The 72089-nt window shown below is 38.2% G+C and overlaps 2 protein-coding genes across 5 annotated transcripts; one reads left to right on the top strand and one right to left on the bottom strand.

The window, feature by feature from the left end:
- Positions 1 to 21730: 21730 nt before the first annotated feature.
- Positions 21731 to 24560, top strand: LOC110889313 (ethylene-responsive transcription factor RAP2-7). The gene is made up of 8 exons (XM_035989585.1): positions 21731 to 22472; positions 23017 to 23042; positions 23130 to 23160; positions 23246 to 23333; positions 23418 to 23595; positions 23695 to 23819; positions 23917 to 23997; positions 24093 to 24560. Exons 1-8 carry the CDS (start codon positions 22129 to 22131, stop codon positions 24132 to 24134), a joined length of 915 nt encoding a protein of 304 aa, XP_035845478.1. The 5' UTR covers positions 21731 to 22128; the 3' UTR covers positions 24135 to 24560.
- A 4236-nt stretch (positions 24561 to 28796) lies between these two features.
- LOC110889314 lies at positions 28797 to 38561 on the bottom strand. 4 transcript variants are annotated; one of them, XM_022136822.2, is made up of 14 exons: positions 38439 to 38561; positions 37393 to 37491; positions 36733 to 36860; positions 35876 to 36029; positions 35687 to 35796; positions 35169 to 35252; positions 35046 to 35094; positions 34823 to 34914; positions 34348 to 34486; positions 34008 to 34063; positions 31757 to 32712; positions 31573 to 31662; positions 29167 to 29822; positions 28797 to 29055 (listed from the first exon to the last, which is right to left on the bottom strand). In XM_022136822.2, the coding sequence occupies exons 2-13, from the start codon at positions 37483 to 37485 to the stop codon at positions 29302 to 29304; spliced, it is 2472 nt and encodes an 823-aa protein (XP_021992514.2). In that variant the 5' UTR covers positions 37486 to 37491; positions 38439 to 38561; the 3' UTR covers positions 28797 to 29055; positions 29167 to 29301. The 4 variants fall into 4 exon arrangements, with proteins under 4 accessions (XP_021992514.2, XP_035845477.1, XP_035845476.1 ...); XM_035989584.1 differs by lacking the exon at positions 38439 to 38561 and adding an exon at positions 38334 to 38422 and having other exon boundaries at positions 28797 to 29058; positions 29154 to 29822; XM_035989583.1 differs by lacking the exon at positions 38439 to 38561 and adding an exon at positions 38334 to 38422 and having other exon boundaries at positions 28797 to 29058.
- Between the last annotated feature and the right edge of the window lie 33528 nt (positions 38562 to 72089).

Genomic DNA, 72089 nt, shown 5'->3' with positions numbered 1-72089 from the left:
GCTTTTTCCTCGTATAAATCGTTGTGTCTTTGCATCTTTATCACAGAAGTGATCCTTTACTTTCATAATTAACCAAGCATCATACCCCGTTTACATAAAGTTTGGTTACATTATCCTTGTGTGATTTTTGACCAAAACAGATACTATTGAGGAAATCAGGGATCTGGCTAGGATAAGAATGGCAAGCTACCAACAAAGAATGGCTGGTGCTTACAACAAAAATGTTAGGATAAGGAAGTTCCAAGTCGGAGATATGGTGTTGAGAAAAGCATTCCAAAACACTATCAATCCTGCTGATGGGAAGTTAGCACCAAAATGGGAAGGCCCTTACTTGATTGAAGCTGAAGCAGGAAAGGGGGCATACAGATTGCTAACTATGGAAGGAAACTTGTTACCACGAGCCTGGAATGCTGTTCACTTAAAGAGATACTTTATGTGAACATGATTCTTCAAGCATGTGATCCTTACACTGAAGTATCCTCGAAGGATCCCGGTGATGTCAGTGATTCTTACTCTGGTAATGTCCTTATCTTAAAACTATTACATTTCCTTACTTTTTACCTAAGGATAAGGATCATGTATCCTTCATCCTCTTCTCACGAACCATTTGAGTTATGATAGTTCAGGTATCTTCAGCATATCGTTAAAGACCTTCAAAAGCACCACAGATCCTTGGGTTCAACCCCAGTTATCCTTGGGATTATCCCCAGTTTCCGCCAGCAGCGCACGATGATCCTGATATAGTTCACGTCTTTGGGACCAGTACCCACTTTCGGGGCTGACAACCTCATCGTACTGGCTATACCCAGGATCCTCCGTATAATGGTAGACGTACCATACATCCGTTCCTAAGGTTTCTAACGTTTTCACGTTAGCTAAGGTTTTGACATTTTCATGTCACTAAGTTTGGATAGTCGCCAGTAAGGGCCATACTCCAGTTTACATACGATCCTTTGGGCTTGTCCCCAGTTATCCTTTGGGCTTGTCCCCAGTGATCCTTTGGGCTTGTCCCCAGTTATCCTTTGGGCTTGTCCCCAGTGATCCTTTGGGATCATCCCCAGTTATCCTTTGGGCATATCCCCAGCTACTAACTTATCTTTTACATTGGCTTAGTCCCAAGTTATGTTTCATTTTTCAGGTTCTCGAAGTTAAACAAATAAGGATCCTTAATCCTTATTATCCGTTAAAATTTCACTTATGGTTATCTTGATTAAAGGTTAGGATCCTAACTTGGATCCTCAGGTATGATCCTTGACTATTTTGATTATACTAAACAACCCTTACACTTTGACAACTAAACCTATGACCTTGAAATTGATTGCTTCAGAAATTTACAGTGTCAGGATATTTGATCTAGGATCATATCCTAAATTTATTAAACATGGTTTGCTCAACTCTTGTTACTCTAACAAGTATGTTTCTAGAACAAACTGGAAAATAAAAAGATAAATAAAGGATAACAACACGAGATAAGCCAGAAAGATTAAAGTTATATTATTAACAAAAGGATCTTAAACCCTTTCAAAAAGTTGTCAAAATTGCCAACCCACATTTCTACCAGCAAAACGTGGCCCGTCCACATGGGTTGGCAAAGGGTGTCCATTGTTTATGCGGTCTTAGCAGGTGCAGGAAATTAAAGGCGGCAGGATCACAAAGGCTTCATCCCCCAAACAGAGGATCCCTCCACCTTTTGCGATCCTACCTATTGTCCAAAGGATCCAGGATCCTTAACCCTAAAAACTATTGTTTAAGTACAGACCATCATTGTTTGAAAACACCAACAACCACAAAAACCACTACCAAATTTTAAAAATTGGGCTCCGGCTATGTCTCGAAATATCCATCATCGCCCAATCCAGCAGCTCACACCTTTGCTGCTCCATCACCACCAGCTTCTCCACCCTGATCCTTGTCAACATCACCGCCCTCCAGCATTGGGATCTCCTCAGCTTCGTCCTCATCCTCCAGCTCTGCCAATCTTGCCTTCCAACCCTCCACGTCCCGTAAGCTTTTGTCAAAGGCAGGATCCTGAGCCTCCGCAGCCATCTGTAGTTGTATCTTGTACATGGCAATTGCGGCAGAGACCTTGGCATCCTGGGTGATCTCCTGCTTCTCGCCATCCATGTCGATCAGCCTTTGAGCAGCCTCATCCTTTGTAGCCCGGAGTTCCTTCTCAAGATCAGCTATCTTGAGATCCTTCAATACGCCCATTTGTTGGAGGTCGGCGGTTTGGCTTTCCTGATCCTCGACATGGCCAAGGTAGGTCTCAATCTCAGCAAGTTTCTGCAAAAGAGAAAAAAGGTAAGTTCAGGATCAGGTGATCCTCAAAGAAGCAGGATATACAGGCAGAATACACAAGCAGGATATTCGAGAAGGATAACCAACAGGGGCAATGATCCTTACCTCATTGACATAGTCGAGAAACTGTTGGCGGATCAGGGGAAATCCTTGGAGATCCTCAGAAGTCTTTCTCTTCTTCCCCTTACCCCTAACAGGTGCTTTAGGGGCCGAAGGAGAGGGACTGGCAACAAAAGTCTTCTTTCTTGAAGACTTGACAGTGGCAAGTTCATCAATCCCGAACTTAGAGGCAGACTTAGTAGACTTCCCAGCGCCTATACAATCAAAACAAGATAAGTCTCCTAACTAATTTAACATTTTTGCATAGAACTTACTTTTTGGTCAGGATACTTACTTGACATTGTGGCAGATGCGGAGGATACTTCTTGTGAATCTTGGATGGTGAATTGAAAACTTCTGGTCTCAGGATCAAGCTTTTTGAAAGCTAAAACTCTCTCTCTTGCAGCAGGGGTTAACTTGAGATGAGCAATGGAAATAGCTGCACAAAGGACAAAAAAGACATTAGTGATCCTCATCATAAGAGACAAGTCTGATGGTGATCCTTCTAGGATCCTCTATCCTACCATGGGTGGCCCACTCCTTGGGCAGATCCTTCCCATTAGGGATGGTATCCCTCCTTACAAAGAAGAAACGACGCTTCCAGTTTATATCATTTTTGGTAACCTTTAAAACAGGGTGATCCTCCCCGGCCTTCCGTTTCAGCAAGTATCGATAGGAACCAAACGTGGTAAGATCATAAAGCTCGGCCAGCTCTGCCATCCCTAAATCAATCCCCTCCTGCTCGATGATCCTCTCGAAGGTACACAGAACCCTCCAGATCGTCGGCATGGCTTGGATATAGGACATGCCGGTCAGAGAAAAGAAGGATTGGGTGAAGGCTGGAAAAGGATATGAATATCCTATGGTAAACGGAGTTGCAGGAAAGGCCACCCAGGCATCAGAAACAGAGTCACTCAGAGCAGTGGATGTGAATGACTTGAAAACAGCATCCGCCGGAAAACAATGACGAATCCTATCTACATGAGCATCGGTAAAGCAGCATCTCTCCGTAGGAGAGTCCTTAATGATCCCTTGGCTTTTCAGGGGACTGCTCTTCTTGTGATCCTTATGGGGAGAATTTCGGAGCAACATATTCGTGGCAGAACAAAAACAGAGCAAGAGCAGAAAAAACAAAGCAGGAAAAGGAAGAAAGAAAGGAAGAGAATACCTGATCAATCTTCGGTGGAGTATATCCTGAATTTAAATAACAAATCGATCCTTACCCTATCTCCTATTTATAATCATGATTTACAGGGATGTCACTTCAGTGACGTAATGATCGCAACGGCTAGTCCGGTTATAACGGCTAGTTATCCGAGTTGTCCGTTGAAGATAAGATCAGAACAAAATATAACTCATTAATTTACAATAAACTCCTTATATTTTGGGGGCAATTGTTAGGGCTGGATTTTTACAATACGTGATCCTCACGTGTGATCCTAACCAGTGATCCTTGTTTCTTTGGCAGATAGTGATCCTCAGCAGAGTTCCAGGATCAGGATCATGGACCATCATAGGATCCTCATGCTAACAGTTGCTTTCGTCGAATTTAATGTTGTTTTGCAGGACATCTAGCAGGATCCGCTCTTAAGCATCACAATCAAAGGACGCGTCTTTACAACTATAGCATGTGCTTAATCGGAGATGGACGTTGCAAAGGATATGGGAACTTGGCATGAATTAAGGGTGATAATTTAGGCTAGATTTACTTTTATTTCTAAAGGGGTAATGAGCTGATTATTAGTCTTTTTACCTAAAATAGGTCACCTACACTTGTATATATAACACTCTTCCCCATTCGGAAGAAGACACAACACAATTCTCACACGCTTAGACACTCGAAACTATAGTGATCCTTGTACCCAGCTCATTATCATCCGAAGTTGTAACTGTTTTTCTTATATGAAAGTTTGGTGATCGGTAGTTGCCATCACCCGAGGTTTTTTATGCCGGAGATCATACATTGATCAAGGGCTTTTTCCTCGTATAAATCATCGTGTCTTTGCATATTTCATAGTAAAAGTGATCCTTTACTTTTTCAACAAACCAAGCATCATACCCCGTTTACATAGAGTTTGGTTGCATTATCCTTTGTGTGATTTTTGACCAAAACAATAAGTTCCTTTAATTTTTAATTGTATTGATGTACACTTATTAAATAAGCAACTTTGAATAAGTCAGGTTGAAAACATTTAGGATATGATCCATGATCAAATATCTTATAGTTGAAAAATCCCAAAAAGTAATATATATTCTAAGGATCATAAGTCTAGTTGTCAAAATATAAGGGGGATTCAAATAATCAACGAATAGAATTGAAATAGTTAAGGATCATACCTGAGGATCCAAGTTAGGATCCTAGTCATAATCAGGATAACTATAAGATAAACCTTAGGGAGAGATAAGGATCAAGGATCCTTAGTTGTTAAACTTCAAGGACCTGAAATAGATCATAACTTGGGACTAAGCTAATATAGAATAAGAGTTAGCAACTGGGGACAAGCCCAAGGATAACTAGGGACAAGCCAAAGGATAACTGGGGATAAGCCCAAGGATAACTGGGGACAAGCCCAAGGATCGTATGTAAACTGGAGTATGGCCCTAACTGGCGACTATCCAAACTTAGTGACATAATAATGCCAAAACCTTAGCTAACTTGTGAACGTTAGAAACCTTAGGAACGGATGTATGGTACGTCTACCATTATACGTAGGATCCTAGGTATAGCCAGTACAATGGAATTATCAGCCCCTAAAGCGAGTACTGGTCCCAATGCCTTGAACTATACCAGGATCATCGTGCGCTACAGGCGAAACTGGGGTCAAGCCCAAATAACTGGGGTTAAACCCAAAGACCTGAATTGCTTCTGTAGATAATCAACATTATGCTAAGGATACCTGAACTTTCAAAACTCAGAATCTCGTGAGAGAAGGATAAAGGATACATGATCCTTATCCTTGAATGAGAAAATAAGTAAATGAAATAGTTCAAGACTAGGACATTACCAGAGTAAGGATCATGGGTGCTTTAAGGATCCTTCAAGGATACCCCTAATGTAAGGATCATCTGTGCCATGAGGATCCTGCTCACATGAAATATTTCTTCAAATGTACAGCATTCCAAGCTCTTGGTAACAAATCACCTTCCATGGTCAGCAATGTATATGCCCCCTTTCCTGCTTCAGCTTCAATCAAATAAGGGCCTTCCCATTTTGGTGCCAACTTTCCATCAGCAGGATTGGTGGTATTCTGGAATGCTTTCCTCAATACCATATCTCCAACTTGAAACTTCCTTATCCTGACATTTTTGTTGTAAGCACCAGCCATTTTTTGTTGATAACTAGCCATCCTTATCCTAGCCAAATCCCTGATTTCCTCAATAGTATCCAGGTCTTGAGCCAGGTTCTCATCATTTTCCTCAGGATCACGGGTACTTGTTCTAGCAGTTGGAACTACCATTTCTGTTGGGATCACTGATTCTGCCCCAAATACCAAAGAGAATGGTGTTTGACCAGTAGCATTCTTGGGGGTTGTCCTATCAGCCCAAAGCACATAGGGTAATTCTTCTGCCCATTTTCCTTTCTTGGATCCAAGTTTCTTCTTCAAATTGTTGATGATGATCTTGTTGGATGATTCTGCTTGACCATTAGCTTGTGGGTGGACTGGTGTTGATGTTATCATCTTAATCCCCCAGCTGTCACAAAAGTTAGTGGTTCTGCACCCAATAAATTGGGAACCATTATCACATATAATTTCAGAAGGAATGCCAAATCTAGTTATAATATTTCTCTTAATAAAGGATATAACTTCCTTTTCTCTGACTTGGGCAAAGGCTTCAGCCTCTATCCACTTGGAGAAATAATCAGTCATAGCAAGCATGAACACTTTTCCACCAGGTGCCTTAGGGAGCTTACCAACTATATCCATACCCCATCTCATAAATGGCCAAGAGGAGGATATAGGATGCAGAAATTTAGCCGGCTGATGAAGGATATTACTGTGTCTCTGACAAGGATCACACTTCTTAGCATACTCCACAGCATCCCTTTTCATAGTTGGCCAGTAGTATCCTGTCCTTAAGATCCTTGAGAACAATGCTCTGCCCCCAGTGTGGTTTCCACAATCTCCTTCATGGAAGTCTTTTAAAACTTCTAGAACTTCAGGATCCTCGATGCATCTTAAATATGGTCTTGCAAGAGATCGCTTATATAACATATTATTCAAAATTGTGAATTGGGATACCTTAATTTTGAAAGCCCTAGGGTTTTCTCCCATAGGAATCTCTCCGTGTTGTAAGTATCTCATGATTGGTGAGATCCATGATCCTGATCCTGGAAAAGATTGAGTATCCTCACTAGGGATAATCGCAGAATCCTCTCCTATTTCCATCGCCACATGATCCTCGATGGCAGGAGCCAGGATATGGATAATGGGAATGCTTATATCCTCCGGGATCTTCAAAGATGATCCTAAATTAGCCAGTGCATCAGCTTCTGTATTTTCTTCCCTTGGTACCTATGTCAAACTAAAGGAAACAAAAGAGAGTGCCAATTCTTTGACTATCTCTAAATACTTGGTTAGCTTTTCACCTTTAACAGCATAGGATCCATTAAAGTGATTTGTAATTAACAATGAATCTACATGTACCTCAAGATACTTGATTCCCATATGCTTAGCAATTTGCAAACCAGCAATCAAGGCTTCATATTCAGCCTCATTGTTAGTGGTTTGGAACTCACAAGCTATGGAGTGGGGTATTATGTCCCCCTGTGGCGATTTTAGTAGTATACCAAGCCCTGTGCCTTTGACATTTGAGGATCCATCAGTATGGAGTATCCAAGGATCCTTCGTCTCTTCCAACTGCTGGACTTCTAACTCGGCTTCCTTTTGTAAATCACTACTGAAATCAGCCACAAAGTCGGCCAATGCTTGGGATTTGATGGCTGTTCTAGGCTCATATCTTATATCATAGGCACTAAGCTTCACTGCCCACTTAGCCACCCTTCCAGACATCTCTGGTTTCCTGAGGACATTCTTAATTGGAAAATTAGTTTTAACGACAATAACATGAGTTTCAAAATAATGTCTCAACTTAGTAGATGCCATGGTTAATGCAAGAATAAGCTTTTCAAGGTGTGAATACCTGGATTCGGCATCAAGTAAACTCTTACTTACATAATAGACAGGATGTTGTGTACCTTCATGATCCTTAACAAGGACTGCACTTACTGCTTTTGAGGATACCGCAAGATATAAGGATAACACATCTCCTTTTTCTGGTTTCATCAAGGCTGGAGCTGAGGATAGGTATTCTTTGAGAGCTCGTAAAGCACTCTCATGCTTCTCAGTCCACTCAAATTTCTTGTTCTTCCTTAGGATATCATAGAATTCTTTGCACTTCTCTGAGGATTTGGATATAAATCTGTTCAAAGCTGCTATCCTGTCTGTTAGCCTTTGCACATCCTTAGCATTGGCAGGAGATTTGATGTTCACTAAGGCTTTGATTTGTTCCGGGCTAGCTTCGATGCCTCTCTTGGTCACCATATATCCTAAGAATTTACCTGCTTTAACACCCAAGTGACATTTTGAAGGATTAAGTTTCATATTATATCTGTCAAGGATATCAAATGCTTCCTCCAAGTCTCTTAGGTGATCCTCAGCTTTTATGGACTTTACCACCATATCATCTATGTAAACCTCCATAGTTTGTCCAATCTGATCCTTGAACATCATATTCACCAGCCTTTGATATGTTGCACCTGCATTCCTTAATCCAAACGGCATAGCACTATAACAATATATACCGGTTGGGGTCATAAAAGTCGTATCCACTTGGTCAGATGGTTCCATCTGAATTTGTTGGAATCCAGATGAAGCATCCATAAAAGTCAACAGTTCATGACCCGCCGTTGCATCCACCATGGAGTCAATGTGGGGTAATGGGAAAGGATCCTTGGGACATGCCTTATTTAAATCGGTGAAATCGACACATACCCTCCACTTTCCATTTTTCTTTTGAACAACGACCACATTGGCCAGCCATCTTGGATACTTTACCTCTCTAATCATACCTGCTCGGAGCAATTTTTCTACCTCTTCCTGGATAATGGCATTCCTTTCAGGTGCAAACTTCCTCCTTTTTTGATGGATTGGTTTGAATGACCTGTCAATACCGAGTTTATGAGTGATAATATCCTTAGATATACCTGTCATATCCTCATGTTTCCATGCAAAGGTAGTTTTCCTTCTTTTGAGGAAGGATACAAGGTCTTCTTTCATCTTGCCAAGGATCCCTGACCCGATATAGATTTTGGATTCAGTATCATCAGGATCCATGAGGATTTCCACCACATCCTGCTCTCTTGCCTCCAAGACATCCCTTGGAGGATACTTTGATTGCTATTGATCCCTTGATTTTGAGGCTGGTTTCATTGATGAAGTATAACAATCCTTAGCCTCCTGCTGATCACTATCGATCTTGACTATTCCCCAAGGGCTAGGAAGCTTCACACATTGATGGTAGGTAGATGGGACTGCCTTCATATCGTGTATCCACGGCCTGCCAAGGATAACATTACAACAAGATAAACAGTCAATAACACAAAATTTTTGATAATTATGTAATCCTTCGACATAAATTGGGAGTTTGATGTCCCCCAGGGTGTTCTTAGTTTCGCCACTAAATCCCACAAGCACGGAGGATCTTGGTATGATATCTGACTCAGGGATACCCATTTTCTTCAGAACATCTAGCTGGATGATGTTCACTGAGCTTCCTCCGTCAATAAGGATCCTGCGGATAAAATGGTTAGAAATAAAAAGAGTAATAACTAAACCGTCGTGATGAGGATCCTGGATGTCAACACGATCATCCTCATCAAAGGTTATGACTTTTCCTTCAGAGACACTTGATATTCGAACAGGTCTTTCTCCATTATCCATTTTAGCTTCCTTTGCATGCCTTTTAGCTGCTGAGAAGGATGTACCACAGATGTCTGATCCTCTAGAAATAAAGTTTATCACTTGTGCATCTGCCGGAGGGGCTGGAGCTTTCTCAGGGATCCTTTCAGGATCCTGGGTCCTTGACTTTTTTCTACCCAGCAATTCTTTTAAATGCCCCTTGCTCAATAGATATCCAATTTCCTTTCTCAATGCGATGCATTCTTCTGTTAAATGCCCAAAATCCTCATGGTATGCACACCACTTTGATTTATCTTTGGTTGCAGCCGGTCTGTCATTTTTTCTAGGCCATCTGGCTTTTTCTCCTAGATTCTGCATCGCAAGGATTAGTTCATTGTTGTCAACGGAAAAACAATATTCAGAAATTGGAGGATAATCCTCATCATCATCTTCTTGATCAACAGCATGCACATTCTGGTTGTCAGATCTGTTATAGGATTTGAATTTGTTGTTCTTGTACGAGGATCCTTGCTTTTCTTGTTTTGAGGATCCTGCTAATCTCTCCTGGATCCTCTTGTCATCCTCTAGCCGGATGAACCTGAGTGCCCGGGTTCTTACCTCATCTAGGTTCCTGCATGGTGTCATAACAAGATCATCATAGAACAATGAATCCCTAAGCAATCCCATTTTGAAGGCCTCAACAGCCGTGGCTATATCCAAGTTGGGAATGTCTAAGGATTCTTTACTAAATCTGGTTATGTAATCCCTTAATGATTCATTATGACCCTGAGTTATCCTATATAAATCACTAGTTAATCGTTCAAATTTTCTACTACAAGAAAACTGATTATTGAATAAATTAACTAGATTAGCAAATGAGGTAATAGAGTAAGGGGGAAGACTTAGCAGCCATTTGAGAGCCGATCCAGTAAGAGTGGATCCAAATCCCTTGCATAGGCATGCTTCCTTTAACCTTTCTGGAATTGGATTGATCTCCATTCTCTCCCTGTATTGTGCTATGTGTTCCTCAGGATCCGTCGAACCATCATACAGCTTCATAGTTGGAACATGGAACCTTTTGGGTATCTCAGCATCACAAATTGGTGGTGCAAAATGAGATATCTTATGGCTTCCATCTGCAATCTCCGGGATAGGTTTGACCACTCCTGGAACACTTGATATCATATCCTTCAGTTTTTGCAACTCTCTGGCCATAGCATGGTTGATACCTGCATCCTGCATGAATCCATGGTTAGTGGTAAGAGAATTATTAAAAGTGTTACCTCCCATTGGGTTCAAGTTAGGAACACTGGATGTGAATCCGTATTGCTGGGACTCTGGAATGATGGAGGGACCAGTGGAAGCAATGGTCTGCATTGGAATGAAGTCTCCCTGATGGACATCGGAACTTCCTGTTTGCAAACTTCTCAAGGATCCTGGCATCTGGAAGGATCCCTGAAACTGGGATGATCCTAGAACAAAGGAGGATCCTTGAACCTGGGATGATCCTGGAACAAAGGAGGATCCTTGAACCTGGGATGATCCTGGAACAAAGGAGGATCCTTGAACCTGCTGCGCTCCTGAGTAGGCTCCTGAACTCATGAAGGATCCCATATGCTGAGGATAGGATCCTGCTGGCTGAAAATATGAACCTGATGCCTGAGTCATTATTGTCGATCCGTAGTGCACTCCTTTTGGTCCACCCACATACTGAACGTCTGGAATCACCGAAGGCTGAGAAGTGATCACCGGAGTATCAAAATTCAAAGATCTGGGCACAAGTGGGGAATGATCCTCTGCCACTTTCTTTTGTTTCTTAAGATCTCCGATTTCTTTGAGGATCCTGTCATTGGTTTTATCCTGTTGCTGTATATGTTCCTTCATCTGCAAAATCAAAGTAAACATGTCACTAGTAGTGGGAGTGTAAGGAGCAGAAGAAGTTGGAGGTTTAGGGAATATGGGAGTTGGTTTCTTCTCAGCATTTTTCTGAGATCCAGCAGGTGGTGGAGGCAAAGGTGGAATGCCCTGGGACGAATTGACCGCAGACATTGCCGTAGAGGTATTCTTCACTGATGAAGCCATGTATTCGTATGCAATGAATTGGAATGATCAGCAACAGAAAATTTTCTTATAAATGAAGCACCAATTGCCCCATGGTGGGCGCCAAACTGTTTTGGTTAAAAATCACGCTAGGATAATGCAACCAAACTCCAAGTTACGGGGAATGATGCTTGAAATGAAGAATTATGATAAGGATCACTATGATATAAATTGCACGAACAACACAAGGATTTATACGAGGAAAAAGCCCTTGATCAATGAATGATCTCCGGCATAAAAAACCTCGGGTGATGGAAACTACCGATCACCAAGCTCAAATAAATCAATTAAAGTTTACAACTTCGGATAGTGACGAGCTAAGTACAAGGATCACTATGCTTAAACGTGTAAAAGTGTGAGAAATGCTAAGTGTTTGCTGAAAGCTTTGTGGCTGCAATTGTACGAGAGTGTGTGTAAGCAAAAAATGGCTAAGTGTTCTAATTTTAGCTCGTCACCCCTTTAAATATGAAAGCTAAACTAAGCTAACTAACTGCCCGACTATCATGCCATTCTCCCACGTTCTCCACAACATCCATTTTCGTTCAAATGAGTGCGAAATACTTGGGGAATATTCCATAGTAACGTTGCCAAGACCAAGTCAAGTTCAATAGTCCTGCAAAATAATATGAAATACAAACAACCAATCGTTAGTATGAGGATCCTTAAGGTGATCCATGATCCTAATCCTGAAGCTCTTCTGAGGATCACTATCTGTCATAGAAGTAAGGATCACTTGTCAGGATAATAAGCAAGGATCACTAATTGTTAGAAAATCCTCCCCTAACAGCAATATCCTTCATCAACCGGCTGAATTGTTGCATCCTATATCCTCCTCTTGGCCATTTATGAGATGGGGTATGGATATAGTTGGTAAGCTCCCTAAGGCACCTGGTGGGAAAGTGTTCATGCTTGCTATGACTGATTACTTCTCCAAGTGGATAGAGGCTGAAGCTTTTGCCCAAGTCAGAGAAAAGGAAGTTATATCCTTCATTAAAAGAAATATTATAACTAGATTTGGTATTCCTTCTGAAATTATATGTGATAATGGTTCCCAATTTATTGGGGGCAGAACTACTAATTTTTGTGACAGTTGGGGGATTAAGATGATAACATCAACACCAATCCACCCACAAGCTAATGGTCAGGCAGAATCATCCAATAAGATCATCATCAACAATTTGAAGAAGAAGCTTGGATCCAAGAAAGGGAAATGGGTAGAAGAGTTACCTTATGTGCTTTGGGCTGATAGGACAACCCCCAAGAATGCTACAGGCCAGACTCCATTCTCTTTGGTATTTGGGGCAGAATCAGTGATCCCTACGGAAATGGTGGTCCCAACTGCTAGAACAAGTATTCGTGATCCTGAAGAAAATGATGAGAACTTGGTTCAAGACCTGGATACTAGAGAAGAAATAAGGGATCTGGCTAGGACAAGGATGGCCAGTTATCAACAAAGAATGGCAGGTGCTTACAACAAAAATGTCAGGATCAGGAAGTTCCAAATTGGTGATATGGTATTAAGGAAAACATTTCAAAATACCACCAATCCTGCTGATGGAAAGTTGGCACCAAAATGGGAAGGACCTTACTTGATTGAAGCTGAGGCAGGAAATGGGGCATATCGATTGCTAACAATGGAAGGTGATTTGCTACCCAGAGCCTGGAATGCTGTCCATTTGAAGAAATACTTCATGTGAACAGAACCGTGATCCTAACATCATAAGTATCCTTGAAGGATCCTTAGAGCACAGATGATCCTTACTTTGGTAACATTCTAATCTCAAACTATTTCATTTCCTTACTTTCTCACATAAGGATAAGGATCCTGCATCCTTTATCCACCTCTCACGTGATTTTGAGTTTTGAAAGATCAGGTATCCTTAGCAAAAGAATGGTTATCCACAAAAGAAACCAGTTACTTGGGTTTGACCCCAGTTATTTGGGCTTGACCCCAGTTCCGCCAGTAACGCATGATGATCCTGGTATAGTTCATGGCAGTGGGACCAGTACTCGCTTTAGGGGCTGATAATTCCATTGTACTGGCTATACCTAGGATCCTACGTATAATGGTAGACGTACCATACATCCGTTCCTAAGGTTTCTAACGTTTTCACGTTAGCTAAGGTTTTGGCATTTTCATGCCACTAAGATTGGATAGTCGCCAGTTAGGGCCATACTCCAGTTTACACACGATCCTTGGGCTTGTCCCCAGTTATCTTGTCCCCAGTTATCCTTGGGCTTGTCCCCAGTTATCCTTGGGCTTGTCCCCAGTTATCCTTTGGGCTTGTCCCCAGTTGCTAACTTTTATCTTATATTGGCTTAGTCCCAAGTTATGTTCTATTTCAGGTCTTTGAAGTTAAACAACCAAGGATCCTTGATCCTTAATTCTTACTAAGGTTTGTCTTATGGTTATCCTGGTTATAGTATCAATGGTTAGGATCCTAACTTGGATCCTCAGGTATAATCCTTAACTATTTTGATTTTATTCATTGTTTATTTGAATAACCCTTATACTTTGACAACTGAACTTATGATCCTTAAAACATATTACTTTTTGGGATTTTTCAACTATAGGATATTTGATCCTGGATCATATCCTAAATATTTTCTATCTAATTTGTTCAGCTTTTGTTATTTAGACAAGTGTACATCAAAACAATTGAAAATTAAAAGGATATACAAGGATAACAACACATGATAAGCCAAAAAAGATTAAAGTTATTTTATTAACAAAAGATTAACCATCAAAAGTTGTCAAAATTGGCAACCCACGTTTCTACCAGCAAAACGTGGCCCGTCCACATGGGTTGGCAACAGGTGTCCATTGTTTATGCGGTCTTAGCATGCAGGAAATAAAAGGCGGCAGGATCACAATGGCTTCATCCCCCAAACAGAGGATCCCTCCACCATTTGTAATCCTACCTATTGTCTAAAGGATCCTGGATCCTTAACCCTAAAACTATTGTTCAAGTACAAACCAACCATTGTTCAACAAAAACTACCATCAAACCTAAAAAATTGGGCTCCGGCTATGTCTGGAAGTGTCCATCATTGCCCAATCATGCAGCCTACACCTTCGCTGCATCACCATCCCCGGCTCCACTAGCTTCACCGCCATGATCCTTGCCACTGCCTCCAGCCTCGATCGTCAGGATCTCCTCAGCCTCCTCCTCATCATCCAGCTCAGCCAGTCTTGCCTTCCAGCCTTCCACATCCCAGGTGCTCCTATCAAAGTCGGAATCCTGAGCTTCCAAGGCCATCTGCAGTTTGGTCTTATACATCGCTATGGCAGCAGAGACTTTGGCATCCTGGGTGATCTCATGCTTCTCGTAATCAGCATTGATTAGCACCTTGGCCGTCTCATTTCTGGCATTCTGGAGGTCTTTTTGGAGGTCGGCAATCTTGAGATCCTTGAGCAGTGCAACTTGTTGGAGGTCAGCAATCATCCTATCCTGCTCCTCAATGTTCCCCACATAATCTTCAATCTCAGCAAATTTCTGCAAAGAAGATAAAGAACAGTTCAAGACCAGGTGATCCTCAAACAAGCAGGATATATAAGCAGGGACAGTGATCCTTACATCGTTGAAGTATTCGAGGAATTGGTGGCGGATCAGAGGCAGGCCTTGCAGATCCTCAGCTTCAGAGGCTTTTCTTTTCTTGCCTCCCCTTCCTTTGGAAGGTGCCTTGGGGATCGAAGCAGTTGGGCTAGCAGGAAGCTTTTTCTTGGTGGATCGCACATTATCCAGATCGGTCACACTGAACTTGGAGGCAGACTTGGAAGCTTTTCCAGCACCTGCATAATCAAAGCAAGATAAGTATCCTTATCCTATTTCTATTTAACTATTTATTAAATTTTTAAATAGGATACTTACTTGACATGGTGACTGAGCCTGAGGATACCTCTTGTGAATCCTGGGTGATTGTCTTGAATGATCTTGTTTCAGGACCGAGTCTTCTAAAAGCAGCGAGTCTTTCTTCAGTGACAGGAGATGCTATGAGATGTGAGACAGTAACAGCTGCACAACAAAAAACAAAAGGGTGTCAGTGATCCTTATACAAAAAGAAGACTGCCTGGTGATCCTTCTCAGGATCCTCTATCCTACCATGGGTGGCCCATTTCCTTGGTAGATCCTTTCCATTGGGGATAGAATCTCTTTTGACGAAGAAGAAATACCATTTCCAGTTGGTGTCGTTCTTGGTGGCTTTAAAAATTGGATGTTCTTCACCAGGTTTACGTTTGAACAAGTATCGGTGGGATCCAAAGGTAGTGAGATCATACATCTCGGCCAACTCTGACATTCCTAGGTCAATCCCCTCCTGCACAATGATCCTCTCAAGGGTATGTAAAACCCTCCAGATCATTGGCATAGCTTGGATATAAGAAATGCCAGTAAGAGAGAAGAAGGATTGGGTAAAGGCCGGAAAAGGATAGGTATAGCCTATGGTGAACGGGGTAACAGGAAAGGCAACCCAATTTTCAGAAACATGATCACTCAAAGCAGTGGGATCAAAGGATTTGAATACGGTGTTCGCTGGGAAGCAATAACGGATTCTATCGATCTGTGGATCAGTGAAACAACAGCGTTCTTTTGCGGAATCTTTGATGATTCCTTGACTTTTCAGAGGGTTGTTCTTCTGGTGATCCTTAGCGGGAGAGTTCCGAAGCAACATTTTCGGCAAGATGATGATAAAAGAAGTAAAACAGAGTAAGAGAAGGAAGAAGAGGAAAAAAGAATACCTGATTGATCTTCGGGTGAGAATATAAAGGGAGTTTCTCTAAGATTTAAATGCAAATTGATCCTATCTCTAACTCCTATTTATAATCATGATTTTACAGGGTAGTCACTTCTGTGACGTCAGGATTGCAACGGATAGTTCGATTTAAACGGCTATATATCCGTTAGTTAGTTGCGGATAAGATCAACAAAATATAACTCATTTATTTTACATAATTACTCCTTATATTTTGGGGGCAATTGTTAGGGGAGGATTTCCTAATGACCTGTGATCCTCATGTGTTATCCTGTTTAGTGATCCTTACTTCTGTGACAGATAGTGATCCTCAGAAGTGCTTCAGGATCAGGATCATGGGAAGGATCCTTATACTAACGATTGTTCACTTTGAATTCAGTGTTGTTTTGCAGGAGTACCGGCTTGGACTTGGTCATGGCGATATTCCTGGAGCATATTCCCTTCAATTCTGCACGTGCTTGACCGTTGTGAACGTTGTGGAGAACGTGGGGAGAAGGCACGAAATGCGGACAGTTAGTTAGGCTAGATGTTTTCTATTTTTAAAGGGGTAGCGAGCTAGTTTTAGAACACTTGGCTATTTTTTGTTAACACACACTCGTACAACTGCACTCATCAGCTCACGACGAAACACTTAGCTATTTTCATACATTTCTACACAATACACCATAGTGATCCTTGTACCTAGCTCGCTATCATCCAAAGTTGTAAAGAATTATTGTTTAATTTGAGTTGGCGATCGGTAATTTCCATCACCCGAGGTTTTTTATGCCGGAGATCATTCATTGATCAAGGGCTTTTTCCTCGTATAAATCTTTGTGTCACTTGTGCAATTCATTTCTGAGTGATCCTCATCGTTGTTTACCAATTCAAGCATCATACCCCGTAACAGAGAGTTTGGTTGCATTATCCTTGTCTGATTTTTGACCAAAACACGTACCGTCACCCGAGCTGAAACAGAAGCTGAAACTTGAGTTAAAACTAACTCCCCGTTTTCTCTCTCCAGCTCTCTGATTATGTTGCCGTCGTCGCCTCCACTACCAGAAATCAGAAAACCTCACCGGCTAGTCGCCGGCCGTCGAGCCACCTATCGGCTCGTCGCTTCCCTGTTCTGATCGGAGCACCCATCCGCCGCCACCATCACGCGCCAAACTGTGGTGGCCGGCCGGTCACCGTAGAGAGGGAGGACGAAGGAGAGAGGGTGACCGAGAGGGTGTTTGGCTTGGCTTATGTATGTGTGTTTGAGTTGTAGTTAAGGTTCTGTGTGTGTATGTAGGAATATAGGGTTTCTTCATGGAGAAGATGATGAGGATCTGGTTATGTGTGGCTAGAATTTTTCAAAAGTGTTAGGGTTTTCTTGTGTGGTGTTTAGATAGAGTTGCAGAGAAATAGAAATTGAGGGGAAAATGTGTTCTTTAGGTTGAAGATGAAATCAGAGACTTCATCTTCATACACCCACAAAAATGATGATGGTGATGCAGATGATGAAGGTTGTGGGGGGTTTTAATTTTTTAATTCTTAGTTTTAGGTTTTTAATTGTTCAAGGGTAATATAGTCATTTCACACATAGTTAACTGAGAAATCTAACTGAGGTTAGCGCTGGGGACCAACCGAGTGCATTTTTAAAAAGTTTTGGGACTACGCGTGTAACTAATAAACCACTAGGACCAAGTCTGCAATTTTTGCAAACCACAGGGACCAACCAAGTATTTAACTCAACATTTAATTTTAAACTTTTATATTAACAAAGTAACCAATAAATATTTAGTGGTATCACTTCCCTTATATAAGAAAAAACTCCTAGGTGGGGGGGAGGGGGGGGTTATTCGGTAAGCCAACATCGGGTAGCAGTCACCAAGTGGTAACATCGCCACCGGTGTTGCGAGTAGGATTTGCAAGTTGTAGTCACTGAAAAATACAACATTATAAGTGGTAAGGGGGTAGGGGCGTCGATCACTGATCACTTGCTCACAACTTCCAATCAAGTTCCGACATGTCATCAAATATTATTCCATCACTAGTGATGAATTTTAGTGGAAATGCCCATCACTCACCACACACCCATCTCAATTTAAAAATAACTCACCACTCAAACATGTAAAACGCGTGATAAATTCAACGCGTTATGAAATCCATGCGTTGTGGAAACCACCGGCGGCGGTGTATCACGCAGTAAAACGCGTTGTTCCCCTCCATAACAGACCGCCCCGGGTCCCCTAAGGGGGCGGGTACCTATGGTTACACCGAAGCCGATTATGACAGGTTGTAATGAGTTCGAAGGAGAGAGGCAATGTATACAATGACGATTGGTTGTTAGGGGTATGGATGGCTTATGTCCCGTCCACCCTCAACGTAACCGATAAAAGAAAACGTTATTTAAAAAGAATACATATAAAGTTAGAGAAATATAATAATGGAAAGTTGGAAGACAAAGAGGACCTTCCATGAATGGAAATTAACACACCACGTCGGCATTCTAATTTTTTTATTTAAACAAAACCTCGTACATTAACATTTTCCCTTTGCCGACACCTGACATTCGAAATCCTAGGCCCCCTACTTCGTCTTTTTTCCTTACTTGCTTTTTTTTAAGATTTCATCAAGTAATTAAAACAATTTCGAATCAAGAAATAAGTTCTTTTTTTTAATAGAAAGTACATGATATAGATATCATTTTCATTGAAGGAATTTAGTTGATTGAATATAAGGAGTATAATAATTAAGAAATTTAACTTGCATGTAAAGATACAAGACAAAATACAATAACAAACAGCTAGACATTTCGATTTCTTTAACATTTAAATAAAATATATAATAAATTACGTTTTTCGTTCTTTATGTTAGAGTACAATTTCAGTCTCCATGGTAAACACCTAATGGTATATTTCGTCCTTGTTTGCCAAAATTGAATACTCAAGTCTATGTGGTTGTCAATTTGGATCCATAACGTCTTTTTTTACAAATGCACGTACTTCAACGTTATTGAATTAGTTAAATGACTATAATACCCTCTAAGGACCAAAAGTGCATGTTTGAAAGATCATCTTCTTTATAGCTCTTTGCAACACATAACCAGATTCATCACCATCCCCTATTCCCCCAATTCGACCCCATAACCCTAAAATGGTTGGCGTCGTTGTCTTTTGTTTATTAGCGATTGCGTTTATTAGCTTTGATTACATCTATTTGAAATATCTATGTTTTTGTGTCTTTTTGTTTTGTTTTGAGTCAATCAACCGAGTCTTCTTAGTTTTCTTGTGTTTGTTTTGCAGTGAATGCCCCATTTGCGCTCACAGGGACCGCCTCTAAGACTGCCACCTTTGGATTCTCGCGCTCTAATTGGGTTCAACCCAGCCTTAATCAATTCTTTGTCAACCGAAACGAGGTCTTTCCACATACCCGTTATGCCATAATTAAGGGGAATACTATTAGGGGGTGCTTGGTTCGCGGAATCATTTGGAATTGGAATTGGAATTTGTATAGGAATTAGAATTTGAAGGATTGAATTTGGAATTTAAACATTCCAATTGGAATTGGAATTGGAATCTCAATTCCATTGTTGTTGTGTTTGGTTGTCAAATGAATTGGAATCCATCACCCCGGCACCTACAACCACCAGTTCGCACGGTTCGGGTCGAAGCAGTTCGATTCGAAACGGAAGGGGCGAAACAGTTCGGATCGAAACGATAAGTGTCGAAACGGTACGAGTCGAAACGGTTCGATTCGAAACAGTACGAGTCTAAACGGTAGGGGTTGAAACGGTTCGCGTCGAAACGGTTCGATTCGAAACAATACGGGTCGAAACGGTTCGCGTCGAAATGGTTCGATTCGAAACGGTATGGGTCGAAACGGTACGGGTCGAAACGGTACGCGTCGAAACAGTTTGATTTGAAACGGTACGGGTCGAAACGGTTCGCATCAAAACGGTACGGGTCGAAACCGTTCGCGTCGAAACGGTACGGGTAGAAACCGTTCGCGTCGAAACGGTACGGGTCGAAACGGTTCGGATCGAAACGGTACGGGTTGAAACAGTGCGGGTCGAAACGGTCGAGGATTCCAATGAATTTGTTTTAATTCCTTCACATATATGAAGGATTTTAAATTCCTTTAGTTAAAGGAATTTGAATGAATTCATGCCTAATTCCAATTCTAATTCCATTGTCAACCAAACACATGAAGATTGGAATTGGGATTCGAATTCCATCAACTTCTATGAACCAAACATTTTAAGAGATGGAATTCAAATTCCAATTCCTTTCAATTCCATTGAATTCCTGCAAACCAAACGCCCCCTTAGTATCGCCACCTTTCCATGAATAGCTCTAATAACATTGGCCCATAGGTGATTTTGCTGATTTTTGAATCTCCAGCTCCACTTTTTCAGGAGCGCCCAGTTCAAGCTTTTGGTTTCACCTAAACCCAACCCACCCTTGTTTTTAGGTGCCACAATCTTGTCCCAGCCGACCCACCTCATCTTGTTTTTAACCCTCGTCTTCCCTCAAACGAATTCCCTCTGGATACCCTCCAAAGTCTTAATGACCCTTTTTGGGGCCTTAAAGACCGAAAGGTAATACGGAGGCATATTCTCGAGAACCGATTTTGCAAGAAGGAGCCTACCCACCATGGATAACATCTTCCCTTTCCAACTTGACAATCTTTTCTACACTTTATCAATTACCGGCCTCCAAGCTTTAATCTTTTTCATGTTTTCTCCTACAGGTAAGCCTAAGAAATTGAATGGGAGCTCTCTAGCCTTGCAATTTAGCTTCATAGCCATCCTTTTGGCCGCTTCACCATCCACCCTCACGCCCATCACGAAGCTTTTATTAAGATTTACCTTGAGCCTTGACACAAGATAGAGAACCCTAAGAATTCTCTTTAAATTGACCACATTCTTTTCATTCCAAAGACCCAAGAAAATTACGTTGTCGGCGTAGCATGAACAAGTCAAGACCGGTCCCCCATTAGGAAGGCTCACCCCGTCAAAGAGCCCAAAATTTACCGCGCGCTTCATGAAAACCTCAAGACGCAAAATAAACAGGAAAGGCGATAACGGGTCGCCTTGCATAAGCCCCCTTCTCAACTTGAATTCTTTTGTCGGCGAACCATTGACAAGCACGGAAGCCATACTTGATGATAGACAAGCCTCAATCCATCTTCGCCACCTCTTTAGGAACGCCATCAGCACGAGATTATTAAGAATAAAATTACAATTAACCGTGTCGTATGCTTTTTCAAAGTCGACCTTAAAAAGCATAATCTTTTCCCGCTTCTTTTTGGCCCACGAAACCACTTCGCTCACCATAAGTAGGCCGTCAAAAATGTTATTATCTCTCACAAAGGCTGATTGGGACTAAGAGGAGACCGAAGGCATAACCTATCTCAGCCAATTCGCAAGGGTTAGCGATGATTTTGTACACGACCCCAATCAACAATATAGGTCTATAATCCGATAGCGATAAAGAGTGTTTTACTTTCGGGATGAGGGTAAAAAAGGAAAATTAGTTAATCTTGAATCTCGTATTTCATTTTTTCCGCCATTTCAATTATTGTATAATACTATTATTTTCCTTTTCCGGTAACCCCACAAAACAAATGTTCACTTCTTAATCGAATCACACGCTATGCTTCTCTCTCCTTCATTTTTCTCCCACTTCTCTTAACCTCACCTCAATCAATCTGATATATTCTCCGGTCACCGGCCGTCCGATTCATCTCCGGCGATCTACACATGAAAAATTCTCAAATCATCACTTTTCTCACCTCTTCTGTATATGTACACCTGAGAACTTTCAAATCATAAGTTCAAACTAAAATTGGATACGATTTATGTTTGTTACTTGAAATTCAATTTCCGATTCATCTCCGGCGTAACACATATCTCTCTGTTTTCTGCAGTTTAACCTAAAGTTGAAGTTGAATACGATATATGTTTGTTACTTAAATTTCAATCTAATCGATCGTAAGAAGAATAACTGTTGAGATGTTAGATCTTAATCTGGCGTTTGGAGATTTGGAAGAATCCGGAAGCTGGAATTCATCTGTAGTGAATGCGGATGAGAGCATCTGGTGCTACAATTTTGACATATTGAAAGTTGGAGATACTAGTTGTGAGGATAATAGGAGTGAGATAATGAGTGTGTCCGAGTTGCAGGAATCGCGGAAGAGTAATGAGTTGCAGGAGATAAGATTGGTGCAAGTACAACAGCAGAAGGTTAATGTGGTGGGGAAGGGGAACAAGAGTAGGAGGGGACCCAGGTCGAGAAGCTCGCAGTATAGAGGAGTTACGTTTTATCGCAGGACTGGTCGATGGGAGTCTCATATCTGGTTAGTTATTTTGTTCGTTTTTATTGCAACTTTTTGTATTTGCATTTGCATTTGCGTTTGCGTTTGCGAGAGTGGGTTGTTTAGGAATGAACTCAAGTGTTTTTTTAGAGGGGTAACGAACTGCCTAGAAGCACAACAAGTTCCATAAAAACACTTACTATGCATGCGGCGGACCCAATGCTTTAGCAGCCGTAGCACGGGCTACGGCTCATGTGCGTATTCTTAGTGTATTTTTTTATTTTTTATTTTGTTTTTATACCAAGGACACCCCTAAAATAATACAAGGATACCCCTAACCAACCCAAACTTGTAGAATAAGGGAGCCCGATTGAAACAGTGGCTCAATTGCCCAAATTATTAATAATATGATTGAAATTGTGGCTCAATTAGTTAGGTATTTGTTTTACTTTATTTTTTATTGTCGTTTATTTATATTGTATGATTGCACGGTAAAAAATTTCTTGGGATACCCCTAATTTAATGGGCTAGTTCCGCCACTGGCATGCTAGGTATGATAACTGATCATAATCTTGATGTGATGCAGGGATTCTGGGAAGCAAGTTTATTTAGGTAAGAACATTAAATTCATAGATCTTTTCTTCTGGTTTTGGTAAATTATGATTAATTATAGTCTAATTGGATTGTGTATTTATTTAGGGGGATTTGACGCTGCTCATGCTGCAGCTAGGTATGATAAACTAATCATATAATCTTTACTATGCATTTACACTTTGGTGTTTAGTAGAAATTGAATATTTAATTGCGATATTCAGAGCCTATGATCAAGCTGCCATTAAATTCCGTGGCGTTGATGCTGATATCAACTTTAATCTCAGTGATTACGAGGAGGATATGAAGCAGGTTTAAATTTTGTTAAAAGACATTATTAGGATTGCATAATAGATTGTTAACGATCTACTGGATTTGATGTTTTGATTGAAGCAGTTGATGAACTTCTCAAAGGAAGAATTTGTGCACATACTAAGACGACAAAGCACTAGAGGGAACTCAAAATACCGCGGGGTGACATTGCATAAATGTGGCAGATGGGCGTATGACAAGGCTGCCATCGAGTGTAACGGAAGAGAAGCAGTGACCAACTTCGAGACCAGTACTTATGATGGTAATGTTCATCTACCATGATCATTGTATGTGTTTATTTCATGCGTATATTGTTGTTAAGGGGCGAATCTTCACAAACTTTCTCTATGGAATTATGCAGGAAAGGAACACAATTTGAATTTAAGTTTGGCAATTTCAACCCCTTCGCTTGTAGCGAGTTCAAGTAGAAACGAAAATTTAGAGCAAGCCCATTTGAATTTCAGGCATGACACCTCGAGATCACAGGTAATGGACGAAAGTTAGATCAATAGACTGGTAGTTTCATCGTGTCGTTTGTGGGTATTTTGGTAAATTTTATACTCTTTATGTTTTGTTATTATAGCAATTGGAGAACCCTGTTTCAGCTCTTAAAGGCCCCCCATCATGGAGTCATGTATACCCTACCTTTGTTCCCAACTATGAGGTAACCTTATTATTAAGTTTATGTGTATAATTTCTTACTCACGTTGACTCATTATGACACGTTTACTTATGAATGAACCCGAGTGATTTTTGTAGGGAAGTGCAACAAATAGCACGGCCACTGCAGGGTCGTCATAAGGACCACCCTACTGGGGCTGGAAACTGCACGGTCACCACAACCACATCCCAGCAGCATCATCAGGATTCTCAGCTCCGGCGGCAACTTCTGGCAGCCACCAATCAAGAGATACCATCTCAATGGCACCTCTTAACAGCCAATATTTTCCACTCACAGCCGCCACAAGCTCGTCTCAATACTATTACCAGATAAAGTCCCCGCCGCCACGACCACATCCACCATAATTTTGTCTACACCAACTTTGTTTATATCAACTGATTGTTTTATATAGTAATTGCTAAGGCCGTGGTGCTAAGCAGCAGGACAGCCTCATATATGTGGGTTTATTTTTATTTTTTTGCACTGCGAGAATCGTATAATACACTTTTACGCAGTGTTTTGAATGTGATACATAAGGCGGTTATTAAACGACACACTTTCTCCCATCCGCTACTTTAATTATTTTCTGTGCACATGTGTCAATAGCTCTTAACATATTTTATTGGTTTTGAAATCAACATGCCCCTACATATTGTGAGAACGAAAAGAATAAACTTAATCGTTTAGATTTTTTTATTTAGCAATGGTTTACAAATGTGTATGTTATGCACATAAAAACCATTAAACTAATTTCCCTATGTGTTTTATTAACGCTAAAGTTTACCTACAGATGTGTTGGTTATGTGTAGTTAATATAACTTCCACGTGACTTGTGCTTCTGTAGTTTGTATAAATAAACAAAATGTGTTCATATATTTTGACTTGCGCATCTATAGTTTCTAAGATTAAAAAACCGAATGATTTATTTTGTTCTTTATTTTCTCTCACTTAAGTGTTATGCTAAAAAGGTATTATACTTTTAAAAAGTGTAGGAAGCCACCTGAAAACGTTATGTGTCCAATCAAATTTATATATAGTTTAGGTTTTGAATAATACACTAGAACATAAATATCAACAGTTTTTCAAAAATATAAGACTGGACGGTATGGTCGTCGTCCCCCTCGGTATGGGACCGTCCAGCATCGTCCTCTCTCCATCGTCGTCCCCCTCTCCATCACCAGCCCTCCGTCGCCATTCCTCCATTGTCGCCAACGCCGGGGTCTCGACGGCAAAGACGCCCCTCCCCCTCTCTCACACACCTATACATACATATATTAGGCCTATCCCTCATTTCCTTAACTCCATCATCTTTGCCCCATCCTCACACCCGATTTACGTGGCGCCTACGTGACGGATCATCCTCCAAGGAAGGACCATCACCATACCACGTAGCCTAACCTGAATGGCATGCTCATTTTGACCTAATTGATGGTATGTCACGTCAAGTTGATAACTTCATTGGATAGGGTTTGGTACAGGGTCCAAGTCAATAATGAACCATGGTCCCATTCTAATTAACATAGCCTCCCCTTGACTTTTGACGTATTTGACTTAAGATATTGTTGAAGTATATTTTTTTTTTAAGTAAACTTCATTAACGAAACCGACGACCTAAGCCGGGCCGACACAAAACAACAAACTAACTTACATATTTACAAAGGAACACCAATCCCCCCATTCTATCTCTTTATATTTTGATCTATTAACAAACCATAGAAACCCCAAAGCCTTGACCTCACTAATAATACTTTCTATCTTGATCGGAATGTTTGAAAATTTGGCGTTGTACCTAGCACACCACAAACTCCAACAAGCAATCGAGATGATACCCTGAACCGCGTCTTTCTTTTTATCGGAGGCTCTAAGATCTTTGTGGATTAGAAGAAGATCTTTAAGAGAAAAAAGCAAAGATGTTGGGGATCTTGCACCAAGAGCTAATAATATTCTATACGATCGAGGCGGTATGACACGCGATGAAAATATGGTCTGATGTTTCTTCATTCGAGTTGCAAAACGGACACGAAGCATCTTCAACCTGTATGTTCCTTTTTTTAACGCTTCCGCCGTAGGAATTCTGTCCATCTCCATTCTCCACACATGGATGTTGCATTTGGCAGGAATCCATCTACACCACTCCAAACTAAAACCGTTTTCCTGAGAGTCTTCCGAGAAAAGCAAGTGTTTAACTGCTTTAACCGAAAAATCACCATCTGGATCCGCTAACCACAACCACCGGTCACTTGCAGCCGATAATTGAACCCCGTGAACCAAAGAATTGACCTGACCGAGGCTGGACTGCAACTCCGCAGTGGTTAAAGCCGATGCATGATTTCAGATAAATGAAAGACGATGCATGATTGGAAGTCAAGGGCTAACATTGCATGAAACGATGCCGTTTTGAGGATTGCCTCATATCTTTTGCCTTCGTGCAAAATATATGGGCCAAAGCCTAGCTATTAAATCCATCTTTTGTAAAAACATGATTTTTGGGAACTTGGAGTACTTTGGTTATGTATATAAACGAAAATACTATGGTTTCGCATCATCTTTTCAAATAATCTATATTTGGCATCGTTGTTAATCTAAATCATGGAGACTTTCATGGTCGCACCTCACACTTCCACAACAAATAGGGTGTAGAGTTTTCCATTCCGTACACGTCCCATATATTTATTCGGTGTAAAAGATATCAACTCGAATACTAACACAACCCATTTGACACATGTATTTAAATGTGTCAAACAGTTGAATATATTGAAAAATAGTAATTAAGTTGTAAACTTGTTAATAGTAAGCTAAACAGGTTGTAGACATATACTAACGGATTGAATTTGTTTAATTAAATGAGTTAATAGGTAAACGCAACCACAACCATTATTTTTTATTTTTTTGAAAGGTTAAAATCTCATCACACCTTCATTTTGCAGGATTTTGAACCCACAAATACTTAGTTGAGGAATACACCACTTTATCACCAAACTATCCCCGCAGGCACCACAACCATTGTTTTTAAACGGGTTAGTTGTTTAAGTCCATATTGTATTTATCTTAAATATGAAAGTCGGTGGACTTTCTATTTAAGATCCCTCCTTTGTTTTTACATAGTTACACCATCATTCATTGCCTTTTCTTTTGTAATTTACTACACTCAAAGCTTTAAAAAATGTCAACTTTAGCCCCTAGACTACTATACATAAAAACGAATCAACTCAAAGATAATACATTTCCGTGCTTATTTTATGTACGTTTTCTGTTGGCCTACGCTTCGACGTAAATTTTGTTCCAAACCGAGTGAGGTTATATATAATACATTTTCATTAGAGGGTATAAATTTGAGTTATTCTATATTTTCGACCCTGTCGCAATACACTACAAGTAAAATTACTATTATATTATCAAATATCTATACCAAAAATCAAGGTCGATTTTTACACCTCCTGAATTTGGTCCTTTCATTTTCCAAAACACTTATAGTTGAATGTTTTTTTTTTCTTCCTTTTGTTGTTTCTCTTTTTAAGCTATAATAAGCTCTTTTTAATTACAAATGCCAGTTATTCATTTATACACGTTTTATGATTTTTTTGGTATGTTTTCTATGTATAAGTTAGGTCACACATAATACATTTTAATTGTACGGTGTAAAATTGATTTATTTTATGTTTTGATTAAGCCACAATGCTTATATAGGTTACATTGAGTTGAATCAAATGCGTCGAAACACGTGTTTTTAAATGGTTAACACATGACATAACATTTGGAGGAACCCATTTGATTTTTGCAATGGGCCCGCGGTGCATAGCCTGCGGGTCATATTACTAGTTTCTTTAACATTTGAATGTTGAAGCGAAAAACAATCATTAAAACTGTAGTTTGCGGTCAAACTAAATCAAAACCAAAATCACCCCTTAAATAAACTATCATCATATGATTTGGCTGTTGATGGTAAATACAATAAAAGAACTATCATAGAATGCAACTTTTTAGTACCTAAACCATGGTTCAGAAGTTGTAATTCAAGATTTTAACATAGTGTTTTCGATGGAAAAAAATAAAAACTGTCACTGAAGGTAAAATCTCCATTAAAATTGCATTTTATCCACATTCTTTTTTAACTTGATGTATTCAATTTGGGTTGAGTTCATTTCAGAACTCTAAATAACTACAGAACTCCTAATAAACAATCATTTTATATATAAGTTTTTATATTTATGATCTTTTTATCATCTATTATATGTATTTCTTTGATTACATAAATGTTAAAGTAGTTCACATATGTTTAATTGCCAAAATTATATATATATATATATATGTCATAACTAATTACATATATGTAAAAAACTAGTTTACATATGTGTAATTATAAAATTACATACAAAAATGATAAAATTACTCTTTAACATGTATGTAATTGTAAAAATACACATAATAAATGATAAAATTACCCTAAACATAAAAATATATAAATAAAAAGATTGTTTATTAGGAGTTCTGCGAGTTCTGTAAATATTTATGGTTCTGAAATGATCCTGGTCCCAATTTAGAATATATAAATTGTATAACAAATTTACATGTAATGAAAATTCCAGTAAATTTTTCTTTCAAAAAAAAAAATCAATATGTGCTCTAATAAATACTTGTTTTTTTATTTTTATTTTTTTTTTTTTTTGTAAATGAACTTTGCTAAATATAGAGACAAATACAAAATTAATATATGATTTATAATTTCTCATAAAATGGTCCATTTGGATAATAAAAAGAATTTGATATTTCTCCCCAAATAATATAAATAAATGATAACATGATAATCATAATCCCAAACACCCTCCAAATAAATATAGTATAATAAAATAACTGTCATGATTCTGAGGTTTAATCACTTCACAAATTTAGTTCAATGTACTAAAAAATAATTTTGATATCTGATTTAATCACACACAAAGAATGTTATTCTGAAACAAGAAAAACGGTTACTATGCTTCAAATGCAGATTTACCTTCACGTTGATGTGAGAACAACGAGATTAGTTTCCAGGAGAACTGCTCCCCTCGTTACTTGTTTTGCCTGCTAAACGTAAAATAAACATTGTTACCAACTTAATTAAGAGTATTATTATGACCCGTTCTTTAATGAACGAGTTGAGTTGAGTTGGGGTGTGATACTTTTGATGGTTACCTGCTGGTTTCTGAAAAGCCCTTGTTTCAGAAGGATCCATCTTTCACCAACGGGAATGAAGATGGACCAAGAGTCAGTTATACGATATCTGGCTCAGAAATACCAACCGCGGCAACAAGTCAGATCCTGGGAACATCAAATTCCAAATGCTCGGTTATACACATTGCCTGAACTTAGTACCCGGAGCTTTGTATCTTCATAACCTGAATAATACTTGTTCAACCCCCCAAGTCTCTCGTTTCTTAAAACTTCCGCCATTGCAATATCATTCCCGTTCTGAACCTCATTCCAACTGTCCCCCCAATGCCCATTATTATGCATCCTTGCTTGTTGGAAATTAGCTACCTGCTGATAAGCAGATCGGTTGTTGTGGTCTAGAATTCTTGTTGAAACTCCATAAGGATCGGTTCTTTGGTTTTGCTGTGTGAAAGATCTTTGGACCAAAAGCCGAAGCCTGTTATCGTTTTCTAAACAAGAGACGTTTGATCTCATGTCTAACCCTTGGCTAGTGAGCCCGCTGAGAGGAACTCTACCACCAACTGCCAAAATTGCGGGATCCGTGAATTTAAGCTCGCCAATGCCGCCATTGTTATATACAGCAGCTGGTGCTTGGTTCACTTTTTTCAGTAAAGAGGAACTGTCAAACATATGATTTCCTGAAAGAATATACATACCAATACAATGTCATGTGTGTGTGTATATAGAGGGCGGATTTAAAAAAAAAAAAAAAAATTGTTTTTATTGTGGAAAGTGTACTAAGTTGATCTAGACCATTGATCAAGGCAAATCAATGACTAAGATGAGATGGTGGGATCACAATTAACTAGATATACTTCGCTATTCCGGTTGTTGACTTTCTATTCCGGTTTACCCATTGTGCAAATAACTTTGATATACTTCGCTATTGTTTAAAAAAGATATACCAAAAAAATCAAGCATTTTAGTCTCTTTAATTTTAGTATTTTTTTTTATAAAATAGACTTTTTTAGAAACATTGATGTATTGTGCACATAACTGTGTTATTATACATATTATGGTGCATGAATACATACATAATTGTGTTAGTATATAATATGTTGCGTGATCACAAACATTTTACATGTGTTGTGTAATTATATAGGGGACTAGCTTGAGTTGTAAGAACTTGAGAACTTTTTGATCCAAAAGTTTTTTGAAAATTTTTTTGACAAAAATCTTTTTTATTATGTTTTTTTATGAAAACATTTCCAAAAAAATCGTATACAACTTCTTATGCCCGTGTAAAAAAAATTTACACCGCCGTAACATTTTGGGGCTGATGACATCAGCAGCCATTTACACCAGTGTAAATAAACTTGCATGTCGAATAATTGTATTTTTCGCATGTTAAATTAAAAACAAAATTTCGCATGGTGTAAAAAAATACCAAAATCGCATGTTGAAGAATTAGATCGCACGTTGAAAATACAATTGCATACAGTTCGTACGTTAAGCCACTTTGTACATTAACCGGCCTCTCTCTCTCTCTCTCTCTCTCTATATATATATATATATATATATAGAGAGAGAGAGAGAGAGATAGTGTTGTGGTGCATCGCATCCATGTTGGATGGTGTCAGTGGAAGGCAGCCATTGGAGTACTGTGTGACAAGAGGTTCCCAACTAAATTAAAGGAGAAATTCAATGGGTTGCAGATAGACCTGCTATGCTATATGGAGCAAACTGTTGGGCTATCAAGAAGACACAGGCGTGCAAGATGAGAGTAGCAAAGATGAGGATGTTTAGATGGATGTGCAGGTATACAAGGTTAGAGTGGATAAGAAATGAGGTCCTTAAGGAAAGGTTAGGAATGGTTAGTATATCGGATAATAAAATCCAGGAATGGAGACTGCGATGGTTTGGACATGTGAAGAGGAGGCAGTGGACAGCGCCATTGAGAGCAGTGGAATCCCTGATTGTGAAGGGGAGGAGTAGAGGTAGGCCCAAAATGACTTGGGATGAACGGATTGGGAAAGATTTGATTGCACCTCTCTGATGACATGATACATGATAGGTGTCTATGGAGATGTAGGATTAAGGTTAAGGACTTTTAAGAGTTATGACGTTATTTTAGAGAGGGAGAGGGGTGTTCGGGGTCTTAGCTTTTGTTGTAGGAGCTTAGAGTTCGTAAACTTGATATGTGGTCTTATGATTTCTATATTTGTTTTACCTTTGCTATGTGACTCACCCATAACCTTTTGTTTGTTATTTGGTCGTTGTCTATGGCTATTTTTTAGGTCTGGTCTGTTCGTCTATTATTTGTTACTAGTGCCAGGGGTCTCTTTAAAAGCGACCTCTATCCCTAGGGATAGGGCCCCAAACCCTATCAATAGCTTTGGTATTTGTAGGGATTACTGAGATGAGAAATAAAAGATTATTGTAACAAACCTGATAGATTTTCGTTAGAAGTGAAACCAAGAGGTGGAGCTCTGCTGGGCCCCATAAATCCAGGAGGAGCAGAAATTTGGGATCTTGAAACTGTGTTGTAAATATAGATATCATATAATAAACCAAGAATATCGATAAAAGACAGAAGAAATATAAATATTAAAAGAAAACTAACAAACATTACCTGAAATCTTATTGGAAGACAAAGCAGAATAACTGGCAGCAGTACGATCAGATTTCTCACAACTAAAAGAAGAGAAACCATTGCCATTACTAAGCTGACCTTGATAAACCTCTGTATTACCGACAAAATCACATCGAAGATTAAAACCATTCTGACAATCACTCAATCCTTGATCTATGCACCCCTCATCCTCTCTTGCAAATGAGAACCTTGACTGATTACAGTTGTGTGCTTTCCTTGAATCTGAAACTCTTTGAGACCTTCGTTTATCGCCATTGCTTAATAATTTAGCCAGATTCTGAGGTGAGGTTAACGACTCATCCCACGGGTCAAAATCCATAGACAAAATATTAGATATTATACTGTTTTCTCCTAAATCTAAGGCGGATTTATGATCGCCGTTTGACACAGCTGTCGTATTAAAAGTATTCCGGAATGGAAGAGAATGATTATTATGTACATAGCCTGTATGTGTATGTGTAACAACTTCTGGATCCCGGAGCCGTTGATTATTAAAAGATACCAAATCGTCTTCTACTTCATCAACATTACTATCATCCATTGTGGGATTGTCAGCTTTTGAGGCCAACGGATCAGTAAGTATCCTGTCACCACACGACTGTAATCCATGATTCGTATCAATGCTGATGGATGAAATGTCGGAAGATAATTGGGGGATTCTTTCTTCATCAGAAACTCGAGCAGAATCAGAGGATTGCGTGTCAGGTACCATACCGATAGACTCGTTTTTATCGGTTGGATGATTTAGCTTAGCTTTTGTACCAGCAGTTGGCCTTTCTTCAATATGTTTCTTTAGTGTCTCATCACCTTGTGATGACGACGTCACCACTTTTGAAAACAATGGCGTAGTACAGGTGTCCACCCTTTGCTTAGAAGGTCCATTGGAGCTCACTACATTTGCGGTAAAAGAGTGGCTATTTGACGACTGTGTTCCCCTGAAGTACATTAATTATTACAATTTACATTATACAAAACTAACAGGACGGAGTTACAGATCAACTCAGGTAAGTTTGACCTGTTCCTTATTTAATTTTTTTTTACTTAACCCGCTTTTTAATTAAGGAAAAAAGGATTATAATGATCCCAACTTTAACATAATGGCCGACAACAGTCCCAGCTAAGGATATGATTTGTGAGAGAAAACTTTTAACCTGTTTTCCATCAACGATCCCACACTAACTAAAAGTTAACCCAGTTAGTTTTTGTTGGCGTGGACTGCCACATAAGCATAGTTGTTAAAAGCGAATAACGACAAATAGCGATAAGATACCTATATGCTACATGGCGAATAGCGATAAATAGCAGGCGTTATTTTATAAATAGCTATACACTAAAAAAAATTTAGAAATTTGTATGTATATTATATCAAAATGCCCTAGTATATACACTAGTTTACATGTATATTTAACAAAAACCTAAAATCCAACTACTTTATAGCTATATTTAATCATCATACTCAATAAATCCCACCAATAGCAAAGCTAAGGTAGGGTCTGAGGAGGGTAGATGTAGACAGCCTTACCTCTACCCCGTAGGAATAGAGAGGTTGCTTCCAGTGAGACCCCCGGCTCGATTGTAGTTTTGTATCAAGCTTTGGACCTAAGACACATAACACTCAAACAATCGGGACAGAGATTGATTGGTGCATGTACCCCCCGTGTCTTTCAGCTATCAATGTCACCACATGATGCATTACCATCCGCCGCTTTTACCATTATTTTCACGAAATTAGTAACATAACGTTAAAGTTAGTACCATTTCATTTTTGCCCCCTGAGCGCCCACACATGCACACTGCAAGCGGGGCAGGTATAGCTATATTTAATGGCTATTTATATTTAAAAAACAGAAATCTCACTATTTATCGCTACATACCTTGTAGCGACCTTCACCTTATACGCTACGCTATTCACTATAGCGACCGCTATTGACAGCTATGCACATAAACGGTCCACGTCATCAAAACTGACTTATTTGCCACATAAGCAGTCCACATCAGCAAAACTTTTGACTTTTTGCCACATAATAGTCCACGTCAACTGGGTTAACTTTTAGTTAATATGAGATCGCTAAGGAAAAATAGGTTAAAAGTTGAGACTATTGTCGGTCAATATGTCAAAGTTGGGATTATTAAAATTCAAATTACCTTTAAAAACATAAAACAGAATCATAACACGAATCAGTCTATTGATAAGCAAATGGATATAATGAATAAATGAGAAAGAGCATACCATGAAGCCGCTGCTGGAAGAGCTAACGATCTCCCTGAACTACTATTTGGTGGATCCTGTTGATGAGAAGTGACAAAAAGTATGATTTAAGGTCGATGTTTATCAATGTAACAACAAATTACACCTTCCCATAGAAATCACCACTAGTATTAATGTCATCCTACAGTTTCTATTTTACATACCCATCATAGAAACTCGAGCTTTATAAAGCCCTCTAGAACGAGATCAGACTGGATGAGGTAAGATGTCCATGAGTGAAGAAGTAATATACCAAAAAGTCAAAGATTTCCTTGCAAAAACATAAATCAAATAGCAAAAAAGGTAACATGAAATGTCTTACGTTCGTAGTACTTTTATCAATAGGTTTTCCCAATGAAGAAGTGTTGTTATTAGAGTAATCATCGGCCGCAGGTGGTAAAATATTCCCTGAACGTCGTTGCATTTCATTTGTAGCACCAGTAATTTGCTGAACTCTACCCCTTTAAAACCACTAGATATGTTAATTAAGGATCCATATACCATTACACGAAAGACCATTTACTTGACCAAAAAACCAAATTCTATGATAACAAGATCGAAAACGTGAAAGTACATATGCATATAAACGTCCACAACAATTGTTGCTTTTGTAAACATAGGTGAAGAAATAACTCAATGAAACTCCACACTTAAAATGCTACAAAATGTAAATCTCGAATAAACATTCATGTGTGATTACTGTAATAGTAATGAAAAGAAATGACAATGTTAACAACTCAACGTATTCTTTTCTTTATTTCAGTACAAAGCGTGGTTGTGTTAATAAAAAAAAATACCTTGTATATTCGGATATTGTTTCATCTTTAGTAAAGCTATCCTCTTGTGATCCGAACTCATGCAAATACAAGCAATCGGGATTGGTGCAAGGCTGCATCAACAAAACCAAATTGCTCAATAAAAAGTACGAAATAATATTATACAGCACACGGTGAAGGTTTGTAAAATAATGGTGAAAGTAAGAAAACGGAATGGCGGAATGAACGTCTTCATGTATCATACCATGCTTCTCAGCCATGCATGACAATACTTTGTGGTCCCAAAACAGGCTCTGCAACCAAATTACTCCATCAACAACAATGATTAAAAAATAAATAAATCTGAGTCATGTTATTGGGTTCTAACCTCAATGGTCTACCCTCCAAAACAAACCCATGCACTGATTGTATACTTCGAACCGCTTCATCCTCCTTTGAGTAAGTGATATATCTAGACAATACAAATATTATGAATACAGATGTTTATACACAATAATTTGTAAACAGGCACACCACTTTACATATGTCAACTACATAGCTGTCAATAGCGAACAGCCGTCAACAGTGACAAGCTACCTATATGCTACGTAGCGATAGCGATGAAACAGCGCGCTATTTCGTGTTTAGCGGAAAGAATAAAATAGTAGAAAATATATGAAATAAAAAATAGTTATTTATAGTTTATACATATTAGTTGTTAATTTTGTAATTTTTATATATAAATTTATAAGTTTAAGGACCCAATGTAAACTAGTGAAGATGGAGGGGGATAATGTTAGAATACACAAACCAATTTTACACTTCTTATGTAAAAATTTACAACTCTTATGGTCAACTATCAACATGACAAATTATTATGAAAATGACAAGGAAAAATAAACTTACACACTACAAGTGTTGTTTGCAAAATGTTGAATGGTGCCAGCTGCTGTCCGAGATATAGAAACCTTTAGCACCTTCCCATACTGACCAAAATAATCTTTCCGCTGCAGAAGCTGGCTCATAGAACATAAAATAAGTTAAAACACCAAAAAAAACAGATCAATGTAAATTTGTATAGAGAAAGAAACGTACATCTTCATCTGCTAAATTAAGAGGTAGTCCCACAATGTAGACAAGGTTCCTTTGTATAACCCTCACACTACTAAGCTGCTTTCTAGCTTCAGAAGTTTTCGTTTTTCCTTTCTGTGATTTCTGCTTCTTCTCCACGCTCATTTCAGCCACCAATCTGATATGACGATAAAAAGTCAAAGGTAAACTACTACAATAATTAAAAGTCAACAGATTTCAACATAACATATAAGAGTGAGAAAAAAAACGGAATAAACGAACTGAAAAAACCTAACCAAACCGCACAAAAAAACCGAACCAAAATTTACAGTTCAGTTACGATTTGACAGTTTATGAAAACCGGAAAAAAAAAACCGAACTGAACCAGATAACCTAAAAAATAATGTTTGTTACATATTGATTTAGGAATTATTAATTTTATTCTTGAATGTTGAGCAGTTATAATAAGAAATTAACATGTTTATTTATCTTTTAAATGATTTACCCATTGCCTACAAGAAATAACAAAATTAAAATAAAAGTTAAATGATTTTAAAAGTATTATAAAAGAAAATGTCTTGATAAAAACTTTGGAAAAACATAAAAATAGATAAAAAGGTTAGGTTTTTGTGAACAATATTAATTAAAACTGTTAAATATAATAACTTAAATGTAAACAACTAAGAAAGATTCTAAAATCTTGGATTATACTTTTTATTTTTGAACCTTACGTAATTTTGCTCCAAAAACCAAAAAAACGAAACCGAACAGTTTTCAAAAATCAAAAACCGAACATTTCAGTTACGGTTTCGGATTTACCATAAAACCGAACCAAACCGAAGCGTGCACACCCCTAAATTAACAGAAGTCCAGAACCAAACCTTTCACATTTTGATGATGTCTCGACTATTTTTTCCTTGTTATATGGAGTGCGACATGCTGGGCACCTCCCTTCTGTGCCATCCTTCTCAGCCATACCCATAATGTTGTGCCAGCACCATACACAAATCTGCAAATGATGATTATTGTGCGTTAATAACGAGTTTTATAAATCATGCACCACTAGACCCATTCGCAGTTATAATAACTTACAGACCTAAAAACTATTATTAAAAACTGAATGTTACATATAAAAATGTGGTTTTAAAAGATGCAAGTGAGGTGCAAAGCATGCTGGAAAACATCTCAAGAAATTGAGGCAGCGATTCATGTACTTTTGGGTCAGAATTGGTCTAAATTAGAACAACACATCGTGTACGTGATGCGCACGCCTAGACTTTTGAGACCTAAACACCTTGGAGCGCGACGCTTCTTTAAACTAAGGAAACTGATTATTAATTAACCAAATCTCCAAATATTGTTCACCACAAAACATCAGGATTCAAATAATACCGGAAAAACTAGAAAATAAAAGGCTAGCTTTCACATGAGCAAACAATTTCATGGATACTTTTTTTCCGTTAATTAGCTACTCGGATGATTTAAATCAGAAATAAAAACTTGATCAACAGATCGACTTTACAACAGAATCTGAACCATACATCATATCCACATTTGCAAGGCCTCAGCTGCTGATCGGTCAAATCCATCTCTTCAGCACAAAGTGGGCAAGTCTTATCTCCTTCATCACTCATGGTTGCCTAAACCAGAAACACAAACAGATCAATATAAACAACTGCAAACAAAACACTACCTGAAACTAAAATGTATTAATAAATATGCGATATGCCTGAAGATAATTGGCACAATCAGACAGACCTACCTAATCCCACAAAATGCTTGGTCAATAAAGTGTCAGCACAAAAAAAAAATTTATTCTATTCTATTCAGCTGCCAACTTTATATACTATTCACATTGATAAGAGAATTTTGAAAAAGCATTATCAGAAAACAATACTGATAACTGGATAAGACTGAAAGGAGAAAACTAGTTATCTATTATTCTCTTCCCCACTTTCCCCAAAAAATTAGTGATAGAGCATTTTTTACCTAATACTGGTACTGTACCGAACTGATACCGTACAGAACAAAATTGGTACCGGTACAAGTATTCACTTTTAGGGTTTCTGGTCTCGGTATTAGTCGGTTTATGTATTTTTGCACCGCCGCTAACGTACCGCTATAATTGGCACAGTATTCGGTTTATATTTTATTCGTTTTTTTATACGGTGCAAATCGAATACATAAAACCCTTTTTTGGTAAATCTACCACTGACTAAATTAAATTTATTCAATTATTCAAGTAATCACCAATAAATCTAGCCAAAAAACTAAATCAAACCGAACAACTTTTATATCAATCAAATCTCCCTAAAAAGTACAAATCCTCAACCAGTTTTTTATCAATCAAACTAGTGTAAATCAGTAAATCTGCAACAAAACGACGTAGATACAGAACCTACGCTAGCTCATCATAACATAATAAACATATAATATATATATATATACATACACAGAGAGAGAATCGATAACATCAAAGTACCATAAAACGGTTATTCGGATAAAAAAATTAGGGATCTTGAAACAGGATAACAATATAGATCTAGTAAGGTATCAATGGATAGATGAATTTAGATCAGAGACTTACAGTGAGGCTATTGATCGACGGTAGAGGGAGAGTAGATGCAGACGCGTAGAGGATGAGAGGGGGGGATCGTGTGCGGGTAGGTTTTTTAAGCTGGAGCTGCTGATTTGCATTATAACGATTAATTAATATTAAACTAGGGTGTTGCACCCGCGCTTCGCGGCGGGCGAACCGATTTTTGATCCGAAACAAAAGTATGTCGACACGTGTCTTACATTGACTGGAAAAATTAGAAAAGTATTTAGAAAACATAAACATGTATATAAGCAAAGTAAACTAATGGGGAATCAAATTTATTAAGTTGAGGGACTAAATATGTATATTAGGAAAGCTAGAGTAGAAGGACATCAAAGTTAAAATAGAGGGACTAAACATGTATATTAGCAAAGTTAACTAATGAGGAATAAAGTTTATTAAGTAGAGGGACTAAACATGTATATTATGATAGTTATAATAGAAGGACTAATCACGTAAATTAGGTAGAGGGACTAAACATGTATATTAGCAAAGTTAACTAATGAGGAATAAAGTTTATTAAGTAGAGGGACTAAACATGTATATTAAGATAGTTATAATAGAAGGACTAAACACGTAAATTAGAAAAGTTAAGGGTTAAAAGCGAAAAATTATTTTGACCACTCATAAGAGGACAAATGGCTATGTCGGAGTGGTCAGCCGACATAGCCTTTTAAGTGTATATAGAATTTGGTCCTTTGATTTGGGTGTATATTACGATCACATGTTGCATTAGGCTTATCAGTGTGGGGACGTTCCGGGTGCGGCTTGGTGCGGTGCCGTGTCTGCACACCATCGCTCTCGGGGCGTCCCCATCTTCTCCGTCCATATAAAGACGATGCCGGGCCAGTTTTTAAAAGAAAAGAGCCGTTTATAACGGCTAGGTTTTAATAAAAAAAAATATTTAATTTCTTTGTAAATAATAACAATTTACCCTAGTTTTTAAACCAATTCAATCCAATCTTTCTCTCTCTTTTACAATTCTTCAACCTTTAACAAAATTTAGCTATGGATCCATACAATCAAAACAACCCAAACCCGAACTATAGCACCCCAAAAATAATAATAAAATAATGAAAGTGTAAATATATTTATGTGTAAGCTTGCATGTGTTACGTGACAATAATAATAATTGGTAGAGTAAATTACACAGATTGTCCTTTAATTACACCTTAAATTGCAGTCTCTGCCCTTTCCCTTTAATTTGTGCATTCCATGTCCTTTAAATAACAAATTTGCACACTCCTTGTCCTTTTCTCCAAACCTCATCCAACAACCCAGTTAAATGCACCCATGTGCCTCTCACATGATGGGTAAAATTGTAAATGACCTTCCACCTACCCTTAAAAACCCCAGGAGTCTTCTGATAACATAATGAACAACAGCATATCTACTGGCAATTTAATCACAACAACACATGAAGATGACAAGTGCAGCACATGTATCAGTTATCACGATTGACAATTAACATAAATATAACAAAATCACATCTTCACTTTGCACATTTAAAACCACCAATCGGTCAAAACAAACCATCAGACTTCCAACCATATTGACATATAAGCTGTTTATATAAAAAAAGAATCATATCATCATCTTCAACATTATTTAGCATCTAACGTCTTTTAAATCTTATGTGCATTTGCAAACCAACAGTTGACAATCATTTACTCCAAACCTCAAAAATGACCAAGAATCACAAAATGAATAATAACACAGCTTCACATACTAACCAAGTGACTCACGGGTTGAATGGGAAATCTGCTGCCGTTGTTGTTTCCGCCGTCGGTTGTCGACACCGCCACCCGACATCCCGACTGCCTCCTATATTTCCGGTGACCACAACCACTAGATTCAACCCAAACGACTGCCAACCCTATGAGAATCACTATAGAACGCGAGACAGGGTTTAAGATCAGAAAATTATCACGATTAAAGCGAACTAGCAACATTGGACACTTACAATCTTACCCGATCAGATTCGAAGCCTTAGCGGGGTACGAAGACCTGAACAGAAACGCTGTTAAAGTTGTGCTTCGAATTCCGGCGGCTAAAGACAGCAGGAGGGTGAAGAGGGTAGCGTTTGGGCGCCGCACATCACCATTATTCAATCCCACGAAACCACCTCCTCCACCACCGGCTGCGGCAGCCGCCAGTGGCCCCTGTTCTGCCGCCGTCGTAACGGTGGTTCTTCCCACTGTCGCTGCACTCGCGACTCTCTCTCTCTCTCTCTCTCTCTCACCTTGCTTTATCTCTAGATGTGCAGATTAAGAGGGGTGTGTGCGGAGTGATACGAGGGAGCTCGGAGAAGGAAGGGTGGCGTGGAGGCGTTTTAAACCAGCAAAAGTGAAGGTCGGAGTCCTGGGGTTTTTAAGGGTGGGTGGAAGGTCATTTACAATTTTACCCATCATGTGAGAGGCACATGGGTGCATTTAACTGGGTTTTTGGATGGGGTTTGGAGAAAAGGACAAGGAGTGTGCAAATTTGTTATTTAAAGGACATGGAATGCACAAATTAAAGGGAAAGGGCAGGGACTGCAATTTAAGGTGTAATTAAAGGACAATCTTTGTAATTTACTCTAATTGGTAAGTAGGAACCTAGTTACATACATATAAATTTAAAATGAAAAGATGGGTTTATAAAAAAACACAACACACACACATATGGGTGTGTGTGCGTGGACCATGAAAGGGGAAAGAGAGGGAGAAAACAATTCTTGCCCTAATCCATCTATTTCACCAAATTGAAAGGCCAAAAACGTTTAAATCCCTTGCATGAATCAAGAATACTGATTAGCTAGGGGAATCATAAGGTATGTTAAAATATGATTTTTGGTGAAGCGGAAAATTTTGATGAACTCCATGTATTGCATTTCTTGCGTGGGTTGTAGTTGTTATGATGTAATCAATGATATGTAGTTGTTTAGAAACATCTTATTTGCTGAAATTATGAAACAATTGATATGAACATGATATTAGGATACTATGGAGTTGTAAGAGAAATGAGTTTTTGATCTTAGCATGAGAAACCTCAAATTTGTTGTATGAACTTGCTATGTATGATGACCATGATAGTTGTAATTGCATCAAGGGTCTAGTTCTAATGAAAGTACGATCTTAATAGTGAAAACAAATACTATGATCAAGTATTTGAACTAATAGCCATGTATGTGTAAGTGGGTTTTTAGTAGCAATATGAATATGAGAATTTTTTATAGGTAAATCATGTAATTGTTGTGTGATGAATTGAACTCTAAGTGCTAAGTTATGCATATTGACGATATTGAATTGGTAAACTGTGAATACATGGTTTTATGTTGTTTAATAGCCTTATTAGAAGTAGTATGAGATCAATGCCCACAAGGTGTTTGAGAAATCGGCTAGCTGAAAGCTAAATGTTTGTAAACTATGATAAAAATCTTGTGATAATGAATGGCTAGTTTATATGTCATGAAATGAGCTACGGAATCCTAATGATAAATGGGTTGTACTATATTTGCAACTCAAGTGGGAATTCGGGAGCTCAAGCCGGTACAGACATACGCTTAACAGGGAAACTTTGAGGTACGTGGCTATATGCCTCGTTATTTTTTTATTAGTTAATATAGTTGATCTGATTGAATAACTGTTAATATGTTATAAGTGAAATTGGTTTGTTCGTAAGTGATGGTATTCGCAAGAGCAAACCAAACGAGTCAAGATAAAGTAAACCGCAAACCAGGTAACGTGTAACACCCCGACCGCGTAAAAACAACCCGCGGCGGAATTGTCGAGGAGTCATGTTACAAATTGCTCATAACACATGGTACTAAAGTTTCATTATATTACATTGCTTTTCAATACAAAGTGTAACACCCCGAAAATATTAAACTATATATGTGTGTATACATGTATAATTAGTAATATCGATAATAAATTTACGAAAATAAAACTAAGGATATTTAACCTAGTTAAATATATGTTATAAAAGGATAAAGAATCAAGAGATTCTAATTCATTTTATAAACCTTAAAAACTATAGGGACCAAATCTGACAAAATTGAAAGTTATGTTTAAAACATTAGATAAACAGCAAAACACACATATGTGTGTGTGTCCTATATTTCGATCAAGAACCCAGGAGAAACAGAGTCTTCCTACAAACCCTATTTTCACCAAATAAGCTTAAAATCAAAGAGAGAAACGGAATTAAAATCGATTCCAAGCTAAATTCGTGATCACCATAGTTAGTAGATCAAAAGGTATGTTTGATTTTGATATTTGGTGATGTTTTGATTTCTTATGAACTCCCATAATTGAAATTCTTGTATGAAAGTTGGATGTTATGGCATAATTGATGTGATTACAAGATAAGAGTTTAGTGATTTTGAATCATAACCTAGTGATTTCAAGAATTATCATATATGTGTTATATGGGTTTTGGGAATGAAATGATGAACAATTGAATTATAAGGATGAATTGATGTTATTTGATTGATATGATACAATTCTAGATGTTCTTTATGCATGTGAGACATATGATATAGAATATGATGATTTAACATGGTTAAAATTATTAATCATGAACATGATAATGTTAGTATACTAATTTCGCCCACAAGATGTTCGACCAAATGCTTAGGCGATCTTGAAATATTAAGAAATATGAAGGAATCACTTAATTGACTAGTTAAACGTATTATGTGTCGAATATTGAAACATTGGTTCTAAGTGATATACTCGAATTGAATTCTATAGGCAATTTGGGCGGATCATCGGGTAATCAAAGTGGATCGGATAACCGCTTAAAGGGAAAGCTTTAAAGGTACGCGGCTATATGCTTCGTAAATTTTCACTAGCGTCTTTATGCTTGCTTACTTGAATGATAATTGAATTGTTATGAAGTTTGGTTGTTATTAAAACGGGGATTCCGTATGTATTAAACGATCTGAATAACTAGAGTATAGCAATAAGTAAAAATGTAAAAGTGGTGGATTCCACTATAATGTTCAAACGGGTCAAAATGACTCGAATCATATATGTTTGGTTGTATGAAAGTGATGGATTTCGCTTACAAACCAAACGAGTCAAAATAACCAAAGTAATGAAACTTTGGTGATATAAAGCGATGGATATCGCTAAGAAAGCTAAACGGGTCAAATCGATGTCTTAATGTAAACCGGGAAGGTTACATGATTAGAGACTTCGAGATGATGACAAGATAATGAATTAATATTCATTATAGGCGTTAGCCGAGAATCAGATACGCGTAATACAAGTCAGAACTCAAGTATTGAGTATGACTAAAATAAGCACAAATTCCGTATAAGGAATTCGTGTCAATAATGTTCGACTAAATATCAACCAAAGATAACGGGCGCATAAACATCATGGTTAAGCCCCTAGTATTTGTAAACATCCAAGTTTGTGATGTTAGAGTAGAACGGATAGTTATTTTGACTAAATTGATGTTTATAAAAACATAACGGGTCAAAATAACTTGAAATTATTATTTTGTAACATCGAGTGGGATAGATGGTGCGATTTTAATGTCATGTGATGTAATCTTGTAATGTCGGGTCCTGGCCCGCTATCTATATTTCATATAGAATTTTAGCCGTTCGAAAAAGAAATCTCGTTTAGAAGTTACAAGATTTGATCAGATCATCCGAGAAGTTAATCGATGAAATGCACATTTCATCGTACAATGAGGAAGCTTCGACATCTGATTGAGTTATCATTTCACATTATATCAGTGTGACCTTATTTTGTTTATTTGATACATCAAGAGCTAAAAGTATGCCATTGGAAATTTTAACGGCCCTAAGGCAATACCATTGTTAGGTCAAGTCTTTGTGGATGATACGCTGTAAGTTAGGGGAATCTATATCTATATATATTAATAAATGAGATGATTTGGGCTATGTGTCCTTGAATGGTAGAGCCATTTTGCTGATGTAGCATCCATTGGTTCAGTGAACCTTGATTTTGGGAGGGAAGTTGTCTAATTCTCAATACATAAAAGAAATCTCACAATACACAAACCAAATTTTTGATTTGGACGCGGGATCCGATAGTGTTTGGGTTGGATTTATGGTTTTTCCGAATAACCCAAATACAATATGGATCCTATAAAATGGTGAGGCTCGATCATTGTACCCCTAATTTTCATTTCTACACTTTCTTTCTCTCGGTTCTCTCTCTTCTAAATACCATCTCCGATCGTCATCTTAGGTGACGAATCTTTCAAAAATCATAGGTAAATGTACTTGATCAAAGCTAAATACTGTTTATTTATGTTGTTCGATCTTATAGGAACTTATTTTTCTTCAAAAGCCTTTCTGCAGACCTAATGTTTTTTGTTGTTATTTTTTCGTAGATCATTCCACATAATTTACAGGTATGTAATGTATATTAGATTGTTATTTATTGTAAATGTTTAATGTCAATTTTTGATGATTTTTTTTTTGTAGATCGTCCCATGTATAGGTAAGTTTAATCAAGAATCTATAAAAAGATCTAAGGTAAAACTACATGATGAAGGTTAAATACTGTTTCTTTTTGTTGTTCGATCTTCAATTTATTCAAGAAAAGTTAAGTTTTTGATGTTGAAAACCGTTTTGGCAGTTGCTAATGTTTGTTGTTCTTCTTATTTTTTTGTAGATCATTAGACATATAGACAAGGTATGTAAACAATATTAGATTGATTGTTTTTCATGATGATTTGCATTATACCATTCGAATCATATGAAAGGATCTTTTGTTAGAAATACAATAATTTTTTATTATTTTTCTGTTTTTTTGTTTGTTTGTTGTTGATGATGATTTTGCATTATCCGATTCGAATCATATGAAATGAGATTTTGTTGATGTCTTGATTGTGTTACCATGTTACTGATATTTTTATTTACAGTCTTTTACTTTGTTGTTGATGATGATTTACAGTGTTTTGATATTTTTTCATCCGGTATAATGTTTTGTTTCCCGAATATTGATTGTGTTTCTAAAAATAAATAGTTTTTAATTTTTTTTAAACCGTTCCTTTTTATTTTTGGTTTTTGAATTTTCTCCCGTGACTACAATTAGTTTGTTTCTATAAATACCGTTTTATTTTTTTAAAAAACCTTCATATTTAATTTTCAGATATGGATCACATTAACAACGGTCTTTCATTTTTAAAGCTTATTGAGGAAGATGACCCAATATTTTTGGTACGTTTATTGGTTTTCTAATTACTAATCATATTTTAAGTAAACTCATTTTTGTCTTTTTTTATTTTGTTTTAAACTCATAGCAAATACCTAATGACTTTGCTTCAATTATTTGGGGAGACCAACTACCTTACAAAGAATCAGTTAATATTGTTAATGGCAACAAGTTATGGTTTGTAAGACTGAAAAAAACTGATTTGGGCCCTGTTCCTGCTGATGACTTCACCAAAGTTGTTCGGGATAGTTGTATAAGAAAAAATGACTATCTTATGTTTCAGTCATTTGGACCATCATCATTCTTTCTAATGGTGTTTAAATCATTTGTTCATCAAAACTGCTTTATATCCAAAATCACACCTGACGAAGACGTTATTGTAAGTAGTATATATTATACAATCAGTATGTTGAATAATGTTTTCTTTCTGTATATTGGTTTTTAAATTAATTTTTAATTATCACTACCTATACAAGTCATGGCTGATGAATTTTGGAGGCAATTCTATTAGAAAAATTTCAAAGGTGGTCAATCAACTCTTTATTTAGGAGATAGATTTTGGAACGTTAAGATGGACATATTAACTGACAGCTGTGTTTTTACTCATGGATGTTCTGAGATGGTAAACGATCTTGCCTTAGACAGGCGATCTACCTTTGTCTTTGCAATGGGTGGAAATAAAATTTTCGAGCTTTCAGTCTTTAATCATCAAACCGATACTCAAATTCAGAACAACAAGGTTGAGCTAGTTGTTTTGGATGACTCGATCTATGGTAATGATGGTTATGATTTGGTTATTGCGGTTAGAATTATACATTTACACTATTATTTAGTTATTAACTCGAGCTTACAAGTAGATCTTAAATTAACACATTGTTATTTGTGATTTTTTTTGTAGTCCGAACATAAGGAGAAGTGTAACTGCCGGAACTGACGTTAAGGAATGTGTTGTTGTGGAATGTGAAGACGACAAATTTCAGCTGGCAAGTTTTGAGTCTGTGTTCAATGTAAATCCCTATATTTTAATCTAATTTATGAAAACTTATCATAAATACATTTGTTGTGTATTTATACATTTTATTTGTTTATCGTTAATTGTGTAGGATATTGATGATTCCAAGTTTGATAACTTTTTCTCATCTCTACTTGAAATGGAAGACCTTAAGAAGAAGGTAATTTTTTGTCATTGTTTTTTTTCGTATTTTATTAAATTTAATTATTATTCTTATTATATTGTTAAACACTTTTTCCCTCATATGTAGTTCAAAGATGATTGGGATAAGAAAACCGAACCGAAAGGCAAAGCAAGTGTTGTTTGTGATGAAAATCAAAGTTTAAAGGTTTGTGTTCATTTATAGGAGTTTGTAATTAACTGAATTGTTTTACCTTTTTTTTTTTCATTTCCAAATGTTAATGTTTTATGTTTCTTAGGATGATCCGAAGGGGAAAACAAATGTTGGGTATGTTGGGCATGGAGCTTTTAAGAGCTTTTAGGAGCTTCTAGCTTTAAACTTTTAAGAAAAAGCTCATACTCAATAAAAAGTCTTGTTTGGTTGAAGGAGCTTTAAGCTTTTAGGTTAGGAGCTTGAAGCTTTTGGTTGAACGCTACTAATAGTAGCGTTTAGAAGGAGCTACAAGCTTTTAGTAAAAAAAAATGACTATTTTAACCTCTAAAAATAAGGAACTTTTTAATGCACCAACTTTCTAAATTTTTAGTTATGTCCATTTTGGTCATTTTATACATTTTATTAAAAGCTCCAGCTACTCTACCAAACACCAAATATATCTAAAAAGCTACAGCTACAGCTAGCAGCTTCCAGCCACCAGCCACCAGCTACTTTTGCCAAACATACCCGTTGTTGTTGATGAAAATCTAAGTTTAAAGGTTTTTGTTCAGTTACTTAATTATAGTTTTGTGAATTTAAGTGGATTACTTTACATTTTTTTATTTATACGTTTACCTTTTTTTCAGGACAAAAGCAAGTTTGAGATGGATTTGGACAAATTTTTGATACCGAAGAATAAGTCCCATGTATATCTGCTTACTTAAGTATTATATAATGCAATGTATTAATTCATTCTATATTAATAATATTTTTTTTGTTTTTTAGGTTGATCCTACACGAAAAACAAATGTTTTTTTTTTTCAGAACCGAGTCTGTCCTCCATAGTTGTTTCTGATGTGAGTATTTCTGATTCGATATTTTGTTCGAATATGATAATTACTTATGTATTTATTTACCTGTTTAGAGCATGCCGAAATATAAAGTTGATGTTGGTCACTTTTTGCCGAGAAAGAGGAACGTATAGTATCATATATAACTTTTTTTACTTTTAATTTTCTTTCTTATAAAAACAACTAATTATTATTTATTTTAACTTATTAGGCCACTCGGAAATGTAAAGCTGTTATGTTGGTGTCCGATGAGGTTCTTATCGCTCATCGTACACGTTCAAAGTTTAGAAACAAAAATGAATCTGTGGTTGTTGATAAGATCACGACTACTGAAACCACATTTGTTAGCCGCAAACGTTCTACATTGAAAAGGTCGAAAATAGTTTCAATCATTGAGTTTACCAAAGTCGCCGAAAACAGAATGGTATGTGTTTTCATATTATTAAATTTCATATATTTTATTCAAGTAAGAAGCATATGTTATAGACTTTTTTCATGAAAAAAAAAGACTTTTTCATTTATATTTTGATATGTACAGGGATTTTATCTCCCAAAATAGAACTTTTATATTAGTAACAAAGTGTGAGGACTTTATTGTCGAGTAATTTCAGGGAGGGGATACATGTAATTCTTTTATTTATTCAAGCTTTTTCTTCACTGACCTTTTTATCCCTTTATGCTTCATTTTTATTTTGTCTTTTTTTTTTTTTTTTTTTTTTGCTGTCAATCTAAGTACAAGTAATTGTCTTTAATTAACTAGGGATTCAAAATGGGATGTATACTCTTAGCACTCATGTTTACACTATGTTATAGATAGGTTAAAAGACAAGAAGCTCATGAAAATTATGGTCAAAGAGCACACTCATTGTATATAATTAAGAGATTCCCTAACGGGAATTCCGTCAAAATTAGTTCAGTTCGTTAGTGTACAACTTTCAATTAATGATTAATGACTACAACTTTCAATTTAAAACAATTATAAAACAAGTTTCCTCTCAACCCTAATGACTACAACTTTCAATTTAAAACAATTATAAAACAAGTTTCTGACATAGTTAGATTAATATAAAGTAAATTTTCCTACCCGCGAAGTTCGCTGGTGATAACCTAGTTATATATAGAGTAAACTAGGTTTTTACCCGGGATTGCTTCCAGGGCTCGGGAAACTTAGTTATATCAATTATTACTTGTTATTAATACAACCTCATTACATCAAGAATCTCATTGGATTCAACAACAATGTCTTCACATCACCGGATTAGATGATAAACCCATATTATAGATCAAACAAAAGCACAACAGGACCACATGAATAACATCATTTCCAATTTTACTTCAATGCACTTAAATGATCGGGTGATTTGGGATTTTGTAAAAATGTTTGTTCTTGTACTTCTTAACAAAATTAAACAGAATTCAAGAAAACAAAACAATGACTTAAAGAACTATACTTTAACACCCAATGTGATTGAGCAAACAAATGTTGACCAAAAGTCAAACAGTTGTTGACCAAAAGTGAAACAGATGTTCAACCAGATCCACTGTCTTCTTATATTTTAGGACTGTTTTCCTCTTCAAAACACTGTTCAACCTAACATGGGTTTCCATGAACTGTTGACCTAAAGTCAAACAGATGTTAAAACCACTGTTTGAGTTATTCAAACGTCTGTTGAATACTAAATGAGATGTTGACCAAAAGTCAAACGGAGTATACTGTCTTTAGTTCACATCTCCACATTGTTTCTGTTAGACATGGACCTAATAATTTACATGTACATATATAGTTTTAGAATCACAACTTCAAAACTAAACAAACAAGTCTAGTATCACTTTCGAAAAGCAAACAACTACAACCCAAAAACTTGGTTCAATGTATCCTTCTGCATTTGCCTTCTTTAACCCACGAACATTCATCCGAACATAAAAAGCTTTTTACCTTTCACAAAGTTAAGTGTAAATGCTTGACCTGGAGCCATGCCCTTATCTCTCACAAACTTTCTCATTCCTTGCAGATAATATATTGGTTGACCTCAAGATGAACCTATAGCAGCTTGAATATTCCAAACATCACCTGCCACGTCCACAATCTTCAAACCCATCTTATGATTCAGTCCAAGATCTTCAGCCTGTTTTTTAAAAAGGCGCTGTAACAAACAACGAACAATTCAATAAACAAAGAATTAACACATCTTTAAAATCTGACTAAAGTATTATATATAAGTAAACTCATCATCACAAACTTACAAAATGACCGTCAACACAGAAAGAAATAGGTACAATCTGATTATCTTCATTCCCAACAACCATACCACCTTCATTGACATTAACGATGTCCTGTACAGCTTCAGTATCTGAACTCAAGACAATCTCTTCTATCACCTTTTCTTTAACAACAACATAAACATCCGGTGGAAGCACTAAATTAAAGGTAGCACAATTGAAAACCGTGATATGAAAAGTCTGAATATCTATTGTCACACCCCGATTCCCACGTGTCACCGGTGGGCCCGGTGTGGGGTACAGTGACGTAGTTGGCATCGTCATAGACAATCAACACAATATAATAATGCACAGCGGAAGCAGAATAGAAACATTTCAACTTTAATAATATGCAATAATAATTATCACAGTAGTTGAAATGGATCCACAGGCGGATCAAATAAAAATAGAAATAAATAGTTCAACAGATAATTGTCGTCCGAGCTTGCGAGACTATAGTGGACGCTCTTAGGAAACAACCAGCCTATTTCCGTATAGTACCTGCACTTAACCTTTTGGGAAAAATACGTCAGTTTACACTGGTAAATACAAATCGACTGACTCATTTTGAAAATGATTGAAAATTTATTTAAATGCACAAGGCATAAATATTTTATTAACTTGGGATAATTATATAATATAAACTTGTGAACGAATTACATGCACTCGTATCTCTGGTGGCCCGGGATCTACTGTCCGGGCTAGAGATTAAATGACACACCACATTAAAGAGTTATACACGTCGGGTGTACGCCTACACCCCGTGCTCTGGTCGTGGCCATCTCGTAAGATAATGCCAAGGATATCCGGGACATGGTCAATAACCCCCCAAAGCCTTTAAGTAAGACAAGACTGTTTAAACGAAATCACACAAGCTATTCAAGACTGTACACCCATAGGGCGCAGGACTTGTGCGCCCGATCAAGCGGTATTTTAAATACCGTACCCCAAGCCCGTATAGGGAAAATAAGTCAAAATGTATTTACCTGAGCAAGTATAAGTCACAAATGATAAGTGTTGGTAGCTTTTACCGGGCCTCCTAATCTGGAACAAAGGTTTATAATTAACCTATTAGATTCCTAACGGGTCCTTTATTTAAGCTTAAGCTTTGACCGGTTAGTTTAAGGATGATTCGGTTCACGCACGATTAAGCGAAAGACCGGATAGAATGTGATTTAGACCCGACAAGTTTGAATACTTGTATAATATGGGTATACTAAATACATTCTGGATTTTGAAATAAAAATGATATCGTTTGACCCGTTTCGGTCAATTTACGCAAACTAGTTACGTAAACCGAACCGAACGCGAAAAGGGCGATACGGGTAGACCAATGATTCAAATGCAAGTTCCCTGAGATAATATGCTTAAAATATGATATTATATCAGTAAGTTATGTCCTATATTGCCCGGAATAATTTTAAACCCAATTCATGCCTTAGAAGGGCATTTTGGTCATTTAAAAGATAATAAAAGGGTAAAATTAGAAATCTGAGTTTCGGGTCTGGTTCATACAGTAAATATACTTAATATAACATATTATATCAGTAGGGTATGACCCATATACCAAATATATCATTTAAAACCAAACTATGCACCGTAGGGGCAATTTAGTAATTTCACAAGGGCTAAAAATGCCAAAACTGGAAATCTGAGTTCATATACTTATACTTACTGTTTTTATATGAAATTATGCTAAACACATCAGTAGGTATAGGTCTTATATGTTTAAAACAAGTATAACGCTTACTATGCGCTCAAAACGCTAAATATGCGATTTAAGGGCGTTTTTGGGTTTTCAAATTAAATCTGAGATTTTTATATTTCCAGAATACTTAAAATAATTTATTCATCTTATAAAATCAGTAGAAAAAGGTTTCGGGTCAAAAGGATGTGTAAAACTCATTTTATGGCTAAAACGGTCAAAACCGACATAAGCCGAAATGACTAGGTGATCTAGGATCCGTTCAGCCAAAAATTAATTAAAAATCATCAAAATTCCCAGAATATTATAATACATCAGTTGGTAAAAAGTTTTGTACCAAAACGTGGCCAGAAACGGGTTCTATGCGAAAAGGACCGTTTATGTAAATTTATAATATAGTTTTACGCTAATGGCCATAACTCACAATCTGGACCACCAACTGATCCGAAATTTTCGGTGCAAGTTTATATATTAGAAATAAAGATTTCTATCCTTTCACTTTTCCAAAAATCCCGTTTTAAATCAAAAAGGGCAAGATAGTCAACTTTATGCATAAACCGGAAACATGCATTCGAATAGGCTAAACATAGACTCAATCAAAGAAAATTCCAGAAAGTTTAACTAAAATAAAAATAGTCAAAAATACTTTCCAATACAGATCTCGAACATGCATGTACGAATCCGAATCGATAGTCTACTAAATAATCGTTTTACAAGACTTTCGGTTCCGATTCGTGGCTATACTATAGATTGTCGAGTTGATGATGATTAAAACACATTCTTATATGTATTACAAGTTATTTATAATGATCAATCAGATTGCATGTCATCTACATCATTAATCATGTCATTTTTCACAAAAATCGCTTCTGTTGACTTTTTAGAAATAGGTTTGACTCGACATTTAGCATGCATGTAGTGGGAATCAGAGAGTACCCTTTAGAGGGTTTGTTTCCCACATAAATACCAATCTATAACAAGTTTCAATTCGAGAAATGACTGAAAGAAATCCGTTTAATCAGAAAGTCAAAGGTTATGAACACCCAGTTTGACTTTTATCAATAAACACAACAAGAACGGATTAAAGAACGAATTGAAAGCTTACAAAGGTCCTATAGATGTTCAATGAACACTAGAAGTCGGCCTTGTTGATCAGATTTCCTCCAGAAAGCTTGCTTGAAGTTCTTGAATGTTGAGAGCACTTGTTCTTCAATTGCAAATGATCAAAATGAGATGAAAACCTGATTTAAACCCATAAATTCGAGGCCACTGTAGTAGTAGCCATGCAAGGCATGTTATTGGTGCATTTGGAGGCGAAACCAGCTGTTAGGCACCCAAAATCGGACTCAAATAACCCATTTTTGAAGTTCTGCTCGCTGGGCAACCCACGCGGCCCGCTTGGGCTTTCCCAGGCGGGTCGCCTGACCCTGGTTCAGCCAAAACAACTTTCATATATTGACAGCTTTGACCCCTGAACTTGTACGCGATGTTTCGGCTACTTTTCTCGACCCGTAAACCCCCAAACTTGGTTTTTAAGAACCTTAGGACTTTTACCAACATGGTAATATCCTCGGATAACTTTGCGCTCAACCGAAAAGCCATGAAATTCGACGTTGACGCTTTTAGTCCCTTAAGTACGGTTTTGGCCATAACTTTCTCATACGTTGACGAAACTTCATGAAATTTTTACCACATATTCTAGTGAGTATATTTTAGCTATACAAAGCTTCGGGTCTGCCAAAAGTTCACTCAGAGGTATAAATTAAACATGTTGACACTTTTGGCCCCTATAGTTTGAAATACTTCACTTTTGTGCAATTTCCGCGTCGTATGATCCATGGACCATCCGTTTAAGGTTATAAACATTATGTAGGGTTATCATAGAGTCTATTTATCCATTGTTGACACTTTGGACCCTTACGTTCCATAGTTTTCACTGTTTGTCACTTTTAGTCCCTCTAAAGTATGTTTTCACATAACGGAACCTTATGACACGTGTCAAGACATTATTGGACGAAATTTTTCGAGGTGTTACATCCTCACCCCCTTAAAAGAAATCTCGACCCCGAGATTTATTCAAACAAATGGGGATATTTTTCTTTCATCGTGGATTCCACTTCCCACGTGTATTCGGGACCTCTACGGGCATCCCATTTGACCTTTACAATAGGCACATGCTTCCTTCGAAGCTTCTTTACCTGTCGATCCTCAATCGACAAAGGTTTTTCCACAAATTTTAGACTTTCGTCTATGTGTATATCTGTATGCGGTATAACCAGTGAATCGTCAGCGAAACACTTCTTCAAATTACAGATATGGAACACATTATGAATAGCACTAAGCTCTTCAGGCAAGTTTAACTTGTAAGCGACTGACCCGACACGTTCGATTATCTCGAAAGGTCCTATGTATCTCGGGCTCAGCTTGCCTTTCTTTCCAAATCTCATCACACCTTTCCAAGGTGATACTTTGAGCAACACTTTATCACCCACATCGAAGTGAAAATCTTTGCGCTTAGGATCCGCATAACTTTTCTGCCTATCCCTGGCAGCTTTCAAACGATCACGGATCTGAACGATCTTGTCTGTCGTCTCAAAGACGATATCTGGTCCAGACAACTGGACATCTCCAACTTCTGCCCAACAAATGGGCGATCTACACTTTCTACCGTATAGGGCCTCAAAAGGCGCAGCCTTTATGCTGGAATGGTAGCTATTGTTGTAGGAGAATTCAATCAGTGGTAAGTTCTTATCCCAACTACCACCTAAGTCGATCGCACATGCTCGAAGCATGTCTTCCAAAGTCTGAATAGTACGCTCGCTCTGACCATCGGTCTGAGGATGGTAAGCCGTACTAAAATTCAAACGAGTGCCCAACGATTGTTGGAAACTTTTCCAAAAATGCGACGTATATCTAGTATCTCTATCGGAGATAATAGATATAGGTATACCATGTAATGCTACAATCTTATCGACGTATAATTGAGCCAACATATCTGAGCTATACGTCTCTTTGATGGGTAGAAAATGAGCTGACTTAGTCAGTCTGTCTACTATGACCCATATAGTATCATTTCCCTTTTTCGTTTTCGGCAACTTGGTGATAAAATCCATTGTCACCATTTCCCATTTCCACTTGGGAATTTCAGGTTGTTGAAGCAAACCTGACGGCTTCTGATGCTCAGCCTTGACTTGCGCACAAGTCAAACATTTGGCCACATACTCGGCCACGGACTTTTTCAAGCCAATCCACCAGTAGCTTGATTTCAAATCCTGGTACATCTTATCAGCTCCAGGATGAACGGAATATTTAGAGCTGTGGGCCTCCTGGAGGATAACATCCCGAAGTCCTCCATATACTGGAACCCATATTCGTCCGTTTAGTCGTAACATTCCATCCTTGTCGTGGGATAACTGCTCCTCAGTTACTCCCAACTTTTCTGCAGGATAGTTAGCTTCCAGCACAGCTTCCTTCTGTGCAGCTAACACCCTTTCATTCAAATTATTCCTTATTTCAATGTGCTTGGCATTGATTCTGATCGGTTTAACCCTTTCTTTTCTGCTTAAGGCGTCGGCAACCACATTTGCCTTGCCTGGATGGTATCGTATCTCGCAATCATAGTCATTGAGAGTTTCCATCCATCGCCTTTGTCGCATGTTCAATTCCTTCTGATTGAACAGATGCTGAAGACTCTTGTGATCCGAATAGATTATGCACTTGGTTCCATACAAGTAATGTCTCCATAGCTTCAAAGCAAATACGACTGCACCCAATTCCAAATCGTGGGTGGTGTAGTTCTTCTCGTGCACCTTTAGCTGGCGAGAAGCATAGGCAATGACTTTGCCTTTCTGCATGAGTACACAACCCATGCCCGTATGTGATGCATCACAATACACCACAAATTCATCTATACCATCGGGCAATGTCAACACTGGTGCATTGCTCAGCTTCTGCTTCAGAATGTCAAAGGATTCCTGCTGCTTAGGGCCCCAATCAAACTTAATCTTCTTACGGGTCAACGAAGTTAGGGGCGCAGCAATCCTTGAGAAGTTCTCGATGAATCTCCTATAATATCCTGCCAATCCGAGGAAACTGCGAATCTCGGTAGGAGTCTTCGGCTCCTGCCAGTTCATGACTGCTTCTACTTTAGCGGGATCTACTTGGATACCACGCTCGCTTACAACATGTCCAAGGAATTGGACTTCTCGAAGCCAAAATTCACACTTCGAAAATTTGGCATAAAGCTTCTCTTGATACAGAAGTTTGAGAATACAACGAAGGTGTTTCTCATGGTCAGCTTGGCTCTTCGAGTAGATAAGGATGTCATCAATAAAGACGATAACGAACTTATCTAAATAGGGTTTACAGACGCGATTCATGAGATCCATGAATGCGGCTGGTGCGTTAGTGAGCCCAAACGGCATCACTAGGAACTCGTAATGTCCATAACGAGTCCTAAACGCGGTCTTGTGTACGTCTTCCTCCTTGACCTTCAACTGATGATAACCCGACCTCAGGTCAATCTTGGAGAAATAACTTGCTCCTTGCAACTGATCGAACAGATCGTCGATCCTGGGTAACGGATATCTATTCTTGATAGTGACCTTGTTAAGCTCACGATAATCGATGCACAGACGCATCGAACCATCCTTTTTCTTAACGAACAAGATTGGCGCTCCCCAAGGGGACGAGCTAGGTCTAATAAAGTCTTTAGCTAAAAGCTCATCCAACTGCGTCCTCAACTCCTTCATCTCCGTTGGTGCCAATCTGTATGGTGCTTTTGCTACAGGTGCTGCCCCTGGAATGATATCTATCCGAAACTCTACTTGTCTATCCGGTGGCAATCCGGGTAGTTCTTCAGGAAATACCTCAGGGTATTCCGAAATAACAGGAATATCTTCAATCTTCGGCTTCGGCTCATCTATGGTAACTTGTGCCATATAAATGACACATCCCTTCTGCATGCATCTGGATGCTTTGAGCATGGACACTTGCTCCGGCAATCCATGCTGGGTATCTCCTTGAATAGTAAGTGACTCACCAGACGGAGTCTTAACTATTACTTGCTTTCTATTGCACAGAATCTGGGCTTGGTTACTCGACAACCAATCCATGCCTATCACTATGTCGAATCCAGCTAACTTAAAGGGAAGCAAGGATAACGGGAAGGAATGATTCCTAATGGATATAACACATCCATCTAGAACAGTCGAGGCGGTTTCCAAGGTTCCATCAGCTAATTCCACCTCATATTTCACGCTTAAGGTTTTAACAGGAAGGTTCAACAGTTTACAAAACTTATCATCTACAAACGACTTATCAGCCCCCGAATCAAACAAAACTCTAGCAAAAACATCATTTACAAGAAACGTACCGGTAATGACGTTGTCGTCAAGAACTGCTTCCTTTGCGTCCATTCTGAAGACTCTCGCATTAGTCTTCTTCCCATCATCTGCTTTCTTCGCATTCTTTGGGCAGTTGGGCCGAATGTGCCCTTTTTCGTTGCAACCAAAACAGGTTGCATCCTTCATCTTCTTGCAATCCACAGCTTTATGATCTATGGACTTGCAGATTCCACATCGTTTCTCTGAAGACTGGGATTTCGTTTTCAAACGACATCTCCCAAAGTGGTGCCTCCTGCAGATCTTGCATCTGGGTTTCTCACCCGACTGATGATCACTTTTCCTAGACCCCGACCCTTTCCCGTGGTTGTTGTTCCCTCTATGTCGCTTTTCAGATCTTCGTGAGGTGTCATCCTCACGTTTTCGTTTGTTCTCCTCAGAGCTCTTCATAGCTCTCAATCTAACCACGTCTTGAGTGAGGGAGAGGGATAGATCTGCTACGGATCTAAATGTTGTAGGTCTTGAAGCCTTAACACTCGCCTTTATCTCCGGTGCCAGACCCCCAATAAATCGAGCAATTCTTCGCGGCTCCGGGGTCACCAAGTAAGGCACTAAACGAGACAACGTGTTGAACGTAGTAAGATACGCTTGACAATCGAGGTTCTTCATAACTAAGGATACAAAATCCGATTCGATTCGCTCGACCTCGTGCTGCGGACAGAAGTTCTCTTTGATCAGGGCCACAAACTGTTCCCATGACAAACCGTACAGTGTGGCCTTACCGACAGCTTGTAGGAGTGACTTCCACCATGCTAACGCATCTCCCTTGAATGACTGGGACACGTACTTCACAACGTCCCTATCAGCACACCCGCTGATATCAACCACAGTATCCATCTCATCAATCCACGTCATGCAATCGACGGCTCCCTTTTCCCCAGTGAAATCTCTGGGCTTGCAAGATACAAAATACTTGTACGTACAGGACCTGCTGTACGTGTCATGTTTCAGCTTAATCTCCTGCTTTGGGACGCTGCTGTGGTTGGAGGAGTGACTATCATCCTCAGCTTTCTTCGGCTCACTCTTTTTAGATGGCGGCTTACTATGAGCCCCTGAATGAGTCTTAGACTTGACATGCGTCACTGTGCGGGTTCTACTCTGAGTACCACTAGATTCCTTGAACTGCCTATCCATAGCCTTGGCGACAGCATTATCTATCAGTGCTTGCAATTCTGCACCGGTAACGTGAATCTTTGCATTATCTGAGTGTTCCCCAGAATGACTGTTGGTTTCTTCCGATTTGGCCATCGTAGCTTTAATGCTACAATAAAGGACAAGGTCTAATTTAGAACCTAACAGTATTATCGTTCTAGACGATTTATTAACCATGGTATCAAAAACCTTAGCAGTTAATTTAATAAATTTCATTCAGGCTCTTATTAGCAATCAAGGAATGAAAATATATATATTGGCACCATAGGCCTAGTCACATGGACAATTACTAAATTATAAATTTAGATTTTTAGAGGATTATAAATTGTATAATTAAACAAATAATCCTTTACTAGACAGAGAGTCATAAACCACAACTGTCATTATATAACATAGTTATAACCCGTAGGTATCAAGCCATTAATAGACTTGTGTACAGATATATTCTGTAAATAATCTTTTACTAGGCAGGGAGTCATAGACCACAACTGCCACTATATGACATAGTCATAACCCGTAGGTATCAAGTCATTAATAGACTTGTATACAGATATAATCTGTAGATAATTCTTTACTAGGCAGGGAGTCATAGACCACAACTGCCACTATATGACATAGTCATAACCCGAAGGTATCAAGTCATTAATAGACTTGTATACAGATAGAATCTGTAGATAATTCATTAAAAAGGGTGGCTTGTGTGATTTTACAGATCACGCTTGGCCAGGAATGTTAACATGTTTTCAGATGTTAACAGGGAGTTGAATCCTTTCAACCAGGTTTTACCATCAGGGCCAGGCCTGTTAATAAGGCATTCAGGCTAGGTTATACCTTACTAAGATTCTTATAAAATGGTAAATCAAATAAAAATTGATATTTTCCATTATTTTAATATTATATTCATGCATATAAATAAAATGATAAATTCAAATTAACCATTTTAAATTTCCAACAAAGTACTAGTACATATTTGCCCTAAACGGGACTTTGAAATAACATGGATAACATGAATAACAGGAGTAACATGAATAACATGAATAACATGCCCGCGCAGGGGCTAAACAAATACAACAATAACAAAATAAAATAAAGCAAACCCACGCAGGGGTTAACAGAATATCATACCCACGCAGGGGTAGAATAAGATAGATATACCCACACAGGGGTAGAGTACAAGGATAGATGTCCACGCAGGGACATGAGTACAGAAATAACAATCGAAGGATTCAATGATCCCTCTTGCTCTTACCCTTGAGCAGGTCAAACACCTTCTTGAACATGCCACGGTTGTGTCGGCGATCACTTTGCAACTCCCGTCGCATGCTATCAATCCCATGCAGGATTTCCTGAACCTGCGGCGGCGACATCATAGGCGCCGGTGGCGGTGGCTGGTACTGCTGTGGCTGCGGTGGCTGGTACGGCTGCGGCTGCGGTGGCTGTTGGTAACCCGGAGGGTAACCAAAAGTAGACTGCCCAGCAGCCCAAGTGTCTCCCAATGGACCACTAGGTGGGAGTGAGCTGTAGTTCACAGCTTGCCAATAAGGGTCTCCTGTGTAATCATAACCCTGAGGGAAAACGTGCTCGAACGGGTTAAACTGAGCTGCACTAGCATAAGCCGAAATCGGCTCTCCAAAATTCTGCGGCGGCAGAGGCGGGATCGGTATAGAAGTAACCTCTGATACGGGATGCTGAGACTCCCCTGTCTCAGACTCCCCGGGTAGAGACGTGTAGCGGCTGCTACTAACACGTGGAGGGGTGCCTATGCGAATCCCTCCGCGCGTAGACATGCGCGCGTTCCTCCTCGGCCTCTGAGGTGGAGGAGGTAAAACTGGTGGCGGCGGTGGTGACGGAGTGATCACGTCACGCCACAGGGCCTCAGATAGGTCCTGCGGTAGAGGCGGCTGCTGCTGAAGCTGCTGCGAGTGGTGCTGCGAGTGCACCGGCGAAACCTGGTGAGACTGAAGCATCGGAGAGTTGTGGCTGGGGGTGAAATACCAATCATGCTGCTTGAATCTCTCCTGAAAGCTGTCCCCACCATTGTAGGGTGATCCCCTAAATGGCGACCCATCCGATATCTCAATCGGATGGTTAGGCGTACCTGATGGCGGTAGCGAGGGGTCCGTATCCTCGTCGACGTCCATCTCGTGACCACCAGAAAAGTGGTCCTCCGGTCCAAGTGGGTTATGACCCACTGGCTCATCCGCAAAAGCATTAGGGTCATATAAACCCTGGTAGACTAGCGCTGGATACTGGTGCGGTGACTGGTGCAAAGGTATGTAGGATCCATGCGAACCATGGGGCCCATTCTCTGAGTGGGGCCCAAACGAGTGGGGTAAAGACGGTGAAGTGCTGGCGGACACCGAGTGTCTAGCAGGCTCGGCGAAAGACCTCCAAAGGTCGTTGGCGGCTGTGTTGTGCGTGGCGGATGGTGCTCGCCTATGTGAGGGCCCTGCCTCATGGTCGTGGGTAGTAGCAAATCCTCCTCGACCTCTCATTCGTGGCGGCATATTGATCCTGTCAAAAATCAAACAAGTTGCACAACAAAATATATAAGACAATGCATAAAAAAATAATAAAAATAATTTAAACGAAAGTTGAGCATTTCCTAAGTTCTTTGTCTAGACTCGAAAATCGAGGAATGTGCAATTGTGTAACTGAGATTAAACACATTAGGATAGTGTTTAATTCACTCAGCGTTGGCTCTGATACCAACCTGTCACACCCCGATTCCCACGTGTCACCGGTGGGCCCGGTGTGGGGTACAGTGACGTAGTTGGCATCGTCATAGACAATCAACACAATATAATAATGCACAGCGGAAGCAGAATAGAAACATTTCAACTTTAATAATATGCAATAATAATTATCACAGTAGTTGAAATGGATCCACAGGCGGATCAAATAAAAATAGAAATAAATAGTTCAACAGATAATTGTCGTCCGAGCTTGCGAGACTATAGTGGACGCTCTTAGGAAACAACCAGCCTATTTCCGTATAGTACCTGCACTTAACCTTTTGGGAAAAATACGTCAGTTTACACTGGTAAATACAAATCGACTGACTCATTTTGAAAATGATTGAAAATTTATTTAAATGCACAAGGCATAAATATTTTATTAACTTGGGATAATTATATAATATAAACTTGTGAACGAATTACATGCACTCGTATCTCTGGTGGCCCGGGATCTACTGTCCGGGCTAGAGATTAAATGACACACCACATTAAAGAGTTATACACGTCGGGTGTACGCCTACACCCCGTGCTCTGGTCGTGGCCATCTCGTAAGATAATGCCAAGGATATCCGGGACATGGTCAATAACCCCCCAAAGCCTTTAAGTAAGACAAGACTGTTTAAACGAAATCACACAAGCTATTCAAGACTGTACACCCATAGGGCGCAGGACTTGTGCGCCCGATCAAGCGGTATTTTAAATACCGTACCCCAAGCCCGTATAGGGAAAATAAGTCAAAATGTATTTACCTGAGCAAGTATAAGTCACAAATGATAAGTGTTGGTAGCTTTTACCGGGCCTCCTAATCTGGAACAAAGGTTTATAATTAACCTATTAGATTCCTAACGGGTCCTTTATTTAAGCTTAAGCTTTGACCGGTTAGTTTAAGGATGATTCGGTTCACGCACGATTAAGCGAAAGACCGGATAGAATGTGATTTAGACCCGACAAGTTTGAATACTTGTATAATATGGGTATACTAAATACATTCTGGATTTTGAAATAAAAATGATATCGTTTGACCCGTTTCGGTCAATTTACGCAAACTAGTTACGTAAACCGAACCGAACGCGAAAAGGGCGATACGGGTAGACCAATGATTCAAATGCAAGTTCCCTGAGATAATATGCTTAAAATATGATATTATATCAGTAAGTTATGTCCTATATTGCCCGGAATAATTTTAAACCCAATTCATGCCTTAGAAGGGCATTTTGGTCATTTAAAAGATAATAAAAGGGTAAAATTAGAAATCTGAGTTTCGGGTCTGGTTCATACAGTAAATATACTTAATATAACATATTATATCAGTAGGGTATGACCCATATACCAAATATATCATTTAAAACCAAACTATGCACCGTAGGGGCAATTTAGTAATTTCACAAGGGCTAAAAATGCCAAAACTGGAAATCTGAGTTCATATACTTATACTTACTGTTTTTATATGAAATTATGCTAAACACATCAGTAGGTATAGGTCTTATATGTTTAAAACAAGTATAACGCTTACTATGCGCTCAAAACGCTAAATATGCGATTTAAGGGCGTTTTTGGGTTTTCAAATTAAATCTGAGATTTTTATATTTCCAGAATACTTAAAATAATTTATTCATCTTATAAAATCAGTAGAAAAAGGTTTCGGGTCAAAAGGATGTGTAAAACTCATTTTATGGCTAAAACGGTCAAAACCGACATAAGCCGAAATGACTAGGTGATCTAGGATCCGTTCAGCCAAAAATTAATTAAAAATCATCAAAATTCCCAGAATATTATAATACATCAGTTGGTAAAAAGTTTTGTACCAAAACGTGGCCAGAAACGGGTTCTATGCGAAAAGGACCGTTTATGTAAATTTATAATATAGTTTTACGCTAATGGCCATAACTCACAATCTGGACCACCAACTGATCCGAAATTTTCGGTGCAAGTTTATATATTAGAAATAAAGATTTCTATCCTTTCACTTTTCCAAAAATCCCGTTTTAAATCAAAAAGGGCAAGATAGTCAACTTTATGCATAAACCGGAAACATGCATTCGAATAGGCTAAACATAGACTCAATCAAAGAAAATTCCAGAAAGTTTAACTAAAATAAAAATAGTCAAAAATACTTTCCAATACAGATCTCGAACATGCATGTACGAATCCGAATCGATAGTCTACTAAATAATCGTTTTACAAGACTTTCGGTTCCGATTCGTGGCTATACTATAGATTGTCGAGTTGATGATGATTAAAACACATTCTTATATGTATTACAAGTTATTTATAATGATCAATCAGATTGCATGTCATCTACATCATTAATCATGTCATTTTTCACAAAAATCGCTTCTGTTGACTTTTTAGAAATAGGTTTGACTCGACATTTAGCATGCATGTAGTGGGAATCAGAGAGTACCCTTTAGAGGGTTTGTTTCCCACATAAATACCAATCTATAACAAGTTTCAATTCGAGAAATGACTGAAAGAAATCCGTTTAATCAGAAAGTCAAAGGTTATGAACACCCAGTTTGACTTTTATCAATAAACACAACAAGAACGGATTAAAGAACGAATTGAAAGCTTACAAAGGTCCTATAGATGTTCAATGAACACTAGAAGTCGGCCTTGTTGATCAGATTTCCTCCAGAAAGCTTGCTTGAAGTTCTTGAATGTTGAGAGCACTTGTTCTTCAATTGCAAATGATCAAAATGAGATGAAAACCTAATTTAAACCCATAAATTCGAGGCCACTGTAGTAGTAGCCATGCAAGGCATGTTATTGGTGCATTTGGAGGCGAAACCAGCTGTTAGGCACCCAAAATCGGACTCAAATAACCCATTTTTGAAGTTCTGCTCGCTGGGCAACCCACGCGGCCCGCTTGGGCTTTCCCAGGCGGGTCGCCTGACCCTGGTTCAGCCAAAACAACTTTCATATATTGACAGCTTTGACCCCTGAACTTGTACGCGATGTTTCGGCTACTTTTCTCGACCCGTAAACCCCCAAACTTGGTTTTTAAGAACCTTAGGACTTTTACCAACATGGTAATATCCTCGGATAACTTTGCGCTCAACCGAAAAGCCATGAAATTCGACGTTGACGCTTTTAGTCCCTTAAGTACGGTTTTGGCCATAACTTTCTCATACGTTGACGAAACTTCATGAAATTTTTACCACATATTCTAGTGAGTATATTTTAGCTATACAAAGCTTCGGGTCTGCCAAAAGTTCACTCAGAGGTATAAATTAAACATGTTGACACTTTTGGCCCCTATAGTTTGAAATACTTCACTTTTGTGCAATTTCCGCGTCGTATGATCCATGGACCATCCGTTTAAGGTTATAAACATTATGTAGGGTTATCATAGAGTCTATTTATCCATTGTTGACACTTTGGACCCTTACGTTCCATAGTTTTCACTGTTTGTCACTTTTAGTCCCTCTAAAGTATGTTTTCACATAACGGAACCTTATGACACGTGTCAAGACATTATTGGACGAAATTTTTCGAGGTGTTACATCTATCATCTCAAAGACAATGAGATGATCAGCAGTTAATGACAACTCATTCTTTATCTCCTTCCATCCGGTAATTATGTAAAGTTCATTGTTGATATCTTCCATCCCTACAGACCAGTTCTGGTTTTCAGGTCCTTTAATAAGAACCGGATATGAAGGAATAGTGTTTAACATCTTATGATGAACAAAAGAACGATTAATACTCTACAATCAGAATAAAACACATTATATAGTACATTAGTAAAAATATATCAGAAAATTAAGTAAACAAATAAAACACAACAATTAAACAACTGTATCTCCAAAAAAATTACATGATGAATAATATTCGAAGTTACATACCACATAATCTTCGTTACCAGATGGTTTGTAGTAAAACTCTTCACAAGGAGCAAGAGCAATGTCTTGATAAAAATACAATATTCTGAAACTTTCTAATGCTTCTTCATAATGAAATATCAACCATGAATCTGAAGGTATTTTCAAACTGTCTACCAACTGACACCAACCATTATAGAAATAATATCTGCCATTGCTTAGAGGATAGATCTTGACTTTAAAAACATTTCCAGTTGTGGTTGGATCTTTGTATTTCCAATTGGATAATTAAAATGTTGAATCCAATTTTGATACTCTTTTGGCAAAATCTAAGCATAAATAAAAGAAACACTTTTATTGCTAAATATCATACCAAAAAATTAAAATTAAGTGTTAAACTAAGATCAGATAAAATTACTAACCAAACATTTCCTTTTACTGTTTTCAAGGTAACACGAAAATCCATAAATCATTCTCACGTAAAACTGTAACAGTATCAGTCATATAGAATCAAAATCAATAACATTAAGAAACAAATGAATACAATCCATTAAGGTAATGCAATAAATCTAAATAAAAGATGATACAACTAATATATATCAAAATAACAATAGATAACATCAAAAAGGTTACATGATTAGGTAACGAGGCGGGTGTAATGTGTTAAAAGCATGGTGGATACGTCGCTGGTACTTCCTATATATAAGTGCTTTTAATGCATTATATATCGTTGCATTATCTAGATCACTTGGGCAAGGTTATCAAAACAAAAGTTATATTACAAGGTTTTTCTAACAATATATAACATTCGAGTTTTATTTCAAAAACGATTTACAATTTGGGTTTATATAAACAAATGTTTTGGAATTAAGATTCATGTTATCGAGGTTTTATAAAATAAATCTGTGTTGAATTAGTTATTTCAATTTACATTACAAACATTTTACAAAACTTGGTTTTCTAATTATCAATTTACAAAGGTGTTTAAGTTATATTTTCAAAACATAAACGAGCCATGAATCGGACACTCACATAAAACCTATGTACTCGCCGGCATTTTTATGCTGACGTATTTTCACGTGTGTTTCAGGTACCATAGTTGGTGATATTTGATGATGATATTGATGCATGCTCACATAGGAACGGACGAGGCCTTAGTGACTTAAATAACAATGAAAGTCTATTTGTTCATGTTTTGTTTCTAATTTCAATGTAATGTAATACATTTAATTTAATAAAATCGAACTTCAATCCATGTGTTATGAAACAATGATTTTGTTACAACACTTCCCGACGTTTCCGCCATGATTTGTTGTTTTTCGTGGTCGGGGTGTGACAGAAAAGTGGACTTCCTTGTCTTGTCACATCCAGCAAAGTCACTATCTGAGTAACCTGAAAGCTCAATTTTACCATCAGCTGGATACCAGATACCAAGTGTGGGAGCACCTTTTAGGTATCTGAATATCCTTTTTACAACAATAAGGTTTGACTTTCTAGGGGCTGATTGGGATCTTGCACAAACACATGTTGCAATCATGATGTCTGGCCTAGATGCAGTTAGGTACAATAAAGACCCAATCATGCTTCTATACAGAGTTTGATCAACCAAATCATCCTTTTCATCAGACATGACTAATTTATTTGTTGCAATGGGTGTACTGCATGGCTTACAGTTATCTATCTCAAATTTCTTTAAAAGTTCTTTGGCATATTTGCCTTGATGGATAAAAGTGCCATTTTGCAGTTGCCTTACTTGGAGACCAAGAAAGCACTGGAGTTCACCCATTGCACTCATTTCAAACTCATCTGTCATGAGTTTTCTGAACTCTTCATACATTTTGTACATGTGCTTCCAAAAATGATGCCATCCACATAAATTTGGACAATCATCAAGTCTTTCCCTCTCCATTTCAAAAACAATGTTTTATCTATTTTACCTCTTGTGAAACCAATGGAAAGTAGAAAGGTGGAAAGAGTTTCATACCAGGCTCTTGTTGCTTGTTTCAGGCCATACAAAGCTTTATTTAGCTTGTAGACATGATTTGGATTAAATGGATCCTCAAAGCCTGGAAGTTGACAGGCATAAACCTCTTCTTGAATCTTACCATAGAGGAATGCACATTTGATGTCCATTTGATACACCTTGATGTTGTGGTTGACAGCAAAGGCAAGGAATAGTCTGATAGCTTCCAATCTTGCTACAGGGGCAAATGTTTCATCATAGTCAATGCCTTCTTCCTGTCTGAACCCTTGAACCACAAGCCTGGCTTTATTCTTGACAACAATACCCCTTTCATCAGTTTTATTTTTGAAAACCCATTTTGTGCCAATAGGACTCACACCTTTTGGCAATGGTACAAGCTCCCAAACTTGTTGTCTTCTAAACTGTTGGAGCTCCTCTTGCATGGCTTCTACACAGTTGTTGTCTTTTAGTGCCTCTTGCTACTTGACTGGCTGATGGAGAGATAGGAAACCAGCAAAAAGACAAATGTTTTGGGATTGACTTCTTGTGAGCACCCCTTCATTGATGTTGCCAATGATTTGGTCAGGTGGATGAGATTTCAAGAAGATAAGATCTCCTTGGTATGGAACAATGGCATTAAGTGGGGAGGGCTGCAGATGTGAATCATCTGAACTAACCACTGCTGGTGACTTTGATGATCCAGCAGTGGCTTCAAAAGGTGGTGGAATAGGAGGTAATGGTGTGGACACATGCTTACTTTTATCCACTGTTTGAGGACTTTTGTCAACAGTGTTTGATGATGTGGAAGCAGGGGTTGATGGGCTACTTTGGTCAACAACTGTTGAGGTAGCAGTGGTTGAACTTTGACAGCTGTTTTGAACATCTGCTGCTCTTCCACTTGATGCAGACTTTTGTTGTGGAATGATGATTTCATATCCATAGTCTGATGATGAGTTTTCTGCTGGACCTGCATTGTTAGGCTTGACAACGACACTTTCAAATGTGAATTTATCAAGATCAAATAAATCTGCAGGATTTTCTGGGATTTTCATTGATGAAAGTTCATTGAACTTTACATTCAAAGTCTCTTCCACTGTCTTAGTCCTAGTGTTAAACACTTTGTAGGCCTTAGCAGTGGTTGAGTATCCCAGATGATAACCACAATCAATTTTGGCTGCAAATTTTGAGATAGAATCTTTTAAGTTTAAAATGAAGCATGGGCAACCAAAAACTTTGAAATATGAAATCAATGGCTTTATTTTATACAGCTGTTCATAGGCAGTCTTTTGATGCCTGGGGTTGATTAAAACTCTGTTTTGGACATAGCAAGCAGTGTTTAATGCCTCTGCCCAAAAAGTTAATGGCAAACCTGAATCAGCAAGCATGGTTCTGGCAGCCTCAATCAAGGTCCTGTTCTTTCTCTCAACAACCCCATTTTGTTCTGGTGTTTTTGTGTTGGTGCATACATCTGTCAACTTCGTCTTGTATCGAGTCTTAGACTAGATTGTATAGATCAGGGCACGTTATTCGAGAAAATAGAGAAGTTTAGAGTGTTAGAGGCTGATTTCGCTCCTAGCTACACTTGTAGGTGATTCCGCCCGGAATCACAAGTGGCTAATTCCACTCCAAATGTATCTTGTATGTTTCAGGCGGAATCAGGACCCTATATATATGTCACTATGAGCGAAATCGGGTAACGAGTCCTTGTATTCCATGCCGAAATGCTGCCGGTGTGAGATTTGATTGTAAACAGAGTCAGATCAATACAATCAGTGATTTAAGTGAAGATTTAGCTGTTTCTACCTTTGTTTCTTGTTTTCCGCACCTGAAACAGAGTAAAACTCCTCTGAACGACTCATTTGGGTCAATCGCACGATCCTACAATTGGTATCAGAGCTCAAGAGGAGGAGTTCTACAGAGATTAGCTGGATTTCATTGAAATTTCTTACTTCTACACCTTCTTTCTTCATCAGAACGAGATTTAACGGTCAAAATTGGACAAATTTTTCACAGACTATTCAAAATTGGACATAGACAAATCCTTGAAAGTTACACACCTAAATTCAGACTAAAAATGGACCAAAATGGACCCCGAACTGATTCCGCTCGAACGGACAATTTTCTAATTTCGCTCCAAATTATTGTCTGATTCCGCTCCAGGACATCATTTTTGTGATTTCGCTCCAAATCTGGGTTGATTCCGCTTCAAATTAAGTCTGATTCCGCTCCAACGTAATTGTGATTCCGCTCCAGATAGCCAAACATCTGATTTCGCTCCTGTGAACATTGTGATTTCGCTCCAAGTGCACAACGTAGTGATTTCGCTCCTAAGGGTTGATTGCTATTTCGCTCCAAAGGTGTATTTGGATTAATTCCGCTCGAAAGCTATTAATTTTGAAAAAACGTGATACGTAATCATGGGTGAAGAGTTCTACAACGCGTTCGCTTCATCCCCGACTACTCCGGCTTCCATTGCTCAGAATATGAACTTGGAAAACGAGATCGGAACATTACAAAAGCCCTGAAACTGATGAGTATCGAAGAGTATTACGGGTGGAAAGGCAGATTCGAAAACTGGGTCCAGGCAAATCATCTTAGGTCTTGGGAATGTATTCTGAAGAAGTATGTGTTACCACGCATAGATTTGCAGGTTATCAAAGAGCTATCAGAGTTTACTGATCAAGAATGGAATATGTACAAAGCCGAGAAGATGATGATCAGTCTGCTTCAACAAGCCATTAAAGAAGAGATATTCATATTGCTTCAGCACGACAAAACTTCAAAATCATTTTGGGATGCACTTAAAGTCAAGTTTGAGGGTAGTGAGAATATGATTAAAAGCAAGAAGGCACTGCTCAAGAAAGAGTTTGATCTGTCTAGCAGTCTACCGGGAGAAGATACAAAGAAGCTGATTGAACGATACTGCCACTTGGTGCGCTCCATGTCAATGCTGAGTATTACAAAAGACCGTGAAGAGTGGGTAGACAAATTAGCAGATGCTTTACCGCAAAAGGAATGGGGTACATACTTGATGATATTAAAGAATACGGGTGTTTGTGATGGATTGACTATTTCTCAGTTTATTGAGAAGATTGAGAGTCAGGATCTGGAACAGCAAAAGATCGCGAGGATGAACAGTCCAAGTGGTCAACAAGATGTAAAGATGTATTACAAAAGAAGTATTCCGGAAGCTGAAAGAAGCCTGAAAATACAGACTGCATTCAGTGCTGGGGATTCAACAGAAAAAGCTGACCAGAGTCTGAAAAGCAGCAGTGGTTTTTCTTCATATCCAAGTGTCAATCCGAAAGATTCAACTACAAGCTTCCATTCTCAAAGCACAAAGACAGGAAATGGTTATGTGATCCAGTGCAATATCGCTTTGAATCTTCCAGAGGGTCAAAGTTTTTCGGAAGAAACGGCGAAAGATCACATGGCATTGCTTGGTTCTGCGCTTTTCTCGTATGAAGGTCTAGTTGCAGGTCGGACTCCCTATGCTCACAAAGGAGGATTACGATCAGATAGACGCAGAAGAGATGGAACTAATGGATATCAAATGGTGTCTAGCTAGTGTTCTCAGAAGAGCTGAAAAATTCAAGCCTGAAAATACTGACTGCATTCAGTGTTGGGGATTCAACAAAAAAAGCTGATCAGAGTCCGAAAAGCAGCAGTGGTTTTTCTTCATATCCAAGTGTCAATCCGAAAGATTCAACTACAAGCTTCCATTCTCAAAGCACAAAGACAGGAAATGGTTATGTGATCCAGTGCAATATCGCTTTGAATCTTCCAGAGGGTCAAAGTTTTTCGGAAAAAACGGCGAAAGATCACATGGCATTGCTTGGTTCTGCGCTTTTCTCGTATGAAGGTCTAGTTGCAGGTCGGACTCCCTATGCTCACAAAGGAGGATTACGACCAGATAGACGCAGAAGAGATGGAACTAATGGATATCAAATGGTGTCTAGCTAGTGTTCTCAGAAGACGTGAAAAATTCAAGCTTATTACTGGGAGAAATGACTTTCTTGATGCACATGTTTCTACTTTAGGTTTTGATAAATCTAAAGTTACTTGTTTTCGATGCAGGGAGAAAGGTCATTTCAAGAGGGAATGCAAGAACAGGGAAGCTAGTGGAGCTTAGAATCCATTCAGAAAAGACGATTACTACCGTAAAGCCATTTATCAGCAAGTTAGTCAGCAACAACAGCAAGAACCGCAGGTGGCTCATGGTAGAAAAATCGAGGATTCAAAGAGAGCATGTTTAGTGGATTTTAACTGGAACGAATACATATCACCTGAAAGCAAAGTTTGTTTAGTCAATCAGGATGATGAAAAACTACCTGAAGGTTTTAGCTGGGATATGTTTGTAGATGAAAAGGGAGAATTCAAAGCGTTCATTGCTAAGATTATTAAAGAACCAGATATGTTTGCCACATGGATGAAGTCTATTGGTGAGACAGTGAAGAATGTGGAGAAAGAGTCTGCTGCATCTGATGAAAGCTCAGAAAGTGCTGATGAAAGCTCACAGAGTGCAAATGAAAGTTCACAAAGTGATGCTAGTTCAGAAAAAGAAGTTGTCTTTGATCAAACACCATCTGTTTCTGATTCCTCGGATGATGTGTCTGAAAAATCAATTGAGTTTGATCAGTCACCAACTGATGATAGTAGTGATGATGAAGAAGAGAAACACATTAATATTGCAAAATCTCATCTCTCTCCTGAAAGTTTTCATTTCTATTTTGCAGATCGCTTGGAAAAACTGAAGAAGAAACGAGCTGCAAAAGAACAACAACAAATGAAATCTGAAGATGTTGTTCAGAATGAGAATGCTGAAAGTGTTGCTGAGAAGATGGTTGAGACTGAGCAAGTGAAAAAAGAAGAAAAGGTAACTGAAGCTGAGAAAGTGATTGAAGTAGAGAAATTTGTCGAAATTGAAAAGATTGTTGAAGTTGTCAAGCCATGTTCAAAGTGTCTTGAACCATGCAAAGAATGTGCAGCCAAAGACGAAAAGCTGGCTGAGTATGAAAAGAACAAAGAGAAATTACTGTTCAATCTTAATTATGTGAAAGAATCTTATGATGTCTTGAACAGAACAGTAACTGGTCTTCAAAAGACAAATTCTGAAAGAGAACAAGCATTAACAATGATGAATGCTGTGATAATGTCGAAGCAGAAAGCTATCAATTTCTACATCGAAGAAAGTGCTAAGTGGAAGCAAGAGTTGGAAACTGAAAAGATTGAAAATGAG

This window comes from Helianthus annuus, chromosome 4 (genome assembly GCF_002127325.2).
Source record: "Helianthus annuus cultivar XRQ/B chromosome 4, HanXRQr2.0-SUNRISE, whole genome shotgun sequence".
In the NCBI taxonomy this organism is placed as follows: domain Eukaryota; kingdom Viridiplantae; phylum Streptophyta; class Magnoliopsida; order Asterales; family Asteraceae; genus Helianthus; species Helianthus annuus.
The sequence above is the reverse complement of the archived record's forward strand: the minus strand, read 5'-3'. Positions and strand labels throughout refer to the sequence as shown.

What these genes read in the sequence shown, in the direction of transcription:
- LOC110889313 (XM_035989585.1), top strand. Translation starts at nt 22,129, where the DNA reads ATGTTAGATCTTAATCTGGCGTTTGGAGATTTGGAAGAATCCGGAAGC. An exon ending in GCTGCTCATGCTGCAGCTAG is followed by an intron (nt 23,161 to 23,245) that starts GTATGATAAACT and finishes TGCGATATTCAG; the next exon opens with AGCCTATGATCAAGCTGCCA. An exon ending in CGAGACCAGTACTTATGATG is followed by an intron (nt 23,596 to 23,694) that starts GTAATGTTCATC and finishes GGAATTATGCAG; the next exon opens with GAAAGGAACACAATTTGAAT.
- LOC110889314 (XM_035989584.1), bottom strand. An exon ending in ACATCATCAAAATGTGAAAG is followed by an intron (nt 36,030 to 36,732) that starts GTTTGGTTCTGG and finishes TCGTCATATCAG; the next exon opens with ATTGGTGGCTGAAATGAGCG. An exon ending in GCAAACAACACTTGTAGTGT is followed by an intron (nt 35,253 to 35,686) that starts GTAAGTTTATTT and finishes TGTATTGTCTAG; the next exon opens with ATATATCACTTACTCAAAGG.